The sequence below is a fragment of the Cervus canadensis genome, chromosome 3, assembly GCF_019320065.1.
Source record: "Cervus canadensis isolate Bull #8, Minnesota chromosome 3, ASM1932006v1, whole genome shotgun sequence".
Taxonomy (NCBI): Eukaryota; Metazoa; Chordata; class Mammalia; order Artiodactyla; family Cervidae; genus Cervus; species Cervus canadensis.
In genome coordinates, this window is record NC_057388.1 from 73,809,336 (window position 1) to 73,881,018 (window position 71,683).

Below are 71,683 nucleotides of genomic sequence, written 5' to 3' on the forward strand. Positions count from 1 at the left end.
CTTCTATCCACACGACCTGGAGCATCCTTGGTTCCTGTAAGTAAGACTTGTCAGGACTAGACATTCTGCAGTTCTTCACGTCTCCATGATACTGCAAAAGGCCCACCTGCCTAAGAATACCACACAGCCCCTTCATCCCTGGAGTCTTTCTGCCTCCCTGAGGCTGCACCCAAAGAATAAGACTCTAGCCCTCCTCCAAGGGTAGGGTGTGACTGGGTGGGACAGGCAAGGCCCAGGGAACTTTCTCCTACTCTCTGGCTCAGGACATTGATCAATTGCTTGGGTCAAGAAGTCCTATTTACTAACATGTGCCTCCCCCAAGAGTTTATTTCTCTGCTTTCTCCCTTAAAGGCCAGGATTTCTAAAAGCTTTCTTTTTTTCCTCTTTGTTTTACCTTCTTTGAAAAATTAAAATATCTGGCTTTCTGGATCAGATACAAGAAATATCACAGAAAAAAAATCAGTTAGAATTTTACAACAATATATGCTATATAAAAATACAATAATCTATGTAAAACATTCAGCACTGGGCCTCATGTGTTGTGCACACTCAATAGGCCATAGCTGTGGTGATTAATATCTGTTCTTCAATGTTATTTTAAAGATTATTTATAACATATGCAAAATGCCTGACATATAATAGATACGCAGTAAATGTTCACCAACATATTGAAGTAAAATGCTTTTGAGTTTAATATAAAGATTAATACTGTTTTTGTTTGTTTTCTTAAAGTCATTTTATCTTTTAAATTTCATTATATTATTTTTAAAGTCTTTATTGAATTTGTTACAATACTGATTCTGTTTTATGTGTTGGGGGTTTTATTGGCTCTAAGGCATGTGAGATCTTAGCTCCCCAACCGGGGATGGACCTTGTACCCCCTGCATTGGAAGGTGAAGTCTTAATCACGGGATGGTCAGGGAAGTCCCTAAAGACTAATATGGTTTCTGAATGATGGAGTTAACTGAAAATAATATTTTTTAAAAGGCTTTGAGAATTTATCTTTCCTAATGCTCATTTTTACCTCCTATAAACCACATCCTAGGTTAGCTCAAAGTATACACTTAGATGTCCCTGGCCTTCATATTCTAGAAGATTGTATCAGCAGAAATAATCATTAAGCCTCTGCAATGGCATATGACACATAACATTAAATCATCAATATATCAGACCAAATGGAATTACTTGCTTCATCTAAGTCTAATGGCAGGAAAATGGGAAAAGGAAAATTGTAGATGGGCTGTCCTGAGGGCAGAGTCAGAGACCCAGACTTCTAGGCTTATTCCAGAAAAGTATGAAAGTGAATTAGGCTTCTCAGATTTCTTTTGGCTTCTCCAGCTACTTTAGTAAATAGGATGTGTCTGATGGAAGTGGAGGTCTCACCGTCTAAGTAAAAGGATACAATCTCCTCTTTGCTGCCAATGGTTTGGGTCAAGGGCACTGATCCTTGCAATGAGTGCATGGGATCTGTCTGAGGAAAAACAGATAATCTCAATAGGGGTAGGAAATAAGACGAAATAAATAGAGAAAAATACTAATGTTGCTATGTAGAAAGATTAAATATGTCAAATTCATTAAATTTTAGAGTTAATATTGTCCTAAGCAAAATCCTAATGAATATAACACAGTCCCAGATGATTATAAAGTCCACTCTGGAAAATACAGAGCTTTTTTTTGTTTTAAACAAAGAAGAGTAAAGAGAGATACCTCCTTGACCACACTGTAAAATGCATTATAATGTGGCAGTAATTAAAATGTCATTGTCCTGGTTCATGAACAGAAACAGGAAGGAATAGCCTGAGACAGATCCTAGCATATGGAAGAATTTATAGTGGAAAAGTGTGTTAACATTTAACAGTGTTAATCATTTGTGCATTAAAGGATGCCATCCATAGAATGAAAAGGCAACCCATGAGAAAATATCTGCCAACCATATATTTTATAAGGGGTTAGTATCCAGAATATGTAAAGAACCCCCACAACTCAACAACAACAATAAAACAGTTTGATTCAAAATGGACTAAGGAGTTGAATAGACATTTCTTTAAAGATGAAATCAGTGATGCACCTGAGGGTAAAAACAGAATCATGTTAGATTCTGTCCGTATATCACATATCAAAACTAATTCCAGAACTTCTTTAGTGGTATAGTGGATAAGAATCTGCCTGCCAATGCAGGGAACAGGGGTTTGATCCCTGGTCTGGGAGGATTCCACATGCCTCAGGCAACTTAAAATTCATGCATCACAACTACTGGACCTCAGGAACTCTAGGACCCACAACCTGCAGTAACTGAGCCCGAGTACTGCGGCTACTGAAACCCGTGTGCCGAGAGCCTGGGCTCTGCAACACGGGAAACCACCACAACGAGGAGCGTGTGCACGGTAAGGGAGAGCAGCCCCCGCTGACCGCAGCTGGAGAAAGCCCACGTGCAGCGACAAAGACCCAGAGTAACCAAACATAAACAAATAAATTAAAAAACTTAATTCCAGATGGATTGAAGCTTTCAGTTCAGTTCAGTTCAGTCTCTCAGTTGTGTCTGACTCTTTGCAACCCCATGGACCGCAGTACGCCAGGCCTCCCTGTCCATCACCAACCCCCTTTGCTTCAAAGTAAAAAAAATCAAATCATAGAAAAATGGAAGAAATTATATTCTGTTAATCTGACAACATGAGATAAGGTTGTAAGCATAAAAATAAAACCAAAGGAAAGTTATCACACATTTGGCTAACAGCCTGGGCATTCAAAAGAGTTAGGCTGAAATCATGTCTTTTTCAAAACCAATTTTTAGTTCCTCCCCATAAATACTACAACTACTCTCTACTCATTTTTAAAAATATTTATATTGGTGTACAGTTTTGATTTACAATGATTTACATTGTATACATTTATATGATTTATAATGTTGTGTTAGTTTCGGCTATACAGCTAAGTGATTCAGTTATACACATACATCTGTTCTTTTTCAGATTCTTTCCCCATATAGGTTATTACAAAATATTGAACAGAGTCCCCTGTGCTATACAGTAGGTCCTTGTTGATTATCTATTTTGTTTATAGTTCTACTCATTACTTTTAACAAGCAAAACCATTTCCTTGATACGAAGTTTGCACAGTCTTGTCCCAGGTCATCCTCCTAGTTTAACCTTCAGGAGCTAGGTTAGAGGATGCATCCCTCTTCTAAAAAAAGTGAGCCTTGAATCTTTCCTCTCACTTCACTAAAGATATCCCTTTCTATCTGTCTGAATGGCTGGCTGTCTTCTCTCCATCACTTTGCGAATAGTCTCCTCTTTTACTGGATAATTCTCATAAGCATAAATACATGTTTGCTCTCTCAGTTTGCAACACACACACACACACACACACACATTGGCCCCTCCATCTGCTACCCTCCTCTAGTGATCGTCTCACTTCTCCACTCCCCTGCAGAGGACGACTTTTGGAAAGAATTGTCTAGGAACCCTGCCTCCGCCTCCTCGGTTCACCTACTCTTCAGCCCACTCCGATCTGGCTTCTGCCACCAACAGACAAATGAAATCGCTTTTGTCATGTCACAAACCAATTCCATTTGCCACAATCATCGGGCCCTTTTCAACCCTCATTCCAGGCACATTTGACTGAACGGATGGCTCCCTCTTTCTGACATGCTCTCCTCTCTTGGGATCTGTGGCAGGGCAGCATCTCCTCAGCGTATGGCTCTTTCTCTCTCTAGAGAACTTGTCCTCGATAATCTCATTCATTTCCCTGGCTTTAGAAACATCCCATCTGGGGCAGTTCCTTGGTAGCCTAGTGCTCAGGATTCTGGGCTTTCCCTGCCATGGCCTGGGTCCAGTTCTTGGTTAGGGAACTGAGATCCTGCCCCCAAAATTCCGTTTGCTATTTCTGAATTTACACACTCACATGTCCATCAGCTGCCTCTCTATCTCAGCTTGGATGTCCAAGAGTATATCAAATAAAACGTCAAAAATGGGTATCTTCAGTTTCCCCCATAACCTGCCCTCACCTCACATATGCTTCCTTGATCCCATCTCCTATGTTGTGAAGCTGGAAACTTGGGAATCATCCTTGATCTGTAATCACGAAGTCCAATATTCTGAAATATATCTCAACTTCCCTTCATTCTATGTCCACTGCCACTATCCTGGCCTGTGCTGCATCATCTCTGACCTAGATTACTGCCAGAGTCCCTTGGCCTGTCTCCCCAGACCCATTCTTGCCCTCCCTAATCATTCTCTGCATCCCTGCCTTGGGCTCCAAATCATTTGCCCCCGGTCTCGGATATGTCCTAGGGGTAAAATCAAGAAGAGTTGCTTTTGAATTTTGTGTCCGATGAGAAGGGAAGAGAAAAGTCAAGAATGACTAGCGTTTTTCTTGAACATCTTTACACGAGACAATGACTTTTTATCAAGATGGGAAAGTTTGGCTCAAGTACATGTTTGGCTGATGGGGATGGGTTAGAGGGGTGATCAATAGTCTTCTGTGAGCTAATCTGGAAATGTTAATCAGCCGAGCGGAAGTATGCTATAGTTGGAAAGAAATAAGAGACATGATAGATGTTTGATGAAAAAATGATCCAAGCTAGGCTAACAGAGAAACAAATTTTGAGGGAAAGATCTGGAAGTTGTTAGACTGGGAGGTAACATCTTGATGGAAATCCCTGGTATTATTTGGATATGTAGGACTGGTGATCAATAGGAAAATTAGACCTGGAGGCTTAGACCTGAGGGTCATCGTGAGAGTTTAAAATATGGAAAAGATCAAATGGAAGTCAAACTTCTAGAAAACGAAAATATTTTCTTTTTACATATTTTATTCAAAACAAAATTAGTTTTATTGAGTTTGATGGGGACTTGTTTAGTGACATCCCTGTCTACTCACTAGAAGTCAGTAGCTTTCCTCCTCCCCCATTCCAAGTGATGACAACCAAAAATGTCACTAAGACGTTTCCCGTTCCCGGGAACTATAGGATTAGGGCAATGGTACTTTTTAGCCACTGAGATGCTAATATTGGAGAACATTGGAGAAACGGCTATAAAGCAGTGGCGTTCTAAGCTTTTATCCCGAAGAAAGCTCTTGGAAAGAATTTGATCATGAAGATGTGTGCACCGCAAGGGTGTGGGGTAAGGAAAGAGGGTGGAGGGGAGCCCTCCACGGAAGAGCGTCGCTGAAGCCCAGGACAGAGGAAAGAAGCCAGCACCTGGGTTCAACGTTGCGGAAAGCCCTGTCCTTCTGCAGAAATCCTGTCTGCTCTCCACATGCGGACGGCTTTCCTAGCAACAGACAGGTTCTCAGCATTGCTGGACCCTAGGGATTTTTATTTCACTGGAGATGTCAGTACAGTTCACCTGCTGCCCCCTAGCGAGGCGGCTCGGGATGCCCGGTAAATTCCGAATTGTATTTCCAGATTGAACTGTCAAGCTGGCTTCTGAGAGTAAATAACAGAACACGTTCTCCTTCTAGCTTTCCTCCCGTCCTTGCTCCAAATAGCATCCTTAACACTGGCGACTTCCCTAACGTGGCGAAGAGGAAGGGACAGGACGTCAGCAGGACAGCAGAGGAGCAGGAGCTGGGTGACGGAAGAGGCACGACCAAGGAAAGGGTTTCCAAAGCAGTAAAAGTCGCCGGGGGAAAAGTGGCCTGGGTTAGCCCATAAAGCACCAGGCATGTGCTCTCGGCTGCCCTCTGCTGTCGAGACGAGTGAAGCCAGGTCCTGGGAGAGACCGCGTTCTGTTCCAAGAGGCTCAAATTAAGATGCTAGGCACCGATATAGGCCACTGGATGACACTGCTTATTACCAGCTGCAGCTAAAGACAGAGCATCTATTTTGGTATGTGTGCCAGGAAAAGAAATGCTAATCATAGACAGTAGAGTCCCAAAGCACAGATTTGGAAATACTGAGGGACTAATCCTGTCTCTAAAACATAACAACTGGATATGAGAGGATGGGGGTAGGGGTAAGAATTAGTTCTCTGAGGGGAGTGTTGAAGTGATCCCCATGCCAGGGATGTATGAAAGACCCCTACTCTTTGTACTTCTTTAACAGGAAATCTTAAATTTAAAAGTCACACCACACAAATTATGAAAAAGTCATTCATATATTTAAAAGATTAATCAAAACTTTAGAGGTCATTCTGTTATAAATCTGAAATATTTTTGATTTTACCAAAACTCATAAGGAATATGTATATATACATATGTGTGTGTATCAACATAAAGCAAAAATCCTTGTGCATATACCTACATGTTTCATCTGAGTTAAGGGTTTTTTATTTTTGGCACTTAATTTTTTTAATTGAAGGATATTTGCTTTACAGAATTTTGTGGTTTTCTGTCATACACTAAGAAGAATCAGCCATAGGTATACAATGGAATACTGCTAAGTCACTTCAGTCGTGTCTGACTCTGTGCGACCCCAGCCCTGGGATTCTCCAGGCAAGAACACTGGAGTGGGTTGCCATTACCTTCAATGCATAAAAATGAAAAGTGAAAGTGAAGTCGCTCAGTTATGTCTGACTCTTCGCAACCTCATGGACTGCAGCCTACCAGACTCCTCCGTCCATGGGATTTTCCAGGCAAGAGTACTGGAGTGGGGTGCCACTGAATACTACTCAGCCATAAAAAGGAATGCATTTGAGTCAGTTCTAATGAGGTGGACAAAGCAAGAGCCTATTATACAGAGTGAAGTAAGTCAGAAAGAGAAATGTAAATATCATTTACTGAAGCATATATATGGAATCCAGAAAGACGGTACTGATGAATTTATTTTCAGGGCAGTAATGGAGAAACAGACATAGAGAACAGACATAAGGACACGGGGTGGGGGGGGGGGTGGAGCAGGGAGCAGGTGAGGTGAGTTAAGGTTTTAAGTAAAGGAATTTGAAGGGAGAAGCGACATGACTTGATGTGCTTTGAAAGGATTCTGGGTGCTGCATTGGGAATGGACTATAGGAGACCGAGGTGGTGGCAGGGAGACCTTTTAGTGTGGTACTTTGGTTTTCTAGGCAAGATGATGGCAGAGGTGCAGGTGGTGATGAATGATCAGAATCTAAGTATATTTTAAATGTAGAGCTGGTGGGATTTGTGCTCATAGATTGGATATGAGAGAGAGACAGAGAGACATACACAGAAAGAGAGACTTCAGGAGTCAAGGGTGACTGAACAGTTTGGAGAACAGGGCTGCCGTCTAGCGAGATGAAGACTGAGGGAACAGCAGGACCCTACCGGGAGGAGATTCTGAGTGCAGACACTGGGTTAAGACACCTGACAGACATTTGACAGGAAGGCCAGCTTCACGGCTGAATATGAATCTGGAGTTCAGGGGAGAGGTCCATGCAAGAAATACCAAATTGGCAGGCATCAAGACAGAGTTGCTGTTTAAAGCCACAGCAGTGTATGAGAGCCTCAAGGATGGGGACTTGAGGACTCTAAGGAGGTTGGGGAAAGCGGGTAGATCAGAAAGGGGGCCTGGGAGGGAGACTCAGTGATAGACCACAGAGTGGAGCCAAGTGGGGACAGTGGGAGGAATGATGCATGCTGAGAAGATGCAAGCATGCTCTGCTCAACGTGGTTATGACTTCAACCCCCTGAGGGTGGGGTGTGTACCACACTGTGTGTACACACATACCATACTTTGTGTAGGCACAAAGACTGGGATGTATCATGAGGATACCAGACAGGGTTTGATTAGGAGCCTGGTTTTTATCAGGGAGTGATATGATCAAAACTGTTTCAGAAGCCACCTCTCGGGAGGGTGGCATTTAGAAGCATATACTCCATGGTGGTAGAGAAATGATTAACTTTTCATTACTTTGTGTTGTTTCATTAACTATAGTATTATTTCTGTAATTTAAAATCTATTAGGATGTATGAGAAATATGAGAGGACTGGAAACTAGTTAATTGCAAGTTCATTGTTAATAGCTCAGGAAAGAGATGCTTAGGGTTCAAACGACTCTGGCAGGTAGATCAATGAAGTCAGATGCTTAGGTTTTCAGAGCTTGGCTATCTGCTAGGAACTGGCTTAAAAAAAAAGGAAGATGGAGGGGAGTGCCACCAAGCTGAGAGGACATCACCTCCTCACCAGCCCTCCCTCCAAAAGTAAAATGTCTCATCGCAATGAAAGGGGCAAGTAGGGATGACGGTCATTGCTAGTGTTCAGAACGCGAACAAATCTTTTACATAAACTCATGATTTTTATGTTTCTGATAGTAAAAACTGGAGGTATAAATTGATATAATCTATTATAAAGATAACTGTGGGATAACCTCTTCAAAAAGTGATGGTCACTCAACCTCATGTCATGGTTTTCTGACATGAAGCAGGTATCGGGTTTTGCTAATTTAGGGATGCATTTAGTAGCGTTTATCTTCCATGAATAGCAAACAGAAAAGTGGCCCTGACCACATGTTCTCACTAGGTTCAGCTCTGTAGCCTTCTGCCAAATCTATGGAAAATGTGTACCTAGACATACTTTGCAACCTGTCAGTCAACCGAGATGCTAAGTAGGTAGCAGATTCGGGTGTGTACCTTGTTAGCCTTAGCCTCCATGAACCGTGTGGGCTTCCCTGGTAGATCAACTGGTAAGAAATTGCCTGCAATGCAGGAGACCCAGGTTCGATCCCGGGGTGGGAAGATCCCCTAGAGAAGGAAATGGCAACCCACTCCAGTATGCTTGCCTGGAAAATCCCATGAACAGAGGAGCCTGGCAGGCTTCAGTCCACGGGGTCACAAAAAGTCAGACTCGACTGAGTGACTAAACCACCACCAATCATGATTCTACCTCAAGTATATATACCTGAAGTTTGACACTAGGCACTTCTAAGGCTTGTCAGAAGGAAAAATCATTATCTGCAGAGGACTGCCTTAAAGAGAATAAGCAACCAATTCCTTCAGAATGTTTTTTAAAAAAATACATGAAGGTGCAGCTAAGTCTTCAAAGAGCTTATTACTGAGACTCCACTATTTTGGAAGATTTAAGGATTTGCTCTCACTGAATCACACTCTAATAATACATCTTTGGTTTATACTGTACTGCATGAAACTCGTCATTTTACTTCTAGGAATGTTAACATGGATGACTCCATCACAGAATCCTCATGACATCTCAGGGGCAAAACGTACCTCAGGCCTCAATACCAGGGTAGGAGTACACTTCTGGTTCATGTGTCGACCTGTGGAGATTCATCCATGGATGTCCTCTTCAAGCAAAAGCAAGTTCAGTGTTGAATTCACTGCCTAATTCTTGTAAGTATTCAGGACACTGCAGCATGCATTTTGTTTTAAATATATCCCTGGGCTTTATCTTATTTTGCCTTCTGATTTTTCATTCAACTATATAATTTTCTTACTTTGTGTTTTAATAAGCTATTTCACTTCTATTATTTTCCTTTTCCATGAGGCAGAAAACACCAAACTCTGGACTCAGAGTAGACACAGAAATGGGGGAAGGAGAGAGAAATATGAATTGGATTGCTAAAAAAGCCATTGTTATAAATACGATGAAATGTGAAATAAACTAAAAGGTCGTATTAGAAGGAAAATGCAAGGGCAACCCCGTCAGTGCATTTTCTGTGTGCTACTGAATTCACTCACATCTCCTTTAAAAAATCCCTCTCCCCAAACTATTAATTACAGATCTCATGAACATCTAATGAATTCTGAATATTATCATGATTTAATGTAAAATATCAAGAACTGTTCCATCTAAAAAAAGTAACATACTATGTCTCATACAAAGTGCCATACAAAGGCAATTTTAATTTGCTAAAACAAAAGAAAAACAAGAAACAGAACAACCTTTTTCTTACTGCTACATCTACCATCTTAAAAAAATGATACTGAGAATTTACATAACCTATTTCCAGGTGTTATTTAAACAAAAGCATACGTGTAAGTATTCTTGCGTAAGAAAAACCAGTCGCAAACAAATAAAACTAGAACCCATACTCCTAATTTTGGCTATGAATTTTAAATTGTTTTATCTCTCAGTCCTGAAAATGTTATCTTTACTGAAACTTCACTGTATAATAGAAACAGACACAGAAATCCATTGAGCCTCTGCTGAAACATTTAGACTTTACTCCTGATGCAAATTACCTGCAAAAAACTAACTGCTTATACAGAATGTCTGAAGCTATGTCGATGATTTAAAAACAAGCACACAACCAATGTCAAAGCAAAGAATCGTTCTTTTTCAGGAGAAACGTCTTATGTGAAGCTCTCCTCTTGAAACATGTTTGATGTCAGTTCTGGGTGAACCAGGATGGCCGCTTCCTCTCCCGCTCAATGATCCTCTTGCCTTGATCCTGCTCGGAGGGTGTCTCCCCAGAATACAGCACCACAGTCTCCACAGTAGGAGCCTTGAAAGGGCCCCCCTCTTGCTTCCCTATCTGTCTTCTAATTTCTGCTGTCTCCTTGCACACCTTCTCATAGCAATAGCCACAGAGGACATGTTTCTGTTTCAGGTGACCACATTCAGGACAAAAGTCTATATTGTTCTTTAAAAAGAAAGAAAGAAAGAAAATTTAACGAGAGGCAACAAAATGCACACATCATCAAGGATGAGGCTTGTATTAAAACTTCTTTGGAAATGTTCATCCTACACAAGGTCACAGAGTACCCAGTTCGACCTCACTTTAATCAGGAAACTAAGGACACACATTGATTTGAATTAGTAGGAAAACTGGAATTAGAAGCCAGGTTTACCAACTTTGAATCTGGTACATTTTTACTTAAATACAACAGTCTTACTATGTGAAATGGTACTCCATTCCCCCAGCCTCAAAAACTAAACATCTGGTAAGGAGCCCATGGGTGATCCACACAGCCAGCATCTTAACTAAGAGACCAAGGCAAAGGGAATTCACTTTTCCTTTCAGTCAATCCTGGGAAGAACAAGATGACAAACACATTACAAGTTGGCTTCCCCTGATTATCACAGTGTAATTCAAATTCCTGTATGATGTATAGTTGGTATGGGGTGTGATTTTCTTCCTATAAATGAACAGTGATTATTTCTTAATGTAAAACTCTTGATATATTACAATTTGAGGGTATTTTAATGAGTTTTTATACATGTATCTAATTTTAATAAGACAATCTAATCTCTAAAGAAGTCCTTTCAATGGGTTCCAAAGGTAGATTTGAAATATAAAGAAAAATAGTAAACAGGAACATCAAAGAAACTCTAAACATGTTTGAAGACTAACAAACATTTATCAGGCAGATGACAACAAGAACTTCATTTTCTAAAAGAAACAAGTGTTAGTCGCTCAGTCATGTCCAACCCTTTGTGATCCCATGAACTATAGCTTGCCAGGCTCCTCTGCCCGTGGGGTTTTTCCAGGCAAGAATACTGGAGTGGGTTGCCATTCCCTTCTCCAGGGGATCTTCCCAACCCAGGGATCAAACCTGGGTCACCAGCATTACAGGCAGATTCTTTACAGTTTGAGCTACCAGGGAAACCCTAAAAGAAACAAAGAACCTTGCAAATCATTTGACCCACTGACTTCTCATCTTACTCCAATACATGGAAAACTGGATTGTACATTCAACTTGAGGAATTGAAAAAATACCCATGGTCAGTAGGTGTTCTTTTCCTAACAAAGACCTAGCATAACAAATTATATGTTAACAGAAAACTGTCTAAATTAATGAAGTATTTTCCAGTTCCACATTTTAAGTGTGGTCCCAACCATGACTCAGTAATATTTTTGAGCTTATCTTCTAGGGGTTTGTTTTAATACTGAATGTGGAAGCTTATGGAAGTCAATTTTCTGTCCTTGAGTTCCATCTGCACTGCCCTGGAGAACGCCGTGCAGTAAACAGGAACTCAAATCATGGCTGTTAAAGCCATAAATTAACAAATCAAAGGCCATAAACACTATAGTTTTTGTTACTAGATCAATGAAGTAAGTGTACCCATTGGAGATGGTGGGTTAGTGCTGGGGGGAGACGGAGAAGGAGCACTGAGATGAATTATCTAAGGATACGAACACACACAAAAAAATGTTTCAAGAGAACAGGACTTCCATAGGACACTGAGTGAGTGAAGTCGCTCAGTCGTGTCCGATTGTTTGCGACCCCGTGGACTGTAGCCCACAGAACAGGATGCTGCTACTGCTGCTAAGTCACTTCAGTCACGTCCGACCATGTGCGACGCCCCCCATAGACGGCAGCCCACCAGGCTCCCCCGCCCCTGGGATTCTCCAGGCAAGAATACTGGAGTGGGTTGCCATTTCCTTTTCCACAATAGGATACTACCAGGGCTCAAATCCTGGTTCTACCACTTAAGTTTGGGATCATAGGTGAATTCTTTTTGTTTCAGTTTCTTCATCCTAAAACTGAGCAAAACAATATTTACTTTGGAGAGCTGTTCTGAAAATATAATTCATGTAAAGCACTTAGATACATCATAGGCACTTATTAAGATATTAGCTATTTTTACTACTTATCTAAGGATTTTACTTCACAGTATCTCATTGGACTCAGGAAAGAAGAGAATAAGCCTGTCAGGGTTAATAAAACCCCGTACTGAATAGATCTACTGCTTCTGACTTTAATTTTAGGCTCTGCAATAGTTAAAATGTTTATTTACATATAGTTCAAAAGCACACAGCTCAGGACTGGCACAGCTCATGATACAAAAGTCACAGACTCTTTATAACTCAGTTCTCTGTCCAGACTCTGAACTCCCTCCTTGACTGGGTACCGAGTATTTAGCCTGCAGAACAGTAGACGCATACATATATAACAAGAATATTGTATTTATTTAGACCAGGGAAAGGTAGACACACAGGATCTAAAAATAATTTACTCATAGGTTACATGGACAAATCAAGAGATTATGCAGTGGTGGACATGAGAAAAAGTACACCCACAAAAATCACCGTATTACCTTAACTTTAATAAGCTTATGAGGGTTTCTTCTCCTACACCGGTTCACTTCAATGCTGCGCCTGTTTTTAGGAGCTGCCATCCAAAATATACTATCCAGAAGGCTGCAAGTCTCTGTACTTCCACTGGTATCATTTGCTGGTTCTGAAAATATAGCTGGACCTTGGACTGCTAACGCTGGTCCTACAAAATAAACCATGGAGATACAGAATGGTTTCTAGCTTCGAAATGACCGTTTCCAAGTATCATTCTCTTTAACAATCAACAGTAATGTATCAACAGGCCTATGTAACTTAAAACATTACATTCAACAGACATTTAACAGGAAACCTTAGAAGCTATTAAAATATACTTAAAGTTCATACCGGAAATAATTTTAGAACAGAATATTTCTTAGTGGAACTTGCTTAAATGAATCAGTGAAATTCTACCAAAAGTTTCTCATCTTAAAATACAGAACTCAGGGGTTTAGTAGTAAACATGAATAAAAGTGTGAGAGGCACCAAATTTAAACAAAACAAGGCAAAAAAAAAAATTTCACTCAATTGTCCACATTCTACTTGATGAGCAGTATCTAGTTACAAGTAAATCTTAAGCTTGAGGCTTTCAAAATCCACTTCCTACCAGCACAGAAATAAATGCTGATTGTCTTTTTTTTTTTTATTATATTCAAATTGAGTTAGTGCCTCAGTCATATAACCTGATAGGCCCTTTAAGACACTTAGTTCTCATAATATTTAGTCTTGTTCCCTAAGAAAAGTACTCTAAGGAAAAGAACTCACTCATCACTTTTTGTAGGATACTAATTTACTCTTGTGACCACCAACGTTTCACTTTTGTTCTTCTAAACTGTTTATAAAAATTAGTGGGAGGTGGGAAGGAAGTTCAAGAGGGAGGGGACATATGTATACCTACTGTAGATTCACGTTGATGCATGGCAGAAACCAACACAGTATTGTAAAGTAATTATCCTTCAATTAAAATAAAACAAAAAAAAGAAAAAGATTTCTTTACCCTCTCCTTGCTATATTCCGCAGGCCTGCAATATTTCTTTTGATTTTAGGAACTCTTAAAAATATACAAAGCTGTTTAACACTTAACTGATACTCCTTTTCAATATACCTGAAAGTATTGCTAAGCACAGACCTGTGGTTAATAGCACAGGCTCTGGAAGGTCGGTGTGACCTTGAGGCCTTTCTGAGTCTAGTTCTTCAGCTGAAAAGTGGAGACACCTAATGGGATTGTGGTGGAGATTATCTTACGAAATATATGTTGACTTTGACATTCAGAGGGACTTTCCTGTTGGCTAAGACGGTAAAAGCGTCTGCCTACAAGGCGGGAGACCAGGGTTCGATCCCTGGGTCGGGAAGACCCCCTGGAGAAGGAAATGGCAACCCACTCCAGTATTCTTGCCTGGAAAATACCATGGACGGAGGAGCCTGGCGTGCTACAGTCCATGGGGTCGCAAAGAGTCGGACACGACTGAGCGACTTCACTTCACTTCACTTGACATTTAGCGGGCTCTTCTGAGTATTATCATTATTATGTTCGGGATAACTTCGAAATCGAGTAGAATGTAAACGTCAAAGCAATGACAATTTTAACAGCCAAGACATTTCCATTTAAAATTAGTTTTCAGGGGAAATAGAGGATCAAGAGTCAATTGACAAAGCTCAAATGCCACAGACGGCAAACTGCTTTAGGTGGTGGACTGGACTGGAAAGAAAAGAGGATCTAGAGAGCGGTGTCCCTTGATGCTAAGTTAATGCACTTCGGTTACATTCTCTGTAGGAATGGGACTGTCAGAGGACGTTCCTTTTCCTTTTTGCAGGGGACTGGGGGGCAAAAACTGCTGTCTTTGTTCCTAAGTAAGTGAATGCCCGGAACATCGTCTCCTACACGCAGCCAAAGATCAGAACACCGGAGCAGGCTAGGTACGAGCAGAATTCACCACGCTGCCTGGGGTCCCCAGTCCAAACCCTTTTTCACGGAGGCCTTCTTTACGTACCCCATGGAGGACTGGGAAAACCTGGTCGGCTCGGCAGAAGTTTCCGCTGCAGCTGCTTCCAACAGTTCCGGAGAAGTCCTCGGGCTGCGGGCAACGGCGGAACCAGCAGCACCAGCATGGTGGGCGCCATGTTGCTCGGCCGAAAGCCACACCCACCAGGCCTCTGGGTCCCGCCCCTACCTTGAGCATGCGCACAGACACAGAGTCGGGCAAACGCGCACCTGGAACTATAACTCCCAGCATGCTTCTCGAGTGGCTCTGCCTTTCTTCCAATCAGAAACCTAGAAAGGAAGGCGCGGGGCGTGGTAAAGAAACTAAACTGGCCTCAGTGCGCATGTGCGCGGATGTGCGCTGGGTCTTCGGGTAAAGATGGCGGAGCGTGGTTACAGCTTTTCGCTGACTACATTCAGGTATGGAAGGGACTTCTGAGGTCCTCCACGTAACCGAGGTTGCAGGAGCTCTGCCGACCAGGTTTTTACCTTCCTGGTCTCTGACTTGGCGCTTCCTGAGGGCCCAGTAGGAAATGGGGGTGGAAATGCGAGTTTGCCAAGTCATTTGCGGGGCCTTCCCGCGGCCTGGGGAGCATTGGTGCCTGGGGGCCGTGGGAACGCGAGTCAGGGTATCCTGGGAGATCTATCTAGACGCTATGGGAAGTTGAGGCCCTCACCCAGGGATTTTCTTTCGCTTTGGAACTAGAGAAAAAGGCAATTTTGAATGAGCTACGTTCAGGTTTCCTGTTCAGAACTCAGAAGATTTCCTTCCTGACCCAAGTAGGCCTGATTCAGGAGCTTCTGCAGTTTGGAATCTTGGTCAGCTCTGTGGGGTTCCTTTTTCTTGGAAAGCCCCAACTTTACAGTTCAGTTCTAGTCTTAGCTTCCATTTGGCGCTAATGTCTTTGGAAACCTTTTCCCGCTTTCGATTTTTTCGGTGCCCCTACTGGAAGCTTAAGAACTGAAAGTGAAAGTGGTAATGTTTCTAGCCCGTTGTCTTTGTGGGCTCCAAAATAGGCTGTATTTGCTTTGGGGCTGTTATTTTTGGAAGGGGATATGTTTATTTAAAGAAAGATTGTAGGCATTTAAACTTTAGAGCATTTATGTAAGCATATTTTTCAAAATAAATCTGAGATGCACTATCATCGTTCCCGGTGTAAGAAAACCGTCACCAAAGGCTTTACTGACCGGAGAAGGATTCAATTTGGCCATTTTCCCTACCATCAGTAATGGCCTATTTAATTAAAAATATTACCTGACAGCTAAAGACAGACGGCATCTAACTTGTTGAGTACTTTATGTGTGGGTGGAGCTTACTCCTCTTTGGGCTACCCTGTGTGATGAATGTTTTCTAAACATCTTACAAATGAGCTGACCACAACTCAAATTCAATAACTCCTCCCTGGTCATAGGTTAACATTTAAACTGGGTTCTTTCTGACGACAAAATTAATACATTTTGCATTACTGTGTAATGTCTTCTTAAAATACTAGAATATTTATCTTTTCAAAAAAGATCTCCTCATATACAATGATAGGAAACAGGCTTTGACAGGTCGCTACTGTTCCTATTCGGAGACAAAACCTGGACCTCTATCTTTAAGAAAGTGTTATCCTAATTCTAGCTGAAACATGAAGCAACCATATGTTATCAGGGACTGAATCTGTCTATAATAAATTTCCTTGTTTAAACACTTTTTAAAAAAAATATGGTGCAATTCTGTTTTGGATTTTAAAAATTGTTTCTAGCCTGTTGTAATCAGAATTATTAATGGTAGACATGATAAGAGACTATACTATAGGATGAAAAGGTGTTCCTGAGGATCACATTTAGTTGGGGATATTGATAACCAGTGGGCTTCCCTCATAGCTCAGCTGGTAAAGAATCCTCCTGCAACACAGGAGACCCCGGTTCAATTCCTGGGTTGGAAAGATCCGCTGGAGAAGGGATAGGTGACCCACTCCAGTATTCTTGGACTTCCCTTGTGGCTCAACTAGTAAAGAATCTTCCTGCAATGCGGGAGACCTGGTTGGGTTGGGAAGATCCCCTGGAAAAGGGAAAGACTACCTACTCTAGTATTGTGGCCTGGAGAATTCCATGGACTGTATAGTCTATGGGGTTGCGAAGAGTCAGACAGGACTGAGCGACTTTCACTTTCACTTCATCGACAATCAGTGGGTAAACAAATGGGTGTCTACTCATACATTCTGAAGAATGATTTTCCCTTATTCAGGAATTTTTATTAAGAGAGGGCGAAAGAAGGAATGTAACTTTAGATTGGGTGATCAGGAAAGACCAATGCTTGGGGGTTGTTCTGGGGGACTGGAAGATGAAAGGGAGCCAACTATTTGAAAATTTAGGGGTAGGGAGAGTTGCAGACAAGGGAAAGCATGTTTGAAAGTGCTGAAGTTGAGAAAGACTGAGTTGATAGAAGGCCAATGTGTTAGAGTATAGTGAGCAGGAAATTATCCTGGGTCTGGACCAATCTTGCATGGCCCTGTAGGCCAGAGTAAGGAGCTTTTATTGTAAATGAGTCAAAAAATTAAAAGGATTTAAGTGGAAGATGTTATGATATAAAAGTATCCGGAACGGGGAATGGAAGTGAGAGTGGAAAATAAGAAAACTAGTTGGAGGGCTGTTTCAGTTATCCCTGATAGAGCCTGGTGGGCTGCCGTCTATGGGGTCGCACAGAGTCGGACACGACCGAAGTGACTTAGCAGCAGCAGTGGCAGCAACAGACTGCTCCCCCTAGGTGTATTCCTTAAGATAGGTGTGGATGTATGCCTGTCTGTCAGCCAGATGAACCTGGTCATCGGTTATGTGTTGGTGTATTGATTGAACACAGCTTACACCTCGTGAATGTTACAAAGTAAATCAAGTGTGATGCCTCTGAGCCAAAGAGGAAGCGTGGGGCACTGGGGTATGAGTGTGTGGGATCCGGCCTCGTCTGGGCGGTCGGGGCAGCTTTCCTTGAGAAGATGACACTTCTACTAAGGATTGGAGAGTGACTTGGAAGGAGTTCACCAGACAGTGGTGAAGTGCATTGCAAACAGGGATTGTCTTGCCAGAGGGGTTTTTTGAATTCTAAGGGTAGTTGTGTCTCGAGCGCAATGGCATGGTATGAGTTGAGACTTGAGTGACAATATCTATAATTTTATGAAGATGAAACAGATGATCTCCTGAATCTGAAGGTAATCTTTTCAGTAGTAGACTGGATATGTGGGCCTAGCTTATGTCTCACTTTGGACAAATTATTTTCATTCACAGACTTTATCAATCAAATAGAAAGGTTGGTGATGTTTATGGTATTTGTTCTAACTCAACAACTAGACTGAAATAATATATCACCTAAAAAGCCAGTTTGGACCTAGCATTTGACTGCCAAACTCAATGGAACCAGAGAAGTATAACCAGCTCACCGCATCTTGAAATAGTTTTTTGTTGTTGTTATATTTTGTTGTGACTGACATCTAGATCTTACGTGTTAGGTCATGTCTACTTTATGAAATGTCAAACTCCACCCACATGGAATATGTGCTGTTATTTGGTATTTAACAGACAAATACATGTTCTTAATAACGTTACTATTTGGTGTTTACTCAGTGCTAATTTTGTGCCAGGAACAAAAGGCATCATTTCATTTAATCGTCACAACAACCTTTGAACCCAGTAACACTATTATCCTCATTTTACAGATGAGAAAACTGTTGGTGAGTGGTGAAAGAAAAGAATAATAATGCTGCTTTAAATGGCAGACAAGAAAAATCAACCAAAGGAAGAGATTAGTGTTTCATTATGAATATGTTCACATCACCTAATAACTTTGGTTTCTATATAACTTGTGATAAATTTTCAAAGCCCATCTATTCGTTGATGCTTGATTAATAGATTTGGCCTATTTGCCTGCCCTTTCTCAGAGATGCTCCTATAATAAATATTTGAGAATGTGAAATTTAGCAATATCTGTTTCTTTTTAAGCCCGTCTGGTAAACTTGTCCAGATAGAATATGCTTTGGCTGCTGTAGCTGGAGGAGCTCCTTCAGTGGGAATTAAAGGTAATTAAATGCTTCATTCACTTCAGATTCCTATTAGTTGTAATGCTTTTTGGGGATTAATAGGCCACTAATGTAAAAATAAATAGCTGTGGCGGCATAATTTTTAACAGTTCTCTTTGTTAATCTACAGTATTTTGATGTTTAAAGAAGTAATAAATCAAAGAAGATGATTAAATTTTTTAACTTAGAAAAGGTTAATTGTAAAATTTAAGGATACCTTGTAAAAATGTATCATTGGTTTTTAAGTTTCAAATTACAAGAACAGTAGGCTAAGTAGGCAGAATTCCATAATTTTAAAACTTAATGTACTCTAAGGTGTCCTAGAATACTTTAGGAAAAGTTGCATAATACCTTTAACTGAGGGATTTCTTGTGCAATACAGATGACTATTGAGGGAAAGCTGATTTACCATTCCTTTGGTGATTCTAATATAGAAAGTCAGAAGAAAAGGTTTTATAAATAAGAAAATAAAGGAGTTTGGCTGAAATGCTTCTGTAACTAGAAAACTATTAAAATGGAGCATTTAAATGATTAAACATTCAAGTCTCTTATTTTCTTTTTTTTAAGCTGCAAATGGCGTGGTCTTGGCAACTGAGAAGAAACAGAAATCCATTCTGTATGATGAGCGAAGTGTCCACAAAGTGGAACCAATCACCAAGCATATAGGTTTGGTGTATAGTGGCATGGGCCCAGATTACAGGTACCTTGTATCACCATCACATGAATTCCTTGTAATCGATACTTTGGGAAGAAAAAACAAGGGATGTTTTCCTTTAATCGCCTGCCTTCTTGTTTTTTTGCTTAGTTGAAGAACAGCAGCTGAAGTTAGTTGCCAGTATGAGGCAGAGGGGGGGTTTCTTGAAGGTGAAGAACTCAGTGCTCCTCACTTGTTAAAAGAGGAGATGGATATAGTACTCACCCTTGTCACCTCTGTTCTCTTCTACCATCCAAGGCCTCAGTAATACATGTTATAATAAACTATATTTTTAAAAAGTTTACCAGACAGCAAAAGAAAGCATACTATCCAGAGTTAACCTCATTGTATTTATTTCTGTTTTTAGCAAAAGGACAGAATTCTCAAAAAGGCCATTGGAAGTTGTAGAGTATGACAACCAGTTAGGATCCAGATGTTTATGTAGTCTCTTCTTTAATATTCACAGGAAGAGAGTAATCTGGTTCCATCAGGGTACCAGCAAGTTTAAAGAGATTGACAGTTTTCTATGTTTGTCATTTAACAGTTGAAAGGATTATTATTACTTCATTGATTTTGTGGAACAAGATAGGTAGAGCCAGAATTTCACTTTCATGAGTCGGCAACAGCACTAGTGTCACCGACATATAACCAGGCTTCGCTGCAGTGGAACCTGTTACCACTTCAGGGAGGGAGGCTGCAGTGTGTTACCACTCACAGAATAAACAGAGACATGGCAGGAGTCTTGCTCAGAGGGATAATGTGTACAGCTCAGATCAGTAGTACATGAGCAGGTAGAGGTAAATCCTGCTTGTCTTGCCAATATATTTAATGGTTATACTTTTGATAAATTTTACATTTTTTACATTATGAACAGTTTCATGGTACTCTTTGAAGTTCAGTCTGTGGACATGATTGAGGCAGAGTGAGATGCCTTAACGCGTGTGTATGTGTGTTCATGTGTGTGCATATTAGTGTATTGCCTGGAGTGAGATATAAAATGAGAAGGTACCTACTCTTGGGATAAGGGGGGCATACTCTTGGAGATTCTGTGACAAGATATAAAAATCTCATGTGCATTAAAGCTGTGTCTGTTAAACTGATTGATACTCCTAGTCCATAGTTTTCCTTTCGTCTTATTCTTGTCCATTTCCTAGAGTTTAGCTCTTCAGCGACACTCTGATATTTTCTTTTAAGTTAGCTGTAATTGGATGACTGGTTTACAGCTGAGAGCTATTATTAAAGAGATGCATGTCAAACTTGTGCTATAGTTGTATGCCTATAGAAGGTGAATGAGTCTTGAGGATGTAAAGCATCTGAATTTTAATTAAGTCTTATTTTTTTTCTGTTTTTCAGGGTACTTGTGCACAGAGCTCGAAAACTAGCTCAACAGTACTATCTCGTTTACCAAGAACCTATTCCCACAGCTCAACTGGTCCAGAGAGTAGCTTCCGTGATGCAGGAATACACCCAGTCAGGGTAAGTTGATTTTATTATTTGAAATGTGTCATGAATTAGGAAAAAAAAAATCATCTTATTTTTGTAAAAGTAGACATATTTCAGGAAAAAAAAAGAGGACTTAGTATTCCTGTATTACCTTAATCAGTGAAGAAAACCACTGTGGATGAATAGTTCTGATCTTAACTGGACTTGAAATATTTTCTTAAAGAGAAAGTGGGAATGTTTTCTTGCTGTTCATGTAACAGCAGAAAGCAGCTTCTAGATAAAGTCCTTTTGACAGTGATTAAAACATTTCTTTATGGGCAGGCAGTCATTGCTGCTCCAGATTTATCTTCTAGCTAGAAATGATTGTAAGCGCTTGATGAAGTCTAATTTGATTTACCTGGTAACTTGCTTTACTTGAGAGTATTAATAACTTCTTACATTGAGTTGACTTTAACACCATGAAGGTGCTGAGTAATTTTCATTTCTCCTTGTTCAGGGGTGTTCGCCCATTTGGAGTTTCTTTACTTATCTGTGGTTGGAATGAGGGACGGCCATATTTATTTCAGTCAGATCCATCTGTAAGTACCATTAGATGTATTCGAGTAGATTGTTAAAATGCTCTTTGAATATCTAATAATAGAAGCCATAAAACCCTTACAAATTAGAGTATTTTCTCTTGCATTTGGGCTTTAGAACTAATACATATTCACTTGAACATTTAAAATGTTGATAATTTCGTCTTCTGATAAGGAACCTCCTTTAGCTCTCCCTCTTTTCTTCTAGCATGCTGATTAACTTCACATACTTAGAATGATTTGTTGAAGTAGTTATTATCAAATCTCTGTAAATCTGTGGAATTCTTTTAAAAATTATGATTAAAGCTAATTTTAATTTTAATTCAGTTAAAACCTTTCTGGGAGTGAGCAGTGCCCTTTGCCATTAATTTAATCTTGGGGTTGACTTGAAGTGACTCTTCTGCACAAATATTGATGTTACTGTCATGACTTTGATGTTTTGCAAAGTGAGTGAGTCGTCTGCTGTTAAGCAGAAGATTGGTGTCTGGGTTGGCAGATGTCTGGAGAAGGCACCACTCCTCATGTGTCTCACGTCTGTCACTCAGGTTTGCTTTGAGGAGACCTGGAAGAAAAGATTCACGATTAGAAACTGATCTTTCATAGTTTATAGATCATTAGGTAATGGCAGGTTTACTCAATTCACATCTTATGCTCTAGCTTTGTGATCTGAAAAGGGAAAAATATTTAGATTGTTAATTAAATCAGAAAAATTAAATATTTGAGGAACTCTGACATTGTCTGTTACCCCATATCTGAGCTTCTGAAGCTAAATGACAAGTCCTCTTATCTCCCTTTCCTCAGAGTAGCAGAGCCATCATTGTGGGCATCTAGCTTTCATCTTTTGCCCTTTTCCCCTGTTACAGCTAAAAGTCACTTGTTTTCTTTTAAAGTATGGTCTGTTGCTTTCAATTTCTGTATATGTGTGCATATGTACTTTTTCAGTAGATGAGTCATATATGATATGATAGCTGTTTTCATGTAACTTTAGATTACAAAATATCAACACCTTTGAAAATTTTTAGTGCAAAGTTGTGTCTTTTTAGTTTGTTCACCAGTGATGGAGAGCTGGTCACCATTTTTCAGATAGATATGACAGATTTTTAGAGCCTTTCAATCCTAGTAAGCTAAAATATTGCTTTTGATTATTTGCTCTAAATTAACTTCATTTCTTTTTTTTTACAAAAATTTTGTACAGTAAATTGTACATTGATCGGGTTTTGATGTATTAAATACCTGAGAAGATCATCAACACAAGGTGCTGAACCTCCAAAAGTTTCTTCATGCCTTTGTTATCACCTTAATTTATTTTGTGACATAGCTCATTGCACTCCAATAAATATTCTGAAAACCTTAGAAGTTAGAGACAAATTATGGAGCTGAGAAATAAATGTCAGAAGCATAAATAATTAATGATTTAAAACGTGTTTTTTTTTTTTCCTCTTCCTCTCCTGATTAGGGAGCTTACTTTGCCTGGAAAGCCACAGCAATGGGAAAGAACTATGTGAATGGGAAAACTTTCCTTGAGAAAAGGTAGATTTATAAAACTAGATTCATTACCACACTTACTCTACGGTCTTTAGCTCTCTGTAAATAGTATCATTAATCTATAAACAAATTTGTTGCATGACTGTAGTCAAGCCTAGCTACTGATAGAACAAACTTACTTGTCTGTATTAGGGCTCCCCAGCCTTTAACATATTAAGTGGTAATATTCATTTCTTAAGAACTTCTCTTTCTACGTTCTCATGTTTTCCTAAATTTTTTTTTTACTTCATTTTTTCTACCATCTCAAAAAGAAAAAAAGACCATTGGATTTGGAGTAAAAAGTTTGGGAAGAAAATTTTTAAATGGTTTAAGTGATAACTGTATGTGTGCTCAGTCACTCAGTCGCGTCTGATTCTTTGAGGCCACGTGGATTGTAGCCCTCCAGGCTCCTCTGTCATTTTTCATTTTGACAATTACCAAAAAATACATAGTGAACCCAAATACCTGGTGTTGATGGTAGATTAAAGATGTGACATACGGGGCTTCCCTGGTGGTCCGGTGGTTAAGAATCCTGCCAGTGTAGGGCACAGTCTGGGAGGATCCCACATGCTGCAGAGCGACTAAGCTCATGGGCTACAATCTAAAGCCTGTGTGCCTTAGAGCCTGTGCTCCTCAACAAGAGAGTAGCCCCCGCTCACCTCAACTAGAGAAAACCCGCGCACGGCTGTGAAGACCCAGTGCAGCCAAATATAAACTAAAAAAACAAAGTTAAAAAAAGACGTGATGTATGTACTTGATAAAAAGTGGAATGATACATAAAAATCTACCCCTGCCCAACACAGCAGACTGCTCTCACTTTATTCCAGCTGTATTCTAGACTCAGCATTATTGTAGCCCACCAAAAAGTGTCCTATATTTTGGATGGGAACAGTCTGCAATTGATTTTAACCACCAAATGAACCTTTTCAGTACATTCTCAGATAATATTAATGCTAAGATTACTTAAAAATCTTAGACCTGGGATTTCTTGGTAAACTTAAATAATCTTAGGATCTTAAAGCACTTTCTTTATCCTCTTATGTGTTATTGGTGAGTCTTCCAAACATTATGAAATTTTACTAAAGGTTTGATTTCTCTGCTTTATTTTTGTAAATTGTTGTAATATTGCCACCACATGCTGATCATAGTAAAATACTTATACTTAAGGAAATTTCTAAGTAAACTCATGTTAGGGTTACATTCTTCATGATGTCAGGAATGCACCCCAAATAATTGTCAATTTCTTATTTTGGGGACAGCTCAGTGAGGAGACTAGGAGAATTTGTAATGCAATGTTTTTAAGAATGTCTTATTAGATGTTTAAAAAATCTTCATGCTGTTGCTATCATTGTGTTTTCTTAGTCATGACTCATCTTAATAGTGCCACAAGTCATTGTTTTTCTTAAAAAAAATAGATATAATGAAGATCTGGAACTTGAAGATGCCATTCATACAGCCATATTAACCCTAAAGGTTAGTTCAATATCTAATGATTGGATTTGTAGTGATTTTATGATTAACTGTTTGGAAAATTGACCTTTTCCCCTCCTTCATCAGGAAAGCTTTGAAGGGCAGATGACAGAAGATAATATAGAAGTTGGAATCTGCAACGAAGCTGGATTTAGGAGGCTTACCCCAACTGAAGTTAAGGATTATTTGGCTGCCATTGCATAATAATGCAAATAATGAAGTGACTGAAAATGCAGAATTTCAGATAACTTCTCTACTTAAACATGTTTAAAGTATGTTTTGTTTTGCAGACTTTTTGCATACTTATTTCTACATGGTTTGATGGACTGATGTTTTTAAAATGAGACTTATAAATCATAATAAACTCTTAAATTAACTTCCAGCTTTTTAGGAGTTAGTAAACTTTTAACAGTTATTTCCTGCTTTCCATCACAGTTGATTTCTGGAAGCTACATTGAAAAGCAGAATGGTGAAATTGGTCTTTAGTCTTCACACAGTTTGGGTTAAGTCAAACCTTGTCATCTTCTTTACTGTCAGATGTTGTCTGCTTCAGGAAAGCAAAATCCTGATTTCAGTAAACACTGCTTTTGGAGCTGAGAGAATCTGTAGACTTTCATGGATTCTGAGGCAAGGTAGGAAGCATAGCTGTATTTCAGGCACCATTAGGTGTGGATCAGTGAAACCTAGGATGTTCTGTGAGATTGCACTGGAGCTGCTGAGAGTGCTAAGCCAAACAGTCTCCTATAGGAGATGTACTATGTAAATACATAAAAAACGGTGTGCTAGTTCCTGTTGATTTTTCCATCACAAGTACATAAATGTATTTTAGAAGTGCCCCCTAGAGTCTACTAGATCTTTCTAACTCAAGGATGAACGTGAGTGCTGGAAATAAAATACTAATACTTAAATGTCAAAATTACGGCCTAAGTCTCTCCCTCATTCATGTAACCTCTGTAATCAGAACCTTCACTGCACATTAAGACTTCCAACTGCAAGCTAATCATGGAATATCAGAGCCCTGTTTCCATTATATGTGAAGGCATAGCACTTAAAGCTTTCTTTGTTTTTTAAGGCATCGTAGGTTGAGAGAAATCCTGTCATTAGTCTTGCTCACAGAACATAGTTTATGAATGTCACTGTTCTTACCAACAAAGAGATGGGGATTTCTGTGACTTAAATGTGGCTCAAGAGATCTCAAAAGATTTGGTTAAGTTTAGGCTTTTTAGGAAAGAGACTTGACTTGGAGTATTTTTGTCAGGATTCTCAGTTCTCCTTACTGTCACTGTAACCCCCTATAGTGGCAGAAGTGTTATGATAAGAGATGGGAGATGCCAACTTGAACTGTTTAAGACATTTGTCTTGAAGACCTCATTTAACATTAGTCTCCCCTTGTTGGCTCTTGGTACATTATGAATCCAGCATGCTAAAAATAGAACTTAGTGGTCGAAAGGAATGGTTTTGGAGTTAGGTCTTACCTCTCCCCCTTAACTGGCCGAGTGACTGCACACGGTAATTATTTCAGAGGGTTTTCTCAGGACTAACCTTGATTCTGCAAGTGAAAGGCCTGGCAAGGTTAATGGTTAAGTTTCAGCTAGTTTCAGCTCCTTTGAATTTGCTTAGGCTCGCCAATGTCCAACATTAAGAAATCAGAGGAATGCCAAAATTCTTCAAAGAAGGGAAGAGTAAAGGCATTTTTATTTAGGACAGAAAGCACATGGAGGTTCTTATGGAGTGCTAACAGAATAAATCCTGTGGAATAAAGGGAGGAAAAAAGAGCTGAAGCACATCAGTGTCCAGAGTCTTATCTCTGCCTCTTGCCCCATTAAATGCAAAGCCCAGTTCAGCTGAAGCTTCTCCATGAGCACATCTGCTTTGGTTCTCAGTTTGCTCTCTTCACTGATCTTAAGTTGTTCCCTTTGTCTCAGTTCTTGGGAAACTCAAGTTTTTGGTCTAGCAACCCACTGCATGCATCCCTACACGTTCCCAAATTCTTCAGTCTTCTAACTTGTGGATTCTAGCTTTTAAAATCATTTTAAGTATCATAATGCTCCTCATGTACATTCTCCATTTTCGGCTCTTTTTTTTTTTGTATCTTCTCTTAAAACATTTGCCTCCACTTGTTTTGTTTTCTAGTTTCTCACTGAACTGTGAATTCAAGTTTTTGCAAAACTATTAGCAGTGAAATGTGGACATATTTAAAATTCACGTGTGGGGGTAGGAGGGCGTTCAAAAGGAAAGGGGGATCAGGAAGAAAATACGGATCTTTATAATTACCAAGTGCTAATTTATTGGGCACTGATTAGCTGATAAATATGATCAGAGGATTTTTTATCTATTGCTCAATTATGTTCATGGCTAAAAATGCCTGCTCTCAGTCTTTATTGCAAATGTAGGCAAGCTCTGAGCCCCTGTTGTAAAGAAACTTACACTAATATTCAGTGGACTGCCCGAGAACATGTAAGAGTAAGTCCTTTGGTTTAGAATCCTAATTTCCTGAAACCAGTTCAGTGGTCCTGTATTAATGTATTACTTCACACAGGTCCTTCAATTAATATTCCTCCCATGACTCTGCTCCAAAGAACCTTATAGAACCAGCAATAGTTGGCTCCCAAGTGATAGCTTCCTAAGCATGAACTTAAAGTTGGACAACTAACACTAATCAAAGGCCTTGTCCCTGATCCATTCATCACTTTTCACTTTTTAAGTACTTTTATCAAGTACTCCTGTATTTCAAAACGGTAGGCTTATATGGTCGTTTTTGGACTCCAGAAGGTTAACTACCATATAAACATTTTCTGCAATATGAGAATTTTGAACCCTTATACCTCCCTCAATTCCTCTCTGCTTTAATTAGATCACAATGTTGAGCTTAAAAGGTTTTTTTAAATTGGTATGTAAGTATTCTGTGAGGTCTTCCCAGATGGCTCTAGTGGTAAAGAACCTGCCTGCCAGCGCAGGAGACAAAGGAGACATGGATTCGATCCGTGGGTTGGGAGCTCCCCTGGAGGAGGGCATGGCAATCCACATAAGTATTCTTGCCTGGAGAATCTCAAGGATAGGAGCCTGGCATGCTATAGTCCATGGGGTCGCAAAGGGTTGGAAACGCCTGAAGTGATTTAGCACGCAAGTATACTGTGATTGCTTTTCCTCACTTTTTTGCTTTGTTTTTTTCTGTGGCTCACTAATTCTTAGCAGTTCCCCCTCAACAGGATTGTAAAACCCTCTTCAGTCTGTTTTCCTCTTGGTCAGATATCAGGTAATCTTAACAGTTCTCACCCTACCTTTCACACCATTCCAAGAAAGAACCCTCTCTTCCTGCTCTAATCTAAGCTAGTTGCATGTTGAAACTATTCTGTTTCTTGATTCAGTTCACTCGCTTAGTTGTTTCCAACTCTGCGACCCCATGGACTGCAGCACGCCAGGCTTCCCTGTCCATCACCAACTCCCGAAGCTTGCTCAAACTCGTCCATCGAGTTGATGATGTCATCCAACCATCTCATCCTCTTCCCCTTTTCTTGATTGGCTGGGTTTAAAAATTCTAGACTAGAAAGAATTGTCTCCACATTGAGTCTCTTATTAATTGGATACTGGACCCTTTTGTTTTCACTGTATTTTTCACCTGTTTTTAAAATTCTACTTTTTAGTAGACTTTTCTACTTTTAGTAGACACTTCCTACTTTTCTATTGATGCTTTTAAGATTTGGGATAGCATTTTTAATTTTGAAGAACTGTATGATACTCCATTATCTCCCCTTTAGGAAAAAATTCTCTTGATTCATGGTTAAAATACCTTTTACCTGAGTGAAAGTGTTAGTCACTTCAGTCATGTGCCACTCTTTGCACCCCCTGGACTGTAGCCTGCCAGGCTCTTCTGTCCATGGAATTCGCCAGGCAAGAATACTGGAGTAGATAGCCATTCCCTTCTCCAGGGGATCTTCCCACCCCAGGGATCAAACCCAGGTCTCCGGAATTGCAGGCAGATTCTTTACCATCTGAGCCACCTGAGGATGTTAGTTTAAAGATATTTAAAAACAAAACATTTGTTCTGCTTTCTGTTTCCTTTAGATTCCAGACAGAAAAATGTTTGAAAGTGCTGTTTGTGAGTCCCAAACCTGCTTACTGTGCTGTGATTAGTTGCTCAGTCATGTCTGACTCATTGCGACCGTTGCTCACCACTCTGTCCATGGGATTCTTCAGGCGAGAATACTGGAGTGGGTTGCCATCCCTCCAGGGCATCTTCCCAACCCAGGAATCAAACCAAGGTCTCCTGCTTTGCAGGTGGATTCTTTACTGTCTGAGCCACCAACTGGGGGATACCAAATATCACCTGTAAATCATTTCTCTGTGGTCTTTCATGTGCTCTGTGACTCCAGAGAAAAACAGGGTTTGGGGGAGAAGGTGATGAGGGGAGTGGGACAGGAGTGCCTTTGTTTTGTGAGGGGCAGAGAAGGGGCCAACAGCATTTTACTATTCAGGATAGTAACTTGGATTCTTCATAATGTGTCTGGAACCTTTCTAATCCCCTATCTTCAACATCTTAAATGCTACACTTCTGCCTGGGGAAGGATGGGTAACAGTCCCAGCTTCCCAGGACTGGAGAGAGGACTTATGTGTCTCTTGTATATACAACATAAGCAATGCCCATTTCTAGTCCTGCCTCAACTACTCCCCTGGTATCCAGAACCTTTTGGGAGTTGTGCTTTGTGAATCGCTTGATGCAGTTTTGTCTCTGCTAACTACTCCATCCACGGAGAGGCTTCCTGGTTCAAATAACCACTCTCTAGCAGATTTAACTCTAAAGTGTATCTTTTAGGCTAAAAGGGTTGAATAATATGTAAAATGCACTCAGAACAATGCCGGCCATATGTTAAGCATTGAGCAAGTTTCACTGCTCTTGGTCTTCCAAAAACGTATTGACATGTCTCCTGTGCAGTCTTGCTTTCTTTTTTTTTTTTTTTTTAGCTTTGTAGGTTTGTTCCTTTTTCATTCCTTTAAAGGAGCAGGCAGGCATAGGATAAAATTTAACGTCAAGTTCTGTTTAATTTTTAGAATGAGGCTTAAAGACTTCCCAGGGGCTCAGATGGTAAAGCGTCTTGCCTACAATGCTGGAGAACCGGGTTCGATCCCTGGGTTGGGAAGATACTCTGGAGAAGGAAATGGCAACTCACTCCAGTACTCTTGCCTGGAAAATCCCATGGACGGAGAGCCTGGTAGGCTACAGTCCATGGGGTCGCAAAGAGTCGGACACAGCTGAGCGACCTCACTTTCTACTTTATGCGTGACTCTGAACACTAGCAGGGTTAATGTCAATTTCTCAGCCCTTCAGAAGCCACTGACGATTTGTCTTCTTTAGAAAGGCAGAGGATCTGGGTATGACACTATGCAGAGCCCGTGATGATGCAGTGGCGAGTGCTTTGGCTTGGAGTCATAACTCTCAGCTCCAGTACTTAGCAGCTGTGTAACCTCTGACAAGCCTCTCCAGCCAGTTTTCTGTTAAAATGAGCCAAGCATTTTCTACAACCGTCGTTTGGCACTCTAGGGGTTTGAGCTTGATGGCAAAGCGATGTGCTTGGCCCGAGGATGGGAGCTGGGCGCTATCGGGAGGTTTTCTCCACCAAAACGCACCGACTCCCGCCCCAGGCAAAGTCTTAACTATTAGATCAAATGCTAGGGTGCGGGTTCAGCCGACCAGGCACCCTGGGGATCGAGCGGTCGGCGGCCAGTGGGAGATGCGCGGTCCTGAAAGTTCTACCCCTGCCCCTTTCCTGGAGCCAGGAAGCCGCGCGTCCCTAGGTTCGCTCCGCGCCGGCAGTTAGGAAAAGTCGGTGCCATCAACAAACATGGCCGCAATGCTAGCGTCAGCCCCGCTCTCGAGGCCGCGCTGCCGCCTGGGAATCGCGGACTCGGCGTCACCCGGCGCGGGGCCACGTGACGCGTTAGGCGCCCGAGGCGGTAGGGCTTGCGCAGGCGGAGCAGCAGCAGAGGCCTGAGTTGGGTAGGGGCTGCCTGGTGAGGTTTCCCGGCGGGTCCCGACCTCGCGCGCGCGTGGCCCCTGTTCGCGCTCGCAGTTCTGGGCGCTGCCGGTGAGGAACCGGGGAAGGGGCCAAGGGGAGAGGGAACGGGGCGCCCCTTCTGAGGCTGGGAGGGGACTTAACTGGCCCGGCCCCGCGGGAAGGGTAGTGGGCGCCGGGCCGCCGAGCCCCCTCCGCCCGCGCTGCAGAGCCCGCCCTGGTCGCGGGTGCTTTTGGAGCCCCAGCCTGCCCAGCGGGGCCAGCGGTGCAGGTGGACCCGACAGGGCCGAATGCCCGCCAGGAAGGCCCCACTGATCTCAGGCCCGCCCGCTCGGGCTGCCGCGGGCTGCTCCGTGGAGTTTATTTTCAGGCTTTACTTTTGGAGTGGGAGCTGGAGGCAAGTCGGTGGGCTCCTTAGTTCCTTAGAAATAGGCTGGGTTGACGTCACAGGCACGAACAGGCAGTCTTGATTCCTCGGCGCGTGTACCATATGCCCCTGGGAATCACGAGGCTGAAGGAGACACAAGTATGAAAAGCTTAGAGTGCTCAATTTAGGAGAGAATCTCCTGTTTTGGAAAATTTAATTTTTTTGGACAATTTTTTCACCAGCTAGTCTACGCGGATACTTTAACCATTTTACTTTGACATTCCGAGCTTTCTAAAATTTCTTGACAGCCAAATAGTAAGGCTGCTTATAAGGAAATTTCTTATGTAGCAGGTTGCCAGCCTGCTGCATTTTATCCTTACCTGGGTTATATTGTGGATCCCATGACTTTCAAGCTGAAAAAATGAAAGTGTAAAGAGTCTTGAAAACCAAGCGTAGGTAAGGAGTTGGGAAGTATAGCTGTCATTCTTTCCCTAGCCCTCAGAAGAGGAAGTCACTCCAGACACCCAGAATCCCAGGTTCATAGTCTCGGGGCCCCCATAATCTTAGTTTTCCGATTGAAATCTTACAATCCTGAGTGAAAAATTGCTTGTGGTTGATTTGTTTTGTGTTCATAGGAAAGGAATAATGCTGTCAGCATGTCTGCACACTCCATGCTCTGTGAACGCATCACCGTAGCCAAGGAGCTGATCAAGAGAGCAGAATCACTTTCCAGATCAAGAAAAGGGGGCATCGAAGGTGGTGCCAAGCTGTGCAGCAAGCTGAAGGCGGAATTAAAATTCTTACAGAAAGTAGAAGCTGGAAAAGTAGCTATTAAGGAGTCCCACTTGCAGAGCACTAACCTGACACACCTCAGAGCCATCGTGGAATCAGCAGAAAACCTGGAGGAAGTGGTCAGTGTTCTCCATGTCTTCGGTTACACAGACACCTTTGGAGAAAAGCAGACCCTTGTGGTGGATGTTGTTGCAAATGGTGGTCATACTTGGGTGAAAGCCATTGGCCGCAAGGCTGAAGCTCTGCATAACATTTGGTTGGGCAGGGGCCAGTATGGTGACAAAAGCATTATTGAGCAGGCTGAAGACTTCCTCCAGGCCAGTCACCAGCAGCCCGTGCAGTATAGCAACCCTCACATCATCTTTGCATTTTACAATAGCGTCTCCAGCCCCATGGCTGAGAAGCTGAAAGAAATGGGCATATCAGTGAGGGGGGACATAGTAGCAGTGAATTCTCTGTTAGATCACCCTGAAGAGCTCCAGCCCAGTGAGAGTGAATCAGATGATGAGGGCCCTGAACTTTTGCAGGTGACCCGGGTAGACCGAGAAAACATCCTGGCAAGTGTCGCGTTTCCTACAGAAATCAAGGTGGACGTGTGCAAAAGAGTCAACCTGGACATTACTACTTTAATCACCTACGTATCTGCCCTCAGCTATGGAGGCTGCCACTTTATCTTCAAAGAAAAAGTGCTCACGGAACAAGCAGAGCAGGAGAGGAAAGAGCAGGTTCTGCCGCAGCTGGAGGCATTTATGAAGGACAAGGAGTTGTTTGCTTGCGAATCTGCTGTCAAGGATTTTCAGTCTATTCTAGATACCTTAGGAGGACCCGGGGAGAGAGAGCGAGCTGCAATGCTGATTAAGCGAATTAATGTGGTCCCAGACCAGCCTTCTGAGCGTGCCTTGAAACTAGTGGCTAGTTCAAAAATTAACAGCCGCTCGTTAACAATTTTTGGGACAGGAGACACCCTGAAAGCCATTACAATGACTGCCAATAGTGGTTTTGTCAGGGCTGCCAACAACCAGGGTGTTAAGTTTAGTGTATTTATCCATCAGCCCAGAGCGCTTACTGAGAGCAAAGAGGCCCTAGCTACCCCCTTACCAAAAGACTGCACAACTGACAACAAACACTAATGATATCCTTTATTGTCATGGAAATAAGTTATTTATACCAAAGGCTGTGTCTCCCCATCTTAATTGGAAAAAAAAATCTATGGTAAAATTAATACTTAGAACTCTTATTAAATCAGTTGATGGTGTGTCTCATCTATAAAGTAAATAGCCTACTGTAGAAAAAGCATAAGAGACAACCTTATTTATCAAACTGGCTACATTATAATTAGAACAGAAATACATCTCTGCAAGGCTTGTAGCTGTATCACAATACTTTGATTTGTTTGATTCAGTAGGGCTCCATCTCCCCTAATGGTAATTGCATCTCTGACTGTGGCTACATTGCATCTTGCATTAAATCTCGAGCAACCTCTGAAGCTTGTTTTTCATTATATTGATTTAGCATTTGATATGGGTTGAGCCTGGGAATTAATTGTTTACAGATAATTTTAGATTCCAAAATTATGGCCATTATTAACAAAAAAAACCTGATTGCTATCTGTTAGGTGCAGTCTGGTGGTTATGTACTTTAACATAGAAGGAAACAAAGTGAAGTCTGATCACAAGAGTCCCATGAATCTGAAATACCATTGTAAAAAGATAGACAACAATCATACTACTGCACACCTAAGATGTTGGAAGATTAAATGTTAATTTGAATATAATGAAAAATATATAAAATAATTCAGATTTTACTTTTAAATATAAATAGCCCCCACATGGCCAGTATTTGGATTATGGATACTATTCTTGTGCAAGTGGCAAGGGATAGCCACATTATCTCATTACATCTCTCTCGTGAGATAGCCCCAGGGAGATTTCATGCCTGCTGCATGATACAGTTGTAATTAAAAAGAAAATTTTCATGTCCATATTGTGCTAGGTGTTTTATTAATGTGCAGCAAAAACAAATTAGCAAAGTAGATAATGTATTTACATTTTAAAAATTGGGACTTGAGTCTTAAAGCTGAGGTATTAACTTGTGCTGAGTGTAGGAACCAGTGTTGAGATTTTGTGCTTTCACAGCCTGGCCTTTTCTACTGTGCCAACCCCTATTTTGTGAGTAAACTTGTTTCCAGCCACAATGTTGAGTAGGTGAAATTTGATTGTTGGGGCCTGTGACAGTGGAAATGAAATGCAAAATTAAGAGTATGGGGTGTTTCTCTGGGGAGAGATTTTATTACTAAATGCATTTCCTAGGGGGAAATGGCTGTGATTGGGACTCCAATTTAGTGTAGAGAGGTAGATTTAACTCATTGCAACATAAATTATCTAGGGTTAGAAATTGAACTTAGGCCTTCTCAAGCACCTTTTAAAGTCCTAAAGTATTGATCCTATTAAGTACCTAGCGTTAAAACAGTTATTGGTACAAAAAATGAATAATTGCTCTTTGCTCTAAGGAGTTCTTAGTCTGGACTGGAGGTGAACAATTGAAGTATAATTAATGTGCTGAATTTTTGTAAAGAATTATGTTTAAAATACTGTGGAAACAATGAGGGAGTAATTCTTGATGTGGGGGACAGGAAGTCAGAGAGGAAGTAACCTCTGAGGGGTTTGGGTGTAAGATTTGACAAGAAGTATACAGGGCATGGATGGGAAAGGTACAGAAGTCTGACTGAGGTTCTGTCCAGAGTCCAGGTATGTGGACACTCTAAAACTGGAGGTGAAGCTAGAAAAGCAGGCAAAGTTCTCTGAAGAGTTTGGCATTAGAGAGCCATTGGTGATTTTTAAGATCTGGTCATGATCAAATCCCTCAGGAAAACAACAAAAACTTGTAGTGTGGAGGAATAATTAAACAAGGAAAGATAGGATTATAAAAATGATAGTGCAGTATGGTGGAATATAGTCATGGCTCTGTACTAGATTCATTCAGGGTGTGCGTGCTCAGTCGTGTCCGACTCATTGTGACCCCCATGGACTGTAGCCTGCCAGGCTCCTCTGTCCATGGGATATTCCAGGCAAGAATACTGAAGTGGGTTGCCATTTCCTTCTCCAGGGGATCTTTCCAACCCAGGGATTGAACCCTGCACTGCAGGTGGATTCTTTACCACTGAGCCACTGGGGGAAGCCCATTCAAGGCAGTTGTCCTAATACTTATTCCTTTGTTGAACAGACATTTATCAAGTGCCTGCCATGTCAGACGGCATGCAATATAATTTTGGGTGTCAAACAGGAAATACAACCAATACTAAAAAAGTAAACCAAATTGAATCACTTTCAAGTGAGGGGCCAGGGTGGAGAATAAATGTGGTCCAGATAGAGAAGACAAGTAAAAAGAATTCTCAAGGGAAGCAATAAAATCAAAGCACAAGATAAGAGTTACAAGACCAAGAAGGATATAAAACAGCTTTGGAGAAGATTAATTATATGGAAATATACAAAAGCGAAAGTGAAGTCGCTCAGTCATGTCCAACTCTTTGTGACCCCGTGGACTGTAGCCTACCAGGTTCCTCCATCCATGGGATTCTCCAGGCAAGAATACTGGAGTGGGTTGCCATTTCCTTCTCCAGGGGATCTTCCCGACCCAGGGATCAAACCTGGGTCTCTTGCATTGCAGGCAGATGCTTTACCCTCTGAGCCACCAGGGAAACCCCAAAAATATACAATAACTATATACTATTTTAATAAGCTTAGAAGTTAGCCATGCTCCCTATCAGTTGAGATGCCATCTCTCATTCTAAATCAGCTCAGAGAACACATGTTTATTATTTTTCTAACATCATGTGACTGATTCTGGAGGAGCCAAGAGAGTCTTTGGAATAAACTGATTAAAAGATACTTCAAAATGTCAAAAAATTATTTTCTTAGAGAATAGTTAAAATTGAAGAAGAACTAGAAAACCTACTTAACCCATAGTCATTGAGAAAATTGTTAAAATAGTTAATGACCTCCCCCAAATTTCCAGGTCCAGTTAACTTCCTTTAGGTAAGTTTTGCTTATGTTTAAATGTGAAGTAATCTCCTTGCTCTGAAAAATAATACAGGCAAACTGTACCTCACACATGACAGACACTTGATAAATGTTTATTAAATGAATGAGTATCATGTCAGTTCTGCCCTAAACAATTTGCGGTGATGAAAATGTTTTGGAATTAGATAAAGTTGGTAGTTACACAACATTATGAATGTAGGCCAGTTAATTTTATGTTTTCTGAATTTCACATCAATTTAAAAAATAGTACCCTGTACGTAGGGTAGAAATATTTCGAGCCTGTGTTCCATTTACTCCCCCTCCTTTGCCCCAAAATGAGAACTTTGGCTGTTCCTGTTTGAGGACAGGGCCCTTGTGAAGGCCTCCGGCGCTGTGGCTATATCTTAATTCAGGTAATTGCAGGCCAGTTGTCTCAAATCATTGTGTGTGTGTGTGTGTTCAGTTGTGTCCAACTCTTTGTGACGCCATGGACTGTAGTCCGCCAGGCTTCTCTGTCCATGGAATTCTCCAGGCAAGAATACTAGAGTAGGCTGCCATGCCCTCCTTCAGGGGATCTTCCCAGCCCAGGGATCGAACTCCAGTCTCTTATGTCTCCTGCATTGACAGCCTGGTTCTTTACCACTAGCGCCACCTGGGAAGCCTCCAGATACACTACCAGCCAGTTAAGTCATTTGTACATATGATTTGCATTGAATTACTTTACACTTTTTGACTGTTTTTCTTAGTATGTTTCTCCATCTTTTTATTGATGTACATGTGCTCTTTGTTTAGTATGGATATGAGTCTTTTATCTATAGTGCATTGCTAAATCTTCTAGTTTGCCTTTGTGTGTGTGTGTGTGTGTGTGTGTGTGTGTGTGACTGGGGAAGTGCTGTTATGTTTATGAAACCCTATTTCCTTTCCCTCCTGAGCACACGGTGGAAGCGTATCTCTCAACCTGCTCTGAAATGAGTTGTGGCCATGGAATATGGGTGGGGCATATGCACCACGTCCAGGCTTGGCTCTAGAACTTCTTTGATCCTTTGCACTCTTCTTCTCATTGATAATCAGATGCTAAAGATTCTGTGGTGGATTCTGATCCTGGGAGCACTTCTGCTGGGTGGAATTGAATCACGCTTCCTGTTTTTCTTCATTGATGAACTCCATGCAGGTTTTAGGGGCATTATCTTATCACATCATTGTATTTTGAAAGGACTTCTTTGGATGTGACCTATTCTTTTCAGTCTCTTTCCAGAGCTTTGCCTGACCCTTTGGATCTTCCTAAGAAGAAAGCGGTATAGACATTCATATGAAAAGATTTTCCAGTTTAGACATTAGGATTATCCCAGGAGATAAACACTTTTAATCTGAAATATTTCATTCCAGGAAATAATTTTTTTTTTTTTGCTCCTCCACCTCTCAGATACGTCATCACAAGGGTTTAAGGAGTCATGCAAAATGACTAGAATTCTAAACTAAAATTAATTTCAAATGGAGCACTGTATTTTATTTCTTTGATGACAACTGTATCTGCCAGTGAGGTGTATAGCAAGCAATGCACACCTGCAGCACAGACCCAGCGTTGCACGCATGCACGTGTACACTGCATGGTTTTCTTCCTTTAAGTACCCAACCCCCCAACTGTTTGTAAGTAGTTGTTGTCAAAACTACATTCACTAAGGAGAATAAGTGTCCATAATATTAAGGGTGGAATTCTTCAGTGAGTCACATGTGTGTGTTTATGTGTGTGTGGCATGCATGCTCAGTCATGTCTGACTCTGTGACTCCATAGACTGTAGCCCGTTAGGCTCCTCTGTCCATGGGATTTTTCAGGCAAGTATACTAGAGTGGATTGCCATGTCCTACTTCAGGGGATCTCCCCGACCCAGGGATTGAACCTGTGTCACCGTGGTTCCAGGTGTGTGTGTAGAACGGAGACTAACAGTGGTTCCTAAAATCTCCAGCTCAGGAAAAAAGGCAAAGAGCCTCTGACACTTCTCCTGGGATACTTCACAGAGAAAAGAATTTTTAGCCAGTTAGGACCCTTAGAAGATGATGATGATGACAATAGTAATAATGCTGATATCAGTATAACAAAACTGTCCTATCTGGGCCTCATTTAGTCACTTATAAAACAGAGTGAACTCAATAAATTGTCTTTGACTTCAATTCTAGCTCCATTTTTTTTTTCCCCAAAAAAGACAAATGTGAGGTGGTTTAATGGTGTTACATAGATCCCTGAGGACTCCCTGGTTATTTTTGAGCCCTTCTGGTGTGAAGGATGACTGTTACCAGTGCCAGGAGTGCAGAGATGACACAGATTAATCATGTATTTATAAATTCCAGGCTGAATGAATTGCCATCAGTTTGGTTATGAGGTCAGATCTTTAAGAATAGATTTTATACGTGCACGTATTTTCCTAACTTTGGTGTAATGAAGAATGTTGGATTAAAGAAAAGGGGACTTTGGAGATTGTCTTTGCCAGACACATCTCAGGCTTTGGGTGGAAACCGTTTTAGTTCAATGAGATTAACAGCCAGAATTCAGGCTTCATAATTACCAGCTCTGGCCACTGGGAGGCAGCACACAGTAATGGGCAGCTCTTGCCTGGGAGGCAGAGCTGGTTGGATACATTTTGCCATTCTGTGTGAACCCTGGGCAAGTGACTTCACCTCACCAAGCTTTAGTTTCCTTATCTGTAAAACAAGGATATGAAATAAGACACTCTATGGATAGCATTTAAAACAGTATCTGACACAAAATAAGGCCTAGTAACTATCAGGCCTTGCTAGTTGTCATACTTTCTGTATTTTGACATGTGATTGCTTTGAGTTTGCATGCTGATTATTTCTTTATGGAATAAACTATACATTTATATAGACTACATATGCTATATACACGTGTGCTTGCATGCACACACAGACTTTTGGATCCCTTTATTTTGCATCACTTGACCCTTTATTATCATTTTGCATTTCAATTGTGTTTCATTTTGAGAATTCCAGTTCCTTTCTGATTTTTGTTTGAATCCTAAGATAATTATTTCCCTTTCCTTAACTCCTGGTCATAATTCTGGCAATAATTCAGACATGGCAAATAGAGGACCTTGAGAATAGCACTGCATGACCACACAGGTTCCCGAACAGGGTGGGTATTGTTAGGGATCCTAACAATTTTAATGAGGATAATTTTCTGTGTCTGTGGTGGAGAGCACACAGGTTTGAGACCCCTGTCCTGTGTGTCTTTATGGGGTAGAGTGTAGAGTAGCAGGGGGAGGTTGAGATTTTTGTGGGCACATAAATTGTATAGGGGTGGGGTGTCAATGCTAATGGCAAATAATTGAAAAACTCAAAGTGGCATTTATTCCTAAAGATCTACTTCAGTTCTGATTCTAGGTAAAGTTCTGGCCTTTGTTTACCCTTTTTCCTTCTCACTTTATAAACACCTTAAATCCTTTTTTGATTCAAAGTGGTGACACAAGCTCATAGTAAATAAGTAAAATAAGCTCATAGTAAATATTCTGTGATTTTAATAACCATCAATTTATTATCTAAAGACATTTACAATGAAAAGGAGTGAATCAAACAAGGTCACCAGCAGAGCATTTTTGGATGTGATGTGTGGCTCCGTGTTCTGTACTTTACCATGAATAATGTGGAAGAAATGAAAATATTTGGCAATAGGCAGAGTTAGGGATAGGGGAGCTATCTCACAGTATATTCTTTGTGTTGTTTTCAGACTTGATGTCTCTGTCATCAGTTCTCATTTGCTCCATTATTAATGCCAACATCTGGTGAGATTCTAGCCCTCTTGGCATTTTTTCTTTGGAAGATTCTTGTGGTCTTGGTCTATGAAAAAAAACAAATGGGCACAATGTGAGCTGAGAACAGAAAGTAAATTTATTGCTGCTTCTTGAAAGGGTGTCTCTGCATTCTCTGCTGTGCCCTGTCTCTTTCTGTTTTGCACAATGTGTATTGAATGTAGGGAATATATATTCCTTCTGCATGATTTCTAGAATATAGAACATCAGTTCAAAAGAAAAAGAAAGTGACAGTAGAACAAGGTTACAACCCTAATGAAAATTCTGCAGGGAGAACATTAAATGGGAGATGCTATAATAATAGATCCTACTCATTTTTGTATTTCTGAGAGCTGAATGAGGTGATGGCTTGACTACAGCGGAGTGGTTGTTTTATTTCTGTATTTATCAAGGGTGGTAGGGTGGGAGCCAACCAGAGTGGTGGATTGTGAAAGGTACATGAATGAAGAGGAAAAACTGACCAAAAAAAAAAAAAGTAGGCCAATTGTAAAGTAAATTGTAAAGTCAGGGAGCAGAGTGCTTATAGGGAATGGAATTCCCGGTGGGGCTGTTGGTGCTTCCACTGGACTCTGGCATCAATCATCCAGGTCAGTAACGTGGCTGACTTCTGGTTCCTGGCATGGTTCTTGACTGGTCTCCTGAGGGCGAGGGCAGATGGTCCATCCATGGTTGCTTCATGTTTATCTGACTTTGTAACCGTAGTATAATCATCTGTTGAGCATTGGCTAGACAGAATAGTTATTTCTTCTGTAAGTATTGGACTTACGTTCTCAGGTGGCAAAGTTTGAGATAACTCTGAAAAATAATAATGATGACAACAACAACAAATGAAACCTGGGTCTCTATTATTTTCTTCATTCAGCTGAGTTTATCCCATTCCTAAATCAGTGCCATTACATAGGAGAAGAGGAGAAAGACAGGATATTTTAGAAAGAATTTACTTGCACCTAAAAAAAAATCAACATTCAGAAAACTAAGATCATGGTATCCGGTCCCATCACTTCATGGCAAATAGATGGGGAAACATTGGAAACAGTGGCTGACTTCATTTTTCTGGGCTCCAGAATCACTGCAGATGGCGATTACAGCCATTAAATTAAGACGCTGACTCCTTGGAAGGAAAGTTATGACCAACCTAGACAGCATATTAAAAAGCAGAGACATTATTTTGTCAACAAAGGTCTGTCTAGTCAAGACTATGGTTTTTCCAGTGGTCATGTATGGATGTGAGAGTTGGACTATAAAGAAAGCTGAGCACTGAAGAATTGATGGTTTTGAACTGTGGTGTTGGAGAAGACTCTTGAGAGTCCCTTGGACTGCAAGGAGATCCAACCAGTCCATCCTAAAGGAGATCAGTCCTGGGTGTTCATTGGAAGGACTGATGTTGAAGCTGAAACTCCAACACTTTGGCCACCTGATGTGATGAGCTGACTCATTTGAAAAGACCCTGATGCTGGGAAAGATTGAGGGCAGGAGGAGAAGGGGACAACAAAGGATGAGATGGTTGGATGGCATCACTGACTCAATGGACATGGGTTTGGGTGGACTCCGGGAGTTGGTGATGGACAGGGATGGCGTGCTGCGGTTCATGGGGTTGCAAAGAGTTGGACACGACTGAGCGACTGAACTGAACTGAAAAAAAATCACACCTGACATGAAAAGATGTTTAACATTGGTAATTATTACAGTAATGCAAGTCAAAACTACAGTGAGGTATCATGTCACATGGGTCAGAATGGCCACCACCAAAATGTCTACAAATAATAAATGCTGGAGATGGTGTGACGAAAAGGGAACCTCCTTACACGATTGGTAGGAATATAAAATTGGTACAGCTGCTGTGGAAAACAGTATGGGGGTTCCTTAAGAAGCTAAAAATAGAGTTACCATATGATTCAGCAATCTCACTCCTGGGTATATATCCAGAAAAGATGAAGGAAGTAAGCTAAGTGTCCAGTAACAGATGAATAGATAAAGAAGATGTGGTACATGTATATACCATATATATATGTAAACACACATTCATATAATATGTAATATTTATATAACATGTAAATATAAATATGTAAATGTAAACACACAAGTATATATGCATATATATGTAAATACATATAAAACACACAGATTATATACATATGTGTGTATATATATGTGTATATACAATGGAATATTTCTCAGCCAAGAAAAAGAATGAAACATTGCTATTTGCCACAACATGGATAGACCTAGGGGTTATCATACTAAGTGAAGTAAGTCAGACAGAGAAAAACAAATAATATATCACTTTTATGTGGAATCTAAAACAAAATACAAATGAGTTTATTTACAAAACAGATTCACAGACATAGAAAACAAACTGATGTTTACCAAGGTGGAAAGGGGTAAATTAGGATTGTGGGATTAACATATATGCACTATGGTATATAAAATAGATAAACAACAAGTATTTACTGTGTAGCACAGTGAACTATGTTCAATATCTTGTAGTAACTTATAATGGAAAAGAATCTGAAAAAATATAATATGCAACTGAATCACTTTGCTCTACACCTAAAACTAACACAAGTGCTGTAAGCCATTGTTTTTCTTAAAAGAATTCTTTAGGTACAATGAAGATCTGGCACTTATACTTCAATAATAAAAAAAAAAATCATGCATGTATCACATTGAACAAATTTTCTTACCAATAAACAAAAAATATCAGAAAGTACAAAAGAAAAAGTTTTCAACTTCAAGATAGACCTAGCAAAATATACTCTAAGATGTCTGGCTACCAAAAGTCAACTAGAGTATAAAAGCACTATGTTTTGCTAAGGACTTGAACATAAATTCATTTGCTCTGAAAATGTCAGCTTCTCTAAAGTGTTTACAGTGACTAGGAAATGAAAATTTTAAATTCAAATTGGAAAGCAACTCAGTTCAGGTGCTGAGCTAGAAATAATAGAGACACCAAATGCATGCTGGAGGGATTGCTGCATGAATTATGCTGCTCCAGCAGCTGATAATTAATATTGTGTCTCATTTATAATGCCTGTGACTTCAGCCAGCTGCCAACTAAAAACTGGCACTTGCCATCTGCCTCTACAAGGACTAAGTCACAAACCGCTGTACTGCTTACCCTCAATACCCCCTGAAAGGAGCTCAGGGTGGAGATCAAGAATGGGGCCCTCTGTGCTCTGGGAAAAACTAGCAGAACAGGCCTTCAGACAGTTAGATATTTTCAGGAGAGGATTATTATTTTTTTTTTTAAAGGGGGGTGAATTTCTAAAAAACTTTTTATTGGAGTATAGTTGACTTATAATATTGTGTTACTTTCTGCTGTATAGCAAAGTGAATCAGTTGTACATATATCCACTCTTTTTTAGATTCTTTTCCCAGATACATCATTACAGAGCAGGAGAGGATTTTATGAGCCTGATTCTTGTATCTCCTATGTGTTTATTGTTGTTGTTCAGTTGCTCAGTTGTGTCTGACTCTTTGCGACCTTATGGACTGCAGAACACCAGGCTTCCCTGTCCATCACCAACTCCTGGAGCCTACTTAAACTCATGTCCGTTGCTTCGATGATGTCATCCAACCATCTCATCCTCTGTCATCCGCTTCTCCTCCCACCTTCAATCTTTCCCAGCATCAGGGTCTTTTCAAATAAGTCAGTTCTTCACATCAGGTGGCCAAACTTTCAGCTTCAACATCAGTCCTTCCAATGAATATTCAGGACTGATTTCCTTTAGGGTTGACTGGTTTGATCTCCTTGCAGTCCAAGGGACTCTCAAGAGTCTTCACCAACACCACAGTTCAAAAGCATCGATTCTTCGTTGCTCAGCCTTCTTTATGGTCCAACTCTCACATCCATACATGACTACTGGAAAAACCATAGCTTTGACTATATGGACCTCCTTATGTCTAGAAAAGCACTAAAATCATTAAAAGTTACATCTGCTCCTTGTGCCTAGTGTCCATAAGATGTTACAGAAAAACCCAAATTAAGTTTTTGGTCAACCCAATATAGTTCCAAGGCCACCCGGGTTTGGACCCTTCCCAGTGCTCAGAGCATTTCTTGACTGCAGCGACTGGGCTCCCAGGGCAGCAGGCTCATCCTCCTGTGAGCTCTGCCCCCGGCACCCTTCCTGGGTCCTTGTTGGACCCAGTCGCCCTGTCACCTACGTGGCCCAGTGGCTCAGGCTCAGAGGCTCACTGGGCTTTAAGACACATAGCCCAGTGGGCAGAAATGGAAGCTTTACAGACATAGCTAAAATGAGATCTTCTTAGTCTCACCCTCAAGGATATTCTCTATCATCAATTTAATTTTTCATCCCTTTAATATTCATCTCAGATGCTACATGCTCATGACAAAAGAGGGAAACTCTATGGACATTGTTTAGGAATTTCCCTCTCTCTCTGCTCACCCACTGCACGCCCCCCCCATTAAAATACAGATAAACTGAGCATTAATCATTTCAACTCCAAAAACCTGTCTTCCGGCATCCTAGCCCAAAGGACCAGTTTCTTCACAGGAAAAAAATACTGGTTTGCTTTCTATGGGAAATGTACCTTTTCCTTATTTTTTGCCTTTCCAGAGATCTTTTACTTTATAGCTTGGCATCATTTTGTGATGCCAAGCAAAGACCGTGTGTATCTGCCTTTTATCTCTATGAGAACAAGGCTGAGACAAGGACAAAGCAAGAAACTGTCTAAAACAGACCCCATTACCACCTTTAGAACCAGTGGACACCCATTTCTGAAAATTTTATAAGTTCTCTTTCCTTGAAATTTTAGAATCCCATGAAAGATTCAGAAATATTGTGGGCCAGGCTCAATGTAGCCATCTGTTTTCTATAAAATTTGTCATGTTAATAAGTAAGCATTTGTGTGAGCATTAATTATTTTTCATTTAACTAGACAGGAAGAAAAATCCCAGACTGCTTTGTCACAGGCATTGAGAAAAATCCATAAGAGTTCATTTAGAATGAATTCAGAATCATTGTCTACCAAAGTCATTTTGGGTTTCCTTGCTGAAGTTTTGTTATCTGTTCGACCCAGTCATTCTATGCTTAGCCTGTGAGATTGTTACTTGATCCTGCTGATTCTGACAGAGAAAGCCCCTCCTTAGGAAGATTATTCAAGACATCTTTAAATAAACAAAAGGGAAGTCAAAAGGGCAGAGAGACAGGCGCTGTGGAAGGGCTCACCAATTAGCCATCTGGGTTAGATATTCAGGAAACACGAGGGAGGCAATTTGGTTTATGAGCACTTTACATTTCCTTTGAAAGATGATTGTTGATGTGCTTGGCCCTAATTTGCACACGATCCCTCTATAGGGTCTCGGTTGTTGGGGGATTTGTCTTGCTCTTTAGACACAATAGTGACCTTTTAACGCTTTGCTCACGAATGTCCCTGCAATGACCGGCCCTGTGTGTGCTGGATGGAAAGGTTTCACGTTTCTCTCTGCTCAAATCCCATCCTGCACCTGGGAAAATACACACTCCGCACATCCTGGATCCCCCACCAGCTGCCTTCCTATAACAATATTTTAGTAAATCATCTGACGAACCAGGTGCAGCAACTATGGAGCTTCACCTGTACCCAATCTGCAGTCTCTCATCACATCCCATGGCCCCTCTGAATCACTGAGAGGAAACAGGAGCTGGGCTGGACGATCGGGGTGGGCCTTAGTATTTTTAAGCTCATTTTATTGAAGTATAGTTGACTGACAATGTTAGGTTAATTTCTGCTGTACAGAAAAGTGATTCAGTTATACACACACATATATATGTGTACACATTCTTTTCACATTCTTTTCCATTATGGTTTATCCCCGGACATTGACTGTCGTTCCCTGTGCTATACAGTAGGGCCTTGTTGTTTATCCATTCTCTGTATAATGAGGCCTAAGCTGGCCTCTTTAAGGGGCTTCCTGGGTGGCTCAGTAGTAAAGAATCGGCCTGCCAATCCAGGAGATGTGGGTTTGATCCCTGGGTTGGGAAGATCCCTGGAAGAGGAAATAACAACCCCCTGACATGAGTTTGGGTAAACTCTGGGAGTTGGCGATGGACAGGGAGGCCTGGCATTCTGCGGTTCATGGGGTTGCAAAGAGTCGGACACGACTGAGCGGCTGAACTGAACTGAACTTAGTATTCTTCCCTGGAAAATTACATAGACAGGTGGGCTGCAGTCCATGGGGTCACAAAGAGTTGGACATGACTGAGCAACCGGGTGGTCCTCTTTAGGACCTTCACCAGGAAGGCTCACTGGCCACTGCTCTGTCCTAGTTGTCCCCAAACCAAAGGCCTGCCCCGGCATGTCACTGGTCTTCATAGGAACTGCTTTGTGACATGCTGTCACTTTATTTCTTCAACTGCCCATGACTTTGGGAAAAGAGACCAACAAATGTTCCTTCAAGGAAAGTTTTCCTTTCTCCAGTCTCTCCCTTGGCATCCATCAAAGCCCCTCCTATCTCAGGATATAGCTACCCTCTGTGGCTCTTCTTGTTTCTGTGCTTTGAAACATTTTCACAAAGCTTGTTGAGAGGACTGTCTGCTCCTGGGGCCTCTGCCTTCTCCCCTGGAACTGTGCACTTCTCAGGGAGAGTGACAGAGCAGTTGTAGCCACATCAGAGGCCAGCATTTCAGATGATTCCATACAACAGGGCCTCCCAGCAGTGCACTGAGGTGTTCAGTTAGGTGGACTCAGTTCTCGGGTGAGGAAGCTGGACTCTGGGTGGGTAAGTGACAGACCTGCAGGGACAGGGTCGTTGGTCCCAGGGCTGGACTAGGACCAGCTCCCCTAATTCACTCCTGCCCACTCTCATTTTCACTGTCTGCTGCAAACACAGCTCTGCTTGATATAGGTTTAGCCAGGTAGGATGGGAGCCCTTGTGATTTTAAGTTAGAATCACATATGCTTCAGAAATGATGAAAATGTACATGTGTCTTTAAATCAGGAAATTCACCAAGAATGTGAGACTTCACCAAGCAACACTTCCTGTCACTCGATAGATCTATCTAGATAATGGTTTATTTTTCTAAGAATTAGCCAGATTTTTTTTTCCTATAGATTTTTTTTTAACTACAGATAATGCCTGGAAAGAGATCTTTTTTTTTTTTTTTTTAGTCTCAATTATAGGTTTCTACCACTCTGACAGTTTCTAAATTTCTGTCATATTTAAAAACATTGTAATAGTAGTAGATAACTCTGGTTTTGAAAATCCAAATTTGGAAAATTTTGTTCTCAAAGTGCCCTTGTTCTATTTGTTGCAGCCAGGATTTCATCATCAGCAGGCATTCATATATTAAAATATTTATGTTTATTTTTCCAATTATAAAAGTAGTGTGTGTATTAATAAGAACTCTGGGAACCATAGAAAGTAGAACGGACTTAAAAATATTCCATAATTCTACTCCCTTAGTTTACACTTTGGTACCTTTTTTTTTTTTGGATGATGTTTAATATTATATATATATATAAAATATATATACTGTGTGTAATAGACATAAATTATTATATGTAAATGTCATATACATGAAGATCACTGTGTTTTATACATATATGTATGGTAATTTGAGCATTTGTAATTGAACTATTTAGTAATAGTTCTTACTATTTACTAAATAGTAAAATTATCCCAATGTTATTATAAAAATATGGATAGCAAAGAGAGTTGGTTTTTTAAAAAATTAAAATAATTTTTTGGACATGCTGCATAGGGGATCTTAGTTTCCAAACAAGGGATCAAACCTGCAACCCCTGCATTGGAAACTTGGCCTCTTAACCACTGAACCACCAGGGAAGTCCTGAGAGTTGGTTTTTAAAAACAGGAATATGGTTGAAATGGTGGAGCCTGCCTTAAAATGCAAATAAAGACACTTATGGACTCAAATAGCTGTACATAATATATAAATGGAAGTTTAAAAATATGCATACCAAAAGTCAAGGAAGAATATAAGTATTACCTATTTACAAAGCACTTTGTTCCAAAAGGTCATTTGCAGAATGTGCTGGAAGATTGGCATTGGGAGCTGGAGGCTACCTCCCCTGGCAGAGGGGCGGGCACTTCTACACCCAGACACTGGTGGGGAGTTGGGCCTGGCCAGGCTCCAGAGGTGTAAGTGAGGGGCAGGCAGATGGGGCTGCAGAGATTGGGGATCAAGGGAGTTTCCTCTGGGGGTGCATCTCTTATTCCCATTTGCCTTCCTCCCGCTCCTCTCTTCCTCTGGCTGCTATTCAGAGCAGCCCTGGGAGCTGGAGAACAGGAAAGGTGGGGGCTTCCCTTCTGTCTCTCCTTTCATCATCTCTCTTCCTCCCTCTCTCCTCTTTCTACGAGATATGCTTTCAGGAGACTAGATGCTCCTGGGCTGGGTCAGAACCAAGGAAGAGTAAGGATGGTGACAGGTGAGGGTGGGCTTGAGTGTGTAGGTAGGTTAGCAAGGTGTGGGCCAGGCAGGAGACCCTCCTGGGCTTTAGAGGGAAAAGTGAAAGTCACTGAAAGTGAAAGTGGCTCAGTCGTGTCTGACTCTTTGTGACCCCATGGACTGTAGCCCGCCAGGCTTCTCTGTCCATGGGATTCTCCAGGCAAGAATACTGGAGTGGATTGCTATTCCCTTCTCCACAGGATCTTCCCAACCCAGGGATCAAACCCAGGTCTCCTGCATTGCAGGCGGATTCTTTACCAGCTGAGTCACAGCCATATGTATGCAAACAGCCACTGATCTACAAGGAGCATCTATGCCTTGTGTGGACAATCCAACTGCATCACCTTAATTAAAATCCTTGTTACATCAGTTAATAGACAAATCAGTAGGTACATCCAGCTCTAGGAGGTGAAAGGAAAGAAAAGGAAAAAGCTAATTCTACAAGGTACAGGGCACTGAGATGTTCTTGTTGAGGCAATTTCCCTGGTGGTTCAGTGGCTAATATTTGCACTTCCAGTGCAGGCAGCCCAGGTCCAATTCCTGATTGGGAACCTAGATCTCACATGCTGCAACTACAAAGTCCCACATGCCACAACTAAGGTCCAGCCCAGCCAAATAAGTAAATAAATAAATATTTTTAAAAAAAAGAAGTTGAGTACACATGGGAATTCTCACAAATTTAGAAAAGAGTGACTCATACCATACACATGCACTTAGGAAATTTTAGCATTGGTTCCTCCGCAGTGATTCTTATACCTCCAACCTGAACATCATTTTCTTTTTAAGAGTTTCTGGTATGTGCTATCTTTTTTCAGATTTAACCTTCTTATTCATATGTGTTTATTGTCCTGTTGGGCCAGATAACACCAAGTAATGAAATTTATCCAGATCCAACATCACAGAGTGCATGATGGGCAACTCTTCTGTTGTGTCACCAAGTATCAGAAAATGTCATACCAGGATAGTAGGAGACAAAGTTAAACAAAACACTATATTATTTCCAGATTACCTCAAGGATGGAAGGAAGGCCAGGAGCAAGTGATGATAAGGCTGAGTAGTGAAATTATAGTGCTTTGGGGAAAGAGGTTCACTGGCAAAGGTGAATGAAGACAGACATAGAAAATGGAAAAATAATCAAAATCAGACATAAACAGAGAATAACTCTTTATTAACTGCCCACAATGTGATGAATGCTATTCCAATGAGAGGCTAGAAAGTGTGAAGAAATTATCTCAAGTACATCTTTCTAAATGATTTGGTTGTTTAAATGATTTTAAAAAGAAGGAAGGTCTTCTTTTTAAAAAGAAGAAACACTTAGAAGAATTAACTGAGCCTCAATTTCAACACAAGATTTTGTTCTTGGCTAGAACACTGACGTGAGTAAGTCAAATTCTAAAGCAGTAAGACCTTGGAAAAGGCCTGGAGAACAGCCCTGAAAAGTCCACAAAGGTGGGTTGTTCCTGAGGCAACAGAACAGGCCTCCTGGCCCCAGGGGGCTGTTGCCATGGCCCATTATTGGGTCTTGAGACTGTAAATCTATAAATTCAGTCTCACCTGTGGCAAGGGCCAGAGCATGTGCAGAATTGCCACAAACAAAACTCCCAAGACAACAAACAATGAGAGGGAATGTCTTGTATTAGTCTTCTTTTTTTTTTTTTTTAAAGAAATTTTATTTCTTTATTTGGCTACATTGGGTCTTAGAAGGCATTTGGGATCTTAATTTCTCAACCAGGGGTCCAACCCACATCCTCTTCTTTGGAAGGTGGATTCTAAACCACCGGAGCACAAGGGAAGTCCCTGGTAATAATCTTTATTAAATCCTGTGGCGGTCCCACTGGACGAACGGCTTTTGTCCGCTGATCTTATGGTATCAGGGAGTTGATGACACCCAGGAAGCCCAAAGACCCTAGAAGTCACCTAGAAGCAAGGGTACCTAATTTAACTGGATGATTTGAAGGGTTCCCTCTGCGCCGCCGAGGGATACAAGAGACAAGCCTGGGCCCTGACCTGCTGTTCACATCTTGTTACACTTTCTTTCTCCAGATTATCTAGAGCTGTTTTCTTTTCTGTTTGGTCATTTATTTTGCCTCTTAGCCAGGTTTCTCCTGATTCTGCTTGGGGAGTGGCATGCTTTTTAAAAAGCACATTTGAACAGATCTGTATTGTTTTTACTAGTTAACTTTTAGGCCAGGGACCAAACATGCCTAGTCCCCAACAACACGTGTGGATGGGTGGCAAGGGCGTTATCACAGAGGGTCCTTGGAGGAAGTGTCTTCTCTAAGGGAGGGAGCAGGCTGAGCAGAGTTCAGGGTTGCTTCTGCGCTGTTTGGCGTGTGTCTGAATTTATAGGAACTATGACTAAAACTCCGCGAAAACTCTTGCTTTCCTGTTTTCACTCAGTTCTCCTTTAAACTTCTGTGTTGCTATAGTCACATTCGCTTTATTGCTTCTAACTGCATGTGTACCATTTCCTTATCTGTTCTCTTGTGATGGACTTCTAAGTGTCTTCCAAATTCCCACGACTGCAAATAACTCCGAGATAAAGGTCCTGATGTGCTTGAGAGCTGATTCATCAGAGTCTCTTGGGGCATATCCTGAAAGAGGGATTTCTGGATCCCAGAGAATGAGCATAAACTCCAGAGTAACGTGTAAACTCCCTTATCCTTACCTACACTGCCAACCAATGCCTTTTCCCTTCACTGTATCCTGCAGTCTACATAGAAGCATGTGGAAGCCCACTTTCTAGGATGGAGGCCATGGCTGTCCAGTGTAAATATCAGTGTGACTCCTCCAGACTGGGGTTGGATTGGACTCGGGCCAGCTGAGTCTGTGGGTGGGGTCAAGCGGCCTCAGCCAAAGGAGATCGTGTGCTCGAGGCAGGTGTCTAGACCCACCAAAGAGGCATTTAGGCTCCAGTATCTGCATCTGTCACAAGCAAGTCCTCCCCACCCCTTTACCTTCCCAGCGATTGTGCTACACATCACGGTGTGAGAATCACCAGTTTAAGTCAAGCTTTGATAGAACAGAGATAGCGAGTCCGATGAGGTGGACCATTAAGCCATTCACTTTCATTCATCAACATCCTCGTCAGCATCGTCACCTAATGTCAATAGCATTAAGAACAAAAAAGTTATTGAGCTTCTTTCCCTGGGCCAGGCACCGTATGACATCCCTTACAACACAGTCTTATTTAATTGTTTTGAGAAACCTACCGCAGAGTACAACCACCACTTCAGAGATACAGGGCCCTGCCAGGGAGATACAGGTCTCACATAGACCAGGAAGACAGCAGGCTCCTGGGAGCTTGTGGTCTGCCTTCCCTTCCCTCAGTACTGCCTTTGATGAGCTCCCTCTGAGATGGGGGTTTGTGGGCCTGCAAAGGTCTCTCAGGGGTTGCCCTTGAGGTCAGCCCTGCAGGGAGTGAATGGAGGAGGACCGCCCAGAAGGACTAGCTAAAACTCAGTGCCGTCACGACGGAGGCAGGGGGTCTGATGCAGCGGTGGTTCTTCAGAACTGACCAACACGGGGCACTGGGGCGGTGTCTCTGTGCCCTTTTTTTGGTTAGTGGTGTGATCTACTCCCAAAGAAGAACATTGCTTTAAGGGAGAGAGGCTTGTGTCAGAGCTGGGCAGTAAAGTGTAAAGGCAGATTTTTTTCAAGCACATTTTATTCTGAGCACATTTACATTTCAATCATTAGAGAAATGATAAAGGTTTAGCCTTTGAACAGAATGATCCTCTAGCCCAATGCCCTGATTTTGCAGAAAGAGAATGGAAGCCAAGAGTGGTCATCACCTGCCCAAGGCCTCACAGGCAGCAGATGCAGGAAGGATATGACTGGGTGAGGCAGGCTGAGCTTGCAGGTCTGCTCTGCCAAGTGTTCTTGGGTGAGTCACGTCCCCTCTGGACCACAAGGACAGAAACATCGGCCCTCTGGAGCTGCCGCAGGGACTGAGTCCAGAGCGGTCAATCCCTCTATCCCTTTCTGATTCCCAGGCTCCTTCTGCTGCCCTGAGGCTGTCCCATTCATTAATGCGGATGGACTGCCTTCTCAGGAAGTCAGATCCTTTCAGTTCAGTTCAGTTGCTCAGTTGTGTCCGACTCTTTGCGACCCCATGGATTGCAGCAGGGCCAGGCTTCCCTGTCCATCACCAGCTCCCGGAGTTTACTCAAACTCATGTCCATCAAGTCGGTGATGCCATCCAACCATCTCATCTGCTGTCATCCCCTTCTCCTCCTGCTTTCAATCTTTCCCAGCATCAGGGTCCTTTCAAATGAGTCAGTTCTTCACATCAGTGGCCAAAGTATTGGAGTTTCAGCTTCAGCATCAGTCCTTCCAATGAATATCCAGGACTGATTTCCTTTAGGATGGACTGTTTGGATCTCTTGCAGTCCAAGGGACTCTCAAGAATCTTCTCCAACACCTCAGTTCAAAATCATCAATTCTTCGGCACTTAGCTTTCTTTATAGTCCAACTCTCACATCCATACATGACTACTGGAAAAACTATAGCTTTGACTAGACAACCTTTGTTGGCAAAGTAATGTCTCTGCTTTATTATTTAGGATTATTTAGGATTCTTCTCTATTTGACGTGTAAGCTCAGTTGCTTCAGTTGTGTCCAACTCTTTGTGACCCAATGGACTGTAGCCCACCAGGCTCCTCTGTCCATGGGATCCTCCAGGCAAGAATACTGGAGCGGGTTGGCTTACCTTCTCCAGGGGCTCTTCCGCACCCAGAGATGAAACCCGAGTCTCCTGTACTGCAGGCAGATTCTTGACTGCTGAGCCACCAGGGAAGCCGTCTCTATTTGGACCTGTAAATAATTTGTTATAAAACAGAAAAAGTACTGACACTCTTTCAAATGCCAAAGAGGTGGAAATCACCTGAGACATTTGCAGGAACTGACTCGTAACACTATGAGTGAGTGAGTGAGTGAAGTTGCTCAGTCGTGTCCGACTCTTTGCGACCCCATGGACAGTAGCCTGCACCAGGCTCCTCCATCCATGGGATTTTCTAAACACTCCCAAATAGCCAAATCTTTTAGAAATACCATGATTGAAGACTTTTTCATTGTTGGCCTCTTCCAAAGAGAATTAATTGATTTTTAATTGCGATTAGGATAGGATATCAGGATTAACATTTAAAAATGTGTCAGACCTGAGAAAGTAAGCTCTCTTAAAAGAATCCTGGCTGTATCTGCCGTTTTTTAAGGACAGAAATTTTGGGAGACATCTAGCCGCCTGTTTGCATTCAGGAAGGCACGACTTGTTTTTACCTGTATTGACCACACGGGGGCGCTTAAGGCCTTTTCTGCGTAGTTTAGTCGCTCTTTAAGACTCAGGGCAGCAGCTCCAGGACCAGAAGCACGTTTTAACCAAATGGGTGACCCTTCTTCTGACAAGACCACCAAATCTGGTCGTTTGTAGCGGCCCGTGTCACTAAAAATCAGTGTCAATTTAAAGATACGTAGGAAGACAAGGCAGACATTGCAAAGATTGCCTTGTGGAAATGACCTGTGTGGAACAGGTCATCTTTGAAGCTGAAGAAAATTCATAAGTGTGTCCCAGACTGCATATGTTCTGTTTTTACAGGATCAGTAAGTAGAACATATTGTCAAGTTTGGAAGGGGGAAAAGACTCTATTTTATAAGGGTTCTTGAGCTCTTTTAAAACTTTTTTAAATTAAAATTTCCAACATATACAGAGAAAACATTACAGTGAACCTGATGGACCATTATTTATTCATGTAAATCCTCTGCAACTATAATTATGAATACCTGAGCAATCTTTTCTTCAGCTACACTTTCTTCAGTGTTATTTTGAACCCAAATCCAGACAAAACCTTCTCATTTCATCTGAATATTTTGTTATATACCTCTGTAAGAAATCGTAATACTATCATTCCACCCAGATAATAAACGTTAATTCCTTAATATTCCCGGATGTCAAGTGTCTAGGCAGTGCTAACAGTTTCCTGATTTCTTTTTAAATTTTAAATGTTTTGTTTTAATCGCCATCAAGCTGGAGTCCGTATGTTGTGATGTATCTCCTATGATCTGCATGTCCTTTCCATTGCTGAGTAAACTGGTTCTTTCATCCTGGAGAATTTCTCACAGTTTTGATTTTGCTCTCGACTTCCGGTGGTATTGCTTCACAGGTTTTCCTATCCCCTGTAATTCCTACTGGAAGTTTAGAGTTATAGGCTTGGTTAGGTGCAAATTACCACAGTTGGATTCATTATTACTGAGCAGTTGCTAAGTAGTGATCCTTACATTCTTTTTCTATTAGCTGAAGAACTTCTATAGAGACACTGTGCCCCTCATCCATCACATGGCTTGTTTAGGTTTGGATCATGTGGAAAAGAGGATAAATGGTGGCAGATTTCTCTTTGTTTACCAGTTTTCTCGACCAGTTTAGCATCTGCTGGAGGTGACCAATAAGGTTTATATTGTTGCATCATTACGGATTTTAAACATACTTCGTGTGTTTCAACCCATTGCAGTTGTTGTGTTATCTTTGCCAGGTGGGGGCTAACTTAGGTTGACTTCTGTCATGATCCTAGTCATCACAAGAGCTTCATTGCTATGTGGTAAGGTAAGATGTCCCAGAATCGTTTTGGACTCCTGGTTTCTTTGGTGAAAAATGGTATTTAAAGACCGTAAGATGGGTGTGCCAGGTGTTTTATGCTTTTTACCTCCTGAGAGTCATGAGAAGAAGATTGGGCATCATCAACCTACTCATAGAGGTAGGTTGCAAGATCCAGCAGCAGTGTGCCTTATTCTGCCCTGCATCTTTTTCTTTGTAGAGTCAGCCAATGCTGCTGGGATACTGTAGTCAGCAAGGGACTGGGGACTTCTCCTCAGTCTAGGTATTGTGTGTACTTGTTTTGTCTTGGAACCCAGTGGAGACCACCTCGAGTACAGATAGTAGCCTGACGTGGTGTGAAGAAGCATAAGCATTTGGCTCACTGACAACCTAAATCCAGGTCACGGCCAGCTACTTACTAGCTCTGACCTATGGCCAAGTTATTTAAACTCTTTGAGCCTCAGTTTGCTAATCTATAAAATGGAATGAATAGCATCTATCTAGTACATTTTTAATGGGGATAAAAATGGATGATCTTTTCTAGCTTAAGGATAACCTGTAAAGAGCCTAGCACAGAGCCAGAAGCACATTAATTTAGACTACTACCTCACACCCTAAAATAGTAAGTTGGGTTTGATCATTTTAACCCTAGATAGTAATTAGATAATGTACTTCTAATTATTAAACATCATACTGCTATGAAAATAAACAATGAGGAAGAAGTCCAAACAAGGAGCAGGTGAGCTGTTTACTGTTCTGGTTTTATCCATTAGACTAAGGTCTAAAGCTTTCTCTGTCTTTAGATACATTTGTTAAGGTAAATACCTTCCCACTTCTCATCTCCCAACAAATTAATGGCAAGCAGTAATAAACCTTCAATGTATGAAATCAGGCCAGGGTCCATTTCATAAGTGTAAAGCTAAAATGTCATGTTCATAAGGAAGAGCACCACAGACCAGCAGGTTTCCAAGAGTCTCCAACATGGCTGCATCTTTGTTCCCGTCTGGTCATGTTTATTCCTCTCTGAGAGGATACCTTCTTCCACCTCTGTTTTATCTTTCTAGTTTGACCCAGTGCAGTGATTCCATACGTTCCAAAGTCCCATTCTTTTGAACCTATTTCTCACACTCACAAAAATTCTCAGAAGTAGGACTGGGACCATTGCTCATGTAAATATCTCTGTATGAAACTAAGCCTGTGACCAGCACTCTTATGCCTTTTGAAAAAAGGAATCAAATATCTCAAAGGAAGAAATAAGTGCAGGTAGAAGTACTTTTGTTTATCACATCATCAATATGCAAATGACATATTCTGAGACTCACTGTAACAGTCAAAATGAGTTCTCTCAACTGTGGGGCTCCCGCGTGCTATGCATATGTCTGTTCACACTTACCTCACCACACTGCATTCTTCGTTGAGTTAACTAAGAGCAAAGGCTAGTTTTTTAATATTAAGTGGCAGTGGTGTTACATGAAAGCTTAAAGATATTTCTTTGATGGTGGTCACTGAAATCTGTTAAGATTCCTTGCAAAAGAGTTGTTTTCATTTTAACAGTGACATACTTGAATTGTACAAAATTTAGAAAATAATGAGAAGAAAAAAGATGATCATTCAATTGCCTGTATAACTACTGTGAATATTTAGTTTTCTTTCTATACATAATGAAGTTTTAGAAAGTATAGTTTGCACATTTTTGGTATTGTGTTTTTCTTAACCTCAGATGATATCATAGACACTTTGTAATTACTATGTGTGTGTTTCTGCTTAATCACTCAGTTGTGTCTGACTCTCTGCGTCACCATGGACTGCAGCCTGCCAGACTCCTCTGTTCACAGAATTCTTCTGCGAGAATACTGGAGTGGGTCGGCATTCCTTTTTCCAGGGAATTTTCCTGACCCAGAGATCAAACCTGTGTCTTCTGCATTGCAGGCAGGTTCTTAACCACCTGAGCCACTTATGGGCATGGTTTAGTCGCTAGGTCATGTCTAACTCTTGTGACCCCATGGACTGTAGTCCACCAGGCCTCTCTGTCTACGGAATTTTCCAGCTAAGAATACTGGAGTGGGTTACCGTTTCCTTCTCCAACATAGTTATTATAATCATATTTAAATAACTGCACTGTTTTGGAAATTTAGATTGTTTCCTGTTTTTCTGATATAATAAATAGCACCATAATAAATATATTAGTATATATAATTTTTAAATGAATTTTGAATTATTTCTCTAGGAAAAGGTTAAAGGTATGGAATTTCTCTATAAAAGGATATGAATATTTTTGTGAATAGTGACACATATAGTCAAATACTCATAAAAATTTTATATCATCTTATAGCTTCATCACTCATATGGTATGAATTATGTTTAATCACACTTTGGTGAGATATGGTTTATTTTTAAAAAACTTTTTATGATGATATTGGGAAAAATGGAATTGCATTTGATTATTGTTGAGGGTAAGCATTTTTTCATGATTTGTGACCAGTTATGGGCTTCCCTGGTGGCTCAGAGGTTAAAGCGTCTGCCTGCAGTGTGGGAGACCTGGGTTTGATCCCTGGGTCGGGAAGATCCCCTGGAGAAGGAAATGGCAACCCACTCCAGTATTCTTGCCTAGAGAATCCCATGGACGGAGGAGCCTGGTGGGCTACAGTCCACGGGGTCACCAAGAGTCGGACACGACTGAGCCACTTAACTAACTAACTAGCTATGTTTCTTTAGGTTATAGAATGATGGATCTTGACTAGATCTTAGCAATCATCTCCAGTATCATTCATTTTTTTATACACAGTAGTATTCATTTTTCAAAAGAAATTTTACACACTCCAATTTCCAGAACAGCTACAAATACAAGTGTTCTGGTTGGAGTGGGAGTGGAGGGTCCTGTAAGCCTTACCACTTAGCTTTCCTTCAACCCATGACTCTGCTCCATGAAACCCTAGTCCTCTGGGGAAGAGTTTGCAAGTCACCCATCTGCCTCTAGCATGATCTTACCCCTTGGAAGATATCCCTGAAGAATCCTTGCAGAGGTAACTTGGTGACCTGTGGAGCCACGCCTGTGTGATTGAAGGAGAGAAGAGCTAGGAAGGCTGCCAAGGACCACCTGCAAAATCCCACTGGGCAGGTAGGTGAGGAGTGGTATTGAGGGTGTGTGTGTGTGTGTGTGTGTGTGTGTGTGTGTGTGTGTAGAGTAGGTGATGGTGCTGGGAATATTTCTGCTGAGGGGAAGATGTAACCTTTCTCATATAGGACGGTCTTTTACATTACTGAACAGTACACCTAACATTGGTCTCTAAACATCTGTCTTACCAAGTTGAAACAACAAAGGGTGTAATGACTCACATTACAAAAGGACCATAGGGTCTCTTTAAGTGGCATCTTCTTGGGAGCTTATTTGCAGATCATTAAATACTTAATAGAGGGAGAAAGAAATAATTGATGTGTTCTGGGCCACTGGTGTTTAAGTAGCAATCGGATATAAAAACAAAGTGGATCTGAAGTTATACTGATTTATGTGTCTGATTTTGAAATTTTGCCTTTTACTGGCTAAGGAGCTAAAGAATGAAACCATGCAGTTTAATATCTAGGGACCTGCCAATTAAAAGTTGTCTCTGCAATCCATACACACCTGCTGGTGTTGTCCCTGCGATGCATCTCAAAGTGCAAGCTAGTCTCCTGGGGGCCTTGTTAAAATGCACATTCTGATTCAAAAGCTCTGGGGAGGGAATGGGGCATCTTCATTTCCGACAAGCTCTCAGGTAGTACCAATGGTGTTGGTTTCAGGACCATATCTTCAGCAGTGAGAGTCTAGGGAACCTTTCAACAAATCAGTAAGAAGGTTGAAATATCCTCTATTGATCCTCTCTTGGAACAAATTAGGACCCTTTATCCCCCCTACTGATAATAGCATTCAAAAATTAGAAACAGATGCCACTGACCAACAGACTGATCAATGAACTAACCGCAGACAGACACCCAATAAGTTTTTCTGCTCCGTACAAGGCTCTCATGCTCTTGATCAAATCCCACTTTCATACTTGTTATCTCCTCTCCTCCGGGGTTAAATACAAGCAACTCATGGAGCTGAAGAGCTACTTCATGAGCATATATGGAGCATATTGTGTGGTTCTGTGGTTTTTCAACCTTTTGGATTATTCTTGATTGTAGAAGGCTGTCTTATAGGATGTTTGTGAGCATCCCTGGGCTCTACTCATTAGATGGCAGTAATATTCCAGCTCCCCCTCCCGCCCCCCATTGCTGTTCCTGACAATCAAAAATGCCCCTGGGGGAATCCCTAGTTAAGAACCATTGCCCTAGACTGTGCATGGCTTGGGGAACACACAGAAGAAACTTTTGAGGGGAGCAAGGAAGAAAGCAACATTTTTGTTTATTTTGAATTGGAGGATAATTTCTATACAATATTGTGTTGGTTTCCGCCATACATCAACATGAATCAGCCATAGGCATACATATGGTATACATAAGTAAAGCCATGGGTATATATATCCCCTCCCTCTTGAACCTCCCTCCCACCTCCTACCCCATTCCACTCCTCTAAGTTGTCACAGAGTACTGATTTGAGCTCCCCGAGTCATAGAGCAAATTACCACCCGCTGTCTATTTTACATATGGTAATATACGTGTTTCCATGCTGCTCTATCAATTTGTCCCACCCTCTCCTTCCCTCACTGTGTCCATAGGTCTGTTCTCTATGTTTGTGTCTCCATTGCTGCCCTGCAGATAGGTTCATGATAACATCTTTCTTGATTCCAAACGTGTTTGCATGCTTGTGTTGCTCAGTTGTGTTGGATGCTTTGGGACTGCAGGGACTGTAGCCTGCCAGGCTCTTCTGTCCATGGGGTTTTCCAGGGAAGAATACTGGAGTAGGTAGCCATTCCCAAGGGATCTTTCTGACTCAGGGGCTGAACCTGGGTCTCCTGTATTGCAAGTGGATTCTTTACCATCTGAGCCACCAGGGAAGCCCAGATTCCATATATATGTGTTAATATATGATGTTCATTTTTTCTTTCTGACTTACTGCACTCTGTAAATAGGCTCTAGATTCATTCATCTCATTAGAACTGGCTGAAATGCCTTTTTTATGACTGAGTAATATTCCATTGGGGCTTCCTAGATGGCACTAGTGGTAAAGAACCCCCCTGCCAATGCAGGAGACATAAGAGACATGGGTTTGATCCCTGGGTTGGAAAGATACCCTGGAGGAGGGTATGGTAATCCATTCCAGTATACTTGCGTGGAGAATCCCCATGGATAGAGGAGCTGGTGGTCAACAGTCCATGGGGTCGTAAAGAGTGGGACATGATTGAAGTGACTTAGGACAAACACACAATATTCTACTGTGTATGTGTACCACAACTTCTTTATCTATTCATCTGTCGCTGGACATCTAGGTTGCTTCCATGTCCTAGCTATTGTGAATAACGATGCAATGAACATTGGGGTACATGTGTCTTTTTCAGTTATAGTAGAAAGCAACATTTTTGATTGTTGAGTCTTCGATGTTGACAAAGTCAAGGAGAAGGTGCTGGGTTCTGTGCTTTAGACACTGCAGAAGAAGGGCCAGAGCTCGAAGATCTTGGTGCCATCTTCCCAACTGTGTGGATGTGTCTCATTGGTGGGACTCAAAGCATTTGCCAAACCTTACTTGCAAGTGTGTTCAGGAAATGTGGTGATTATTTTTTCATGTCTGCAGTGAAGGAAGCTCTCTAGAAGAGTGTGGAGTGGACATAGATTATGCCAGGTCCTCTCCTCCCCTAAGCCTCAGAATTCCCTGGGAGCAGCTACCCCTGGAGTAATAGAACTTTGGTTAAGTGGAAAGGCCTGCTAGAACTTTTTGTGGCAGCAGGATTATTCTCCTGAATAGCTTTAACATGATTATTTGCTTCTTCACCACCAACATAAGTAAGATTAGTATCAATAGAGAAATATACAAGGCCTATACTCTCACCAGGCCTGTCTTATGGTTGATTGTTTATGATTACAAAATGGGCAGACATTCTATAGATAGAACAGCCTTTCAATCCAGGACCTCAAGAAAGATTAATAATCATGGATCTGCTTATAGATGCTGCCTCTGTTCCAGGGGCTATTTAAGGACTTTTTCTATATTAATACTTGAGCCTCACAACAATACCCCAATAAGAGATTTACAGATGAGAAAACTAAGGCCCTGAGGCCCTAAGTGTCTTTCCCAAGGTCACCCAACCAGGAAATGCCAGGGTTAGGATTCCAACTCATGGAAATCTGGTTACAAAGTCTGTTTTTAATAACTAAACTGTAACTAGGATTCAGTTATGTATAGTCTTATTATTTATAAAGGTAATGTGGTCCCAACAGGGAGACTATGAAAAAAACATAGAAGTATGTCAATTCAAGATCTTCACAGCTTGTGAAAAGACAATTTGATTAAGTGATATAGTGGCTTGAGTGGGGTAGCAGGTTTTCACTAAGAATTCAGTCAGATGAAACTTGAATCTGAGACAGAGGCTCTCTAGGATGCCAACCCCTTCACTATGGTATGAAGTCCTTACCAGAATCTGTGCTAAGTCACTTCAGTCATGTCCGACTCTGTGCGACCCTCTGGATTGTAACCTGCCAGGCTCCTCTGTCCATGGGGATTCTCCAGGCAAGAATACTGGAGTGAGTTGTCATGCCCTCCTCCAGGGGATCTTCCCAACCTGGGGATCGAACCTGTGTCTCCTGTGGCTCCTGAATTGGCAGGCGGGTTCTTTACCACTAGCGCCACCTGGGAAGCCCCACCATAATCTGAACCTATGGTTAAAAGTGGCCCACTAGTGTCATTGGCTGGTATTTAGTCAACTTCTTGCCTGATATCCCCACCCACCTGCAAAGCCTCAAATACAAAGTCTTAGAAGAAACAGAAAAATCTTCCCAGTGTGTAATTAACAGGAAGGCAGATGGGTTAGGAAAGGACAGAAAACTCGTAAGCTTTCTCCGAATTAGGAGCCTAAGTTTTTCCATGTGAAAGAAAAAAAAAAAATCAAATGGAATAGTTTGAACAATAATGTATTTCAACACTTTTGTGTTTCATCCTCTGCTCTCTTCTTTTAGAAACTTCTGGATGAGTCTCCCCATTTAAAGATCAAAACAGCGGAGCAATTCTTAATAGCAACTATGAAGTCGATGTATTTCACAATAGACTCTAGTGCTGGCTGTAGATGATTCTCAGAATACTTCTTGATTTACTTATGCAAAGGCATGCCTTCAACTTTGAAAACTTCAATCTTGAAGACAGAGCTAAATCAATATATTGCTCATGAAGAATTCAGAGTAGGAACTTATCCGTTTGGCTTAGAATGTCATTGTTTTTTGGGAAGAAATGATTCATATCTATTTTATAGATTCTGAAAACTTCTAACTGTAGAACTGGTTTTTGTGAGCAAAATAAGCAAATGTATTCATTGGAAAAAACTAAACAATAGAATGAAAATATTGATATATAAGTCTTCTTCTTATAAAAAGTAAATAATTATGTTTATAAATATGTGCCTATTCCCACACTGAAATTGTGAGAATGCATGTCTTCTATGTGTGTGCATTTCAGTTTCTTTCCTGATATCAGGGTTGGCTCTTGGTTCAGCCTTTATAAGACATAGGGGGCAGAGTGGTGCCTCAGATACTTCATGTCTTTTGCCCCATCTAGGTTTTGAATTCTTAATCTTTAAAAGGAGGGATTAAAGATAACCTCAGAAGGATGTCCTGGCACTCAGGATATTGTTCAGGGGTTTAAACCCTGGTTTACTCTTCAGAAATAGTCCCCATTGGTGGTAAAAGCAGTGGAAACATTGTGATAACTCCATTCACAGTCATCCAAGCAGTCCCCATTGAGGGCATTAAGTGGCACAGACTGTTCTCAGAGCAGTTACTTAACCCTGGATAAGAGGCTGAGCCTTCATTTTCTGTCTGGGAGATGGCAGGATTCATCGTTCCTCTGAGGATTCAGGGGCGGGGGACCTAGCACACACAGCTCAGAACACAGTGCTCACCACACGGGAAGAAGGAAACGCCACCGCTAATCGTTAATAACGTGAAAGTGCATCCTTGATCAGCAAGGCTAAAAGGTGGCCCAGGGCTCTGGTGAACAATTTCGTGACTCTCTTTTCCAGAATTTTTCACTCGTTTGGTTGGGGTTGTCACTCCCTCCCCAGCTTCTCCTTGGATTAGACGCCCACTATCTTAGGGTCATCCGTTCCCTTGCTCCTCCTGCCCCCACCCCTTAGGAGAGAGTCTCAGGGCTTTAACTCTTGCTCTAAGCACTGTTTTTGACAGCAGCGCACAGCTTGCCTGTAACCGCATCATCCAGGGCACTTAGGAAACTGACGTTCTTCGGCCCCAGCTAAGACTTGGATCAGGTTCTTATTTTAATAGACTATAATTTTTAAAATTTTCTTTATTTTCTTGTTATTTTATTTTTAAAATTTTTAATCAAAGTATAATTGGTTTACAACATTGTGTTAGTTTCAGGCGTCCAGCACAGTGATTCAGTTATAAGTATGTATATTCTTATTCCTTTTCATATTCTCTCTTATAGATTATTACAAAATATTGAGTATAGTTCCTGTGCTATGCAATAGGTGCTTGTTGGTGATCTATTTTATAAATATGAGTGTGTACATTTAACTAACTCTTGAGTTGATTTTTAGTGCCCCAAACTTTAAGAGTCAATGCTCTAGGTATGAATGATTCCTCAGCTTTAAATATTAAGATATATTTGAAAGGGATACATCGGTTTAGGTCAAAAAAGTGCAGCTTAAATTCCACATTTCAAGCATTAGGAAGAAAGCTGAAGAGGTAGGAGAGTGACATACTGTGGGGACTCTGGAAATTCTACTCAAGTTATTATTCCCCTTCACCTACTTGCAAAACTGACTTCACTAGCCCCAGTGATTCTGGCACCCTCCTCCCCCTGACAAGCCATTTTGGAGGTTAGAGTGACCTCTTTAGAAATGAGTTATTCATTTTTCAGACAAATTTTTCAGAAGACATAATTCAAAATCTTTGGGCAAAGATGGGGTGTGGAGAAATGACCAGATTAAAGCCTAACTTTTAATTGGAAAATGCTAACTTAAAACTTTGGAAAATAAAAAGGCGCTGAATTGTGTGTGAGTGTGTGTGTGTGGTATGCATGTGTGTACAAGTGTGTATGAGTGATAGGTGTGAATATGAGTGTGTTGTGTGTGTATATATAATATGTGTGTATGTGGGGTGTGTATGTGTGTGTGTGGTGTGCATGTGTGTACAAGTATATGTGAGTGATAGGTGTGAATATAAGTATATTGTGGTGTGTATGTAGTATGTGGTATGTGTGTGTATGTGGAGTGTGTGTTTATATAAGGTATGAATGTGGCTGTGTGTGTATGTGGCTGTGTGTGTGGGGTATGTATGTGTCTACATGTGTATGGGTTGTGTGTATAACTGTGTGTATGTGGGTTATGTATGTGGCTGTGTGTATGTGGAGTGTGTATGTGGCTGTGTGTGTATGTGGGGTGTGTATGTGGCTGTGTGTGTATGTGGGGTGTGTATGTGGCTGTGTGTGTGTGTGGCAGATTTTGACCTCTGCTGAAACAGCAGTTCAGGTGATGGAAGTCTTTTGTTCAACTATGAAACAGATTGTTTTCCTCCCAATCCCTTGGACGTTGCCAGACCTCTGAGCCAGGATCACTATCTCCACTGTGATAAACACTGTAAAGCTGACAGATTCCCGAAATGAACTTTATCTTGGGCTCTTATTTACTATTAATATAAATTCATAAGAAAATTATTTGAGAACATAATCTCTGCTCAAAATACCTCAACTGGACTGAGTTGTGGGATGGAAGAGATGATTTGAGTGTTAAATCTGTAAAAATATATCACATCTTTTTTAAAAAAGATTTTTATTTTAGAAGCAACTCAGGCAACATCAGTAGCATTTTCTTCCCTGGCCAAAGTCTACTTGTTCCTTTTTGCTTTGGCTTTTCTGTCTGATCCATTACCTGTCATTCCAGGGATTGCTAATCCAGCAGATACTTGCTGTTGCTGAGTCTAAGCTCCTTTTGCTCATTGCAGGCCAGGCCAGTAAACTGGGAGACAAAGTGTAGGGACAAGGAATAGCAACTTTATTTGGAAAGCCAGAAGTCTGAGAAGATGGCAGACTAATATACCAAAGAACCATCTTACCTGGACCTGGATGCTAGTTTCTTTTATAAAACAAAGAGAGGGGGAGATGAGGAGGTAAAGTAAAGATACCCTAAATTTTGCAAATATCTCCTGGTTTCACTAGCCTCCAGGACGGGATGTGTTAATTTCTTCTTTCCTGCAGCCATTCACAGGTAATCAGGATCAGGATATTTTCCTGAGAGTTGAACAAAGGTATTTTAGTTTAATATTCATGCAGAGGGCAGGCCATTCCCTGAGACAGGCCATTATATGTACTTATAGCTACGTGAGTGTGAGTGTGAAAGTTGCTCAGTCCTGTTCGACTCTTTGCAACCCCATGCACTGCACATTCCATGGAATTCTCCAGGCCAGAATACTGGAGTGGGTAGCCTTTCCCTTCTCCCAGGGGATCTTCCCAACCCAGGGATTGAACCCAGGTCTCCCGCGTTGCAGGCGAATTCTTTACCAGCTGAGCGACAAGGGAAGCCCAAGAATACTGGAGAGGGTTGACTATGCCTTCTCCAGTGGATCTTCCTGACCCAGGAATTGAACCGGCGTCTCCTGCATTGCAGGCGGATTCTTTATCAACTGAGCTATTAGGGAAGCCCAGGCAACATCATATTAGTGATTAACTTGTAACAAAAGAAACAGAAAGCAAAGGCTGAAGTAAAATAAGCAGATATAACATGGAGTCAGATTTGTTCTTCCCGATTACATTGCCATCCTAAAGATCCAGAGGCCTTGGAGGCAGACCTCCAAGTGGAGTATATTGGACTCTTCTCAGGCAAAAAATAAGGACTCTGAGCCAGCAGAGGGAGCTTTCTGTCCAAATTGAACTGCCTCTGAATTTGCTGCGTGGATCTGTAGTCTCTCCCTTCTAAAACTTCAGAAGGAATTTTCAGGCAGCCTGGCTTAACTTGAAATCAAGCCTGGCTTGGTGCATCGAATGAATAACCTGTGTAATTCTGGATCTGAGGCATGTGTGCAAACTTCTCACCAGCACCTTCCATGTGGTGATTTAATGTTGAGAGAGAACGTATAAGACTTCAGGTTAACTTCCACAATCCTGCCCTCGTTATGAAACTATGGTGTGAGATTGGACTCTCCGTGAACTTTCTTGTTCTTTGTTCCTTCATTTATAAAATGAGGCTGCTACAGCCATGTGGTAAGATAAACAATGACCTCAGAAACAGAATACAGCTCTGTGTTAGAGCCAAAACCAGGGTCAGAGAATCACAGCTTCTTGAAGCTGGAAAGAGATGGGAGGGGGCACCTGATCCAGCCCCCATCTGAGGAGGTGGAGCAACTTCCAGGATGGGCAGCCAGTTTTCCCTTGGCAGCCAGCCCAGTACTTGGGATCGCAGCCTATTGTTATCCAGGATATTGGGTTTCTGCAGCCTTGTGTGTGTGTGACATTGAGGGGCTACAGTTTTGGACTCTGGGATAGGGAAAATGTGCTCTCTGATGTGGCTGATGCATGACTCCCGGGGCCTCCCATGAAACAACACCATTTCAACTTTACTCTGTTTCTACTCCATCTGCAGACTTCACTTGTTTTATGTGCTCATTCATTCAGCAAATACTTTCAAGTTGTTCTTGAGTATCAGTTGCTGGGCTCCACAGTGGGGCTGTCACCATGAGACATCATTGCCTTTGCACAGCTTACAAAGAAAGCTGGGGTGAATGCAGCCCATCTGACCTTCTTACATCTTTGCCTGCTTCCATGTCCGTGGGCATGGTGTTCTGTCTGAATCTGCATCCTGCACTTTGATGCCTAGTGAGTTTCTGTTTTGTTTATTTTCCATTTTGTGTAATTCACCAAATATTCTCAACCATCTTGTAGTTTGCATGTCCTGGCACTTTAGGCTTGAGTGGGGTCACATGATTAGTTCTGGCCAGTGAGCTGCGAGTGTGGTAGGTGTTGCTACGTCAGAGCATTGACCATGGGTTCCAGACTCTCTAAACAAGAGTTCTGCAGAAGGAGTGGTGGCTTATCCTCTGCCTGGTGTCCTTAGTGACTATACAAAGCACAACGTCCTGCTCACCATGTGTTGGGAATGAGAAAAGATTGACCACTGGGCTGTTTCTTAACCAGGATCCTAATCCAACCTATTACCGTCTTACAGAAGAAGCAGTTTGGCTCCTGCTTTCTCTGGGCTAATCAATGGGATAAACTCATTTACCTATTCATGAATTCAAATATAGGTAGTGAGCATCTCCTAGGTGTCAGGTACAGTTCAGAGGATGCAGCATGAACACAGAGTCAGTAACTGGCCCTTCACAGAGCTTACCTTCTAGTGCAGAAGAAGAGGTAGCATTATAATAGTGTCCAAATAAAAACAGATGCACAGGTACTTCCCTGGCAGTCCTGTAGGTTGAGACTTGGCTTCCCAGTGCAGATGGTGTGGGTTGGATTCTTGGTCTGGAAGCTAAGATGCCACATGCCTCGTGGCCAAAAAACCAAAACATGAAACAGAATCAATATTGTAACGAATTCAATAAAGATGGTCCTCGTTAAAAAAAAAAAAAATCTTAAGAAAAAAACCACAGAAGCACAAAGCCCAGTAGGGTTTGTAGTTAATGAGACTATTCCTGATAAACCCTGGCATTTCAGAGTGTCGTGCACAAGATGTGTGGATGACAGCATCTACCAGAAGCCTCCAAGCTGTCATCCAAGTGGACTGTGCTCAAAGGAAACCTCACGAAAGACCAGGAGGCTGAGAGCATATGAACTTCTTGGGTGCCACTGTTGAAGATTTCGAGGTATCATGTCACATGAGGAATCACCCGGGGCTCCCCAAAGTAGTCTTGTGAATTCCAAGACTGAGGAGATTCTCCTCATGTGTCTGCTTCCCCAACTCCTGTTCTTACTCAGCTCCATCTGGCCTATTCTTTTGCCACATGGGCAGGGTCAGGAGTTAGTAGGAAACAAAAAATCGTCTCAAAGAGAATGGGGGAGCATCTATAAAAGGTGGGGTTGTCCCCCTTTCCTCAGGCATGAAGAGGAGAATCAAATTCACAGAGAACGACTGTTATTGTTATTTAGAGCCATTCTCAGGTGGACTATTTTTAAAAAAATTTTAATTGTGTATAGTTGCTTCACTGTGTGTTCCTTTCTGTTGTACAGCAGAGTGAATCAGCTATGCGTATACATATATCTCCTCTTTATTGGATTTCCTTTCCATTTAGGGCACCACGGAGTATTGAGTAGAGTTCCCTGAGCTATACAGTAGGTTCTCAACGGTTATCTATTTCATACATATTATCAATAGTGTATATATGTCGATTCCAATCTCCCAATTCATCCCAACCTCCCTTCCCTTTTGGTGTCCATGTGTTCATCCTCTATGTCTGTGTCTCTATTTCTGTTTTTCAAATAAGATCATCTATACCAATTTTTTCAGATTCCATATATATATGTATGTGTTAATATATGATATTTGTCTTTCTCTCTGACTTCACTTTGCATGAAAAATCCTCTTCTTTCTAGTCTATGTGGTCTTGGCAAGTCACTTGCCCTCTTTGGGCCTCAGTGTCTTCCTATAATGTGGGAATACTAGCTATCTTACAGTATCACTGTGAAGGTTGGAAGCAGTAGGCAGGGTGCCTGACCACACACAAAGTACTCATTGACAGCTGTTGTTTTATGGAAGTAGGACCATTTTCTCCAAGGGTGTTAGAATCTATTGTCTTGCCTGAAGGGGATGGTGGAGAGGCACTCACATTGTTGCAATTCCCCCAAATTAGATAGATGCACGTGGTCTGCAAAATACAACTTTCTTGTTATTAGGCCATTATGGTTCTATGTTGATATATCTACTTTCTCCTGAACATCAACCTTGCTATTTCAAATAAAGAAACATCTGTAAGGGTGAAGTCTGATTGAGCAAAGAAGGGGTGAGCCCTTTAAATACCTGCATCATGGGGGCTCTGAATGCCAGGTTCTGAGTTGTATTTGGAACTCATGTATTAAGAAATACTTCTAATGGAACAAACTCGCAGATACAGAGAATAGACTTGCTATTTCCAAGGAGGAGGTGGCGTGGAGGAGGGATGGACTGGGAGTTTGGGATTGTTGCTGTTCAGTTCCTCAGTCATGTCCAGCTCTTTGTGACCCCATGGACTGTAGCCCGCCAGGTTTCTCTATCCATGGAGATTCTCCAGGCAAGAATACTGCAGTGGGTTGCCATGCCCTCCTCCAGGGGATCTTCCCAACCCAGGGATCAAACCCAGGTCTCCTTCATTACAGGTGGATTCTTTATTGTCTGGGCCACCAGGGAAGCCCAAGAACACTGGAGTAGCTAGCCTATCCCTTCTCTAGGGGATCTTCCTGACTCATGAATCAAACTGGTGTCTACTGCCAGTATCAAACTGGTGTCTACAGTCAGCGATGCCATCCACATATCTCATCCTCTTTTGTTCCCTTCTCCTTTTGCCCTCAATCTTTCCCAGCATCAGGGTCTTTTCCAATGAGTCAGCTTTTGCCATCAGGTGGCCAAAGTTATTGGAGCTTCAGCTTCAGCATCAGTCCTTCCAATGAATATTTAGGATTAGTTTCCTTTAGGATTTACTGGTTTGACCTTGCTGTCCAAGGGACTCTCAAGAGTCTTCTCCAGTACGACAATTCAAAAGCATCAATTCTTAGGTACTCAGCCTTCTTTATGGGCCAGCTCTCACATTTGTGCATGACTATTGGAAAAATCATAGCTTTAACTGTACAGAATTTTGTTGGCAAAGTGATGTCTCTGCTTTTAAATACACTGTCTAGGTTTTTCATAGCTTTTCTTCCAAGGAGCAAGCATCTTTTAATTTCATGGCTGCAGTCACCATCCACAGTGATTTCAGAGCCCGCAAAAATAAAATCTTTCACTGTTTCCACTTTTTCCCTATCTATTTGCCATGAAGTGATGGCACTGGATGCCATGATCCTAGTTTTTTTGAATGCTGAGTTTTAAGCCAGCTTTTTCACTTTCCTTTTTCACTTTCATCAAGAGGCTCTTAGTTCCTCTTCACTTTCTGCCATTAAAGTGGTATCATCTGCATGTCTGAGGTTGTTGATATTTCTCCCAGCAGTCTTGGTTCCAGACTGTGAGTCATCCAGCCTGGCATCTCGCATGATGTACTCTACATGGAAGTTAAATAAGCAGGGTGACAATATACAGTCTTGATGTACTCCTTTCCCAATTTTGAACAAGTCCATTGTTCCATGTTCAGTTCTAAATGTTGCTTCTTGTCCTGCATACAGGTTTCTCAGAAGGCAGGTAAGGTGGTCTGATGTTCCCATCTCTTTAATAATTTTCCAGTTTGCTGTGATCCACACAGTCAAAGGCTTTAGTGTAGTCAATGAAGCTGAAGTAGATTTTTTTTTTGGAATTCCCTTGCTTTTTCTGTGATCCAGCAATGTTGGGATTAGCAGATGCAAACTATTAAATATTGAATGGATAAGCAATAAAGTTCTACTGTATAGTGTAGGGAAATATATTCAATATTTTGTAATGAGTCATAATCGAAAAATGTGAAAAAGGATGTATATGTATTTATAACTAACTCACTTTGCTGTCCAGCAGAAATTGGCACATTGTAAATTAACTATAATTCAATAAAATAGATTAAAAAACCCCCAAAACTTTGGTGTTAATGGCTTTAAAGGTTAAGTCACTAGCCATTCAAGTAAAAAAGGAAATGCTTCTGATTGTATTTATTTGTTGGTACCTTAGGGAGCTTAACATCTAGTCCAAGTATTTAGATCTATGCCACCTGCAGTTGTTGGCTCTTAGGAACTGACATAAGCCTGGAAGGTGTAGGTTGTGGGCAAGACCTGTAGGCTGCCCCTTCTCAAGAACTCAAATTGGTTCTTAAGTTTATTCTGTGTGGAAGGTACCCTAGACTCCAAATTCTTAAGCAAGCATCCATCTGATCAGAGTTCAAGGTAGTTTATGCATGAAAGCAACATTGACCATTTGCTGTTTCTGTTTAAAGTGTTGGTTAAGGAAAGAAGGCCACCTTATACTTATATTCATTATATTACTTATAAGGAATGGGCATATTATACTATAGTAGTCATTGCTTTCTAGAAAATGATTCTTTTTTTACATATGACATGAGACTGTGTAGGTGTCGGCCTTTGGTATTTTAGATAATGAGTAATAAGAGATACTAAGGTAATTCAATGCTTTTTATTATCATTCTGATGGAGTGTTGGATATTATTGCTGTAATGCCCTTAAAATAACTGAGTGAAAAATGAAAAACCATCTTTCTGTTCAACTATAGCCAGTTAACTTCCTTATAAAAAATGTAGGTTCTTTTTTTTTTTTTTTTATTAGGCTACAAAACTATTTCAAGCAAATGAAAACCAAATGTATACCCAAAAAGCCCATGTGTATTTTCAAACTTACATGTCAGTGGTCCCTGCCTTTGGTTTCTGGAGCAAAGAGCAGCCAAGTCTTCCTCTTTCTTTTGTGCCTTAAGGAAGGAATAAAAATATACCTCATGAGAACAGGCTTGTGTCATTGTATTAAATAAATTATGTATTAAAATAGCCCCAAACATTTTGAACAGAATCATTTCAATGTTGGTTAAAAGCTACCAAGATAATAAATACATGATCATTAAGCTCCAAATACTTACTATGGAAGAGAACATTTGTTTACAGAGGTTAATCTTATTTTTTAATAGTTCTGAAATTTGCATATCTCTGATTTCTTAAAGTCACTTGACCGAGAGCCTATGAATCTCTTAATCACCAGTGCTAATGGAATTTAATGCTCTAAAATGACAATTTCCACTTTAAGTCAGTAGGAACTATTTAGATACCATCAGCGTCTATGGGGGTGACCAGAATGGCAAGCAGTCA

General features: G+C 41.3%; 3 protein-coding genes across 3 annotated transcripts; 2 read left to right on the forward strand and 1 right to left on the reverse strand.

Moving 5' to 3' along the window:
* Positions 1-10,047: 10,047 nt before the first annotated feature.
* On the reverse strand, positions 10,048-15,069 carry MRPL32 (mitochondrial ribosomal protein L32). The gene is made up of 3 exons (XM_043463515.1): positions 14,902-15,069; positions 12,895-13,076; positions 10,048-10,495 (listed from the first exon to the last, which is right to left on the reverse strand). The coding sequence occupies exons 1-3, from the start codon at positions 15,029-15,031 to the stop codon at positions 10,241-10,243; spliced, it is 567 nt and encodes a 188-aa protein (XP_043319450.1). The 5' UTR covers positions 15,032-15,069; the 3' UTR covers positions 10,048-10,240.
* Positions 15,070-15,197: 128 nt separating this feature from the next.
* On the forward strand, positions 15,198-25,568 carry PSMA2 (proteasome 20S subunit alpha 2). Its single transcript, XM_043463516.1, has 8 exons — positions 15,198-15,311; positions 18,870-18,946; positions 19,514-19,646; positions 20,994-21,116; positions 21,580-21,661; positions 23,115-23,188; positions 24,598-24,655; positions 24,740-25,568. Exons 1-8 carry the CDS (start codon positions 15,271-15,273, stop codon positions 24,854-24,856), a joined length of 705 nt encoding a protein of 234 aa, XP_043319451.1. The 5' UTR covers positions 15,198-15,270; the 3' UTR covers positions 24,857-25,568.
* A 5,008-nt stretch (positions 25,569-30,576) lies between these two features.
* Positions 30,577-33,308, forward strand: C3H7orf25 (chromosome 3 C7orf25 homolog). Its single transcript, XM_043463517.1, has 2 exons — positions 30,577-30,735; positions 31,666-33,308. The coding sequence occupies exon 2, from the start codon at positions 31,687-31,689 to the stop codon at positions 32,950-32,952; it is 1,266 nt and encodes a 421-aa protein (XP_043319452.1). The 5' UTR covers positions 30,577-30,735; positions 31,666-31,686; the 3' UTR covers positions 32,953-33,308.
* The last annotated feature ends 38,375 nt before the right edge of the window (positions 33,309-71,683 follow it).

Bases quoted from the DNA above. Each gene is read 5' to 3' on its own strand.
- C3H7orf25 (XM_043463517.1), top strand. From the start codon at position 31,687: ATGTCTGCACACTCCATGCTCTGTGAACGCATCACCGTAGCCAAGGAG.
- PSMA2 (XM_043463516.1), top strand. From the start codon at position 15,271: ATGGCGGAGCGTGGTTACAGCTTTTCGCTGACTACATTCAG. The intron at 18,947-19,513 runs GTAATTAAATGC...CTTTTTTTTAAG, and splicing joins TCCTTCAGTGGGAATTAAAG to CTGCAAATGGCGTGGTCTTG. The intron at 24,656-24,739 runs GTTAGTTCAATA...CTCCTTCATCAG, and splicing joins CAGCCATATTAACCCTAAAG to GAAAGCTTTGAAGGGCAGAT.
- MRPL32 (XM_043463515.1), bottom strand. From the start codon at position 15,031: ATGGCGCCCACCATGCTGGTGCTGCTGGTTCCGCCGTTGCCCGCAGCC. The intron at 13,077-14,901 runs GTACGTAAAGAA...TTTATTTTGTAG, and splicing joins TTTTCCCAGTCCTCCATGGG to GACCAGCGTTAGCAGTCCAA. The intron at 10,496-12,894 runs GTAATACGGTGA...TTCTTTTTAAAG, and splicing joins ATAAGCTTATTAAAGTTAAG to AACAATATAGACTTTTGTCC.